The sequence below is a fragment of the Rhipicephalus sanguineus genome, chromosome 7 (assembly GCF_013339695.2).
Source record: "Rhipicephalus sanguineus isolate Rsan-2018 chromosome 7, BIME_Rsan_1.4, whole genome shotgun sequence".
Lineage (NCBI taxonomy): Eukaryota > Metazoa > Arthropoda > Arachnida > Ixodida > Ixodidae > Rhipicephalus > Rhipicephalus sanguineus.
Window position 1 is genome coordinate 96,569,867 of NC_051182.1, and position 72,089 is coordinate 96,641,955.

The 72,089-nt window shown below is 45.6% G+C and overlaps 1 pseudogene; it reads right to left on the minus strand.

Annotated features, from left to right (window-relative positions):
- Window positions 1–14,536: 14,536 nt before the first annotated feature.
- On the minus strand, window positions 14,537–52,437 carry LOC119398862 (2-Hydroxyacid oxidase 1-like; annotated as a pseudogene).
- Window positions 52,438–72,089: the final 19,652 nt, after the last annotated feature.

Here is a 72,089-nt window from a genome sequence, read left to right on the forward strand (position 1 = left end):
TTTGCTATTTATTTCTTACTTGTTTGTGTGTTCTGACCCCGCCCCTTGTCAAGTTCTGACAAATTGCGACACTGTGTATGTCAGTATGTATGTCTCTCCCTCTCTCTCTGTATTTTCTTTTTTTTTTTTGCTGTTGTTCTGGCCACTCCCCTTGTCCCGTTCTAACGAATCGCGACGGTATGTGCATCTGTGTCTGTATTGCGAGAACCTGTACTTAAACCCGAACGCAATGCCATAATGTCATCTTTGATAAAGGCCTGTCCGCGGCAGAAAGCTCAGAGTAAATGTTATGTTTTTCACTGTGACTTTCTCCTATATATTTTCACTGATAGCCAGGAATATTCTTTTGAAAAAAATATATACAGGGTGTTTCTTGGACAATAAAGATTTTTAATAAAAATCCTAGGATTGGTACGCACTCCAACTTTGTAATATAAACACCTGCCCGCAAGTTAATAATTAGAGGTTATTTAACGGGTTGTTGCTAATTAGTGGCAAGAGTGTCATTTTCACTGCGGCAAAGTTCTTCCGCGCCGACGTGGTGTTCGTGTGCGACAACGACAAGAGCTTCACTGTCATAACGGGGTTCCCATGGAAACGTCCATTACATAAACGGTTGATTTGGGAAGCCCCCCCCCCCCCTATCTACGTTTGAACTTATATATACCGGGTGCCCAGCTGGCTGACGCGGTCCAAAATACTACCAAAGTGCGTTGAGAACATTTGATTGAATATTTTCTTTTACTTTTGCATGAGAACTAGCCATTCTTACGGAGTGAATGGTGGGGCTTAGGCGCTAGAAACGAGATGCCCTGTGCCATCGACCGCGCCTGAGTTTCGCTGCCATCACCGCCACGGTGGCTCAGTGGTTACAGTGACTGCGAGCTGCCCCGAAAGATGGGGGTGCAATCCCAGCAGCGGCGGTCGCACTTCGATGGAGGCGACATGCTAGAGACCCGTGCACTTATATCTAGGTGCACGTCAAAGAACCCCAGATGGTCGAAATATCTGGAGCCCTCCACTGCGGCGTGCCTCATAATCATATTGTAGTTTTGGCAAATGAAACCCCCCAAATTATTAGCTTCTCTCCAGTCGGCCATGTTACACGTCCGTTGTAATTCTGTGGACTTGAATTTTGAGAACTACAGATGGCCACTCATTGCGTGAGCTCGCAGAACCATCGCATCTCTGAAACTGCAGGGTCCTGCCAGCATGCAGGCGTCTGACGTTCACTAGCCTTTTATTCAATATCGACACAGATGCTCCATTGTCAACGAGGACTTTCATTTCAACGTAGTTGACTTTGACAGGAATGTGAAGCAAGAAAATGGACACGACGTACGCTACCATACATGCCTATAATTCGGGGCATTTCATCTACATCTAATTCCCTGAGCGGAACAATTGAGGTGTCGACCTTGTGCCATGTTGGGCACTGCTATCATCACCGTTTGGAGGATCGTACGAGGTTTCGTTTAGACAATCGGATGAGCAAGGCAAATGAATTAACTGTTCGTATGCATTCAACCTGTCTCGTGCGTTCAGTTCAGCTGAATTAGAAACCTGCTCGGTTTTGCGGGACTTGCGGTAATTCAATTGCTTTTCAGGCGCAGACAGTTTCATTACTGCATGTTTGTGTTACGTCGGCATCTTATCTTCGCCCCAGCAGTCGTTTCGTGACAGTACTGGATATTCCGCATTCCTCAGCGTGCGGCGGAGGGATATTCAGTCCGCTGCCCACGACGGCTGTATTTTTGCGTGATCATCATGCAGTGTCTATCATCAAGGACATTTACATAGACGTACGCCGCGTGGTTTTCACAAATCGTTGTCTCACGTTGAAGGATATGTCCAGCTCCGAGGACTAACCAGTTAATTATATGTTATTGGAAGCGTAGACAGATTTGCCAGCTGCACAGTCAAATATATAAGCGCGATGGAGCGTACACCAGCCATGAAACTACATCAAATGCAAAGGAATGAAGTGAAGATAGTCTTTAGGATAATTTAAAACAATGAGACATTGTCATTGCGACCTCTTAAATAGTGTCATATTGTCGGAAAACACATTGTAGAGTGAAATCTGCACATTATGTGTGTTCTTCCGAAGTATCTCTAAATAGCGCACAAACCATGCAATATCACTACTTATCGGGTCAAAGTATGCGTTTCCATGAAACAACAGAGTACTTATCATGCCGAATGCATTGAACTAAATATAATGAGAGAAAGGCAAACGAACCTGGAGTCAGTAATGGCAACGGCCAGCAGCAGTCATGAAGTTCGTACATGAATATTAAAGCTCAAAAGCAGGCACACTGTTTTATCGTATACCTGCTAGCGTTGTTCAGTAACTGTAATTACAGCCTACCTGTTCTTGCTCGTAAACAGCGACGAACTGTTGACCCGCTTTCGTTTAGCGCCCGTGGCATATTCCACTAAACATACTCATTTAGGTCACATCGCTCTGAACAGAATGCGTGACGTAAAAAAAAATGTGCTACGGCAGGGACGGCTGAACAGACGTGAACGCCCACACCAAATTTATCTTATCTTTTGTAGCTGCTTTTATCACTTCAAACTCGCTTATTTAGCACCTGTTCGAAATTCAGCGAAAATCGCATCATTCAATAGTTGTAAATGTGGTCAAAATAAGCAAAATGTGCCAACAATGCGATACTGTTGCTTGGAAACTTTATCGTCACTTCGCAAAACGTTACACCTGGCTGGAACAACTACGCGTATCCCAACTCGAAACTTGTTCTGAACAGAGATTCTAAATAATAAAAAGCTCTGCTACGCGGGTTGACTTGACTTGCGCATTGGAATTGAATCATTTCAACCTCAATAAACCTCAATTAAATCATAAGTCAACATTTACCTGTCATACCCTTCTCAAAAGCATGAGTTTTTCGATGGCTTTTAGTTATACGAAAAAAAAACATGGCTGATCCCTTCGTCATAGGAATCGGTATAACACGAATGTGAAACGTGTCTACAAAGAACTCGTGCTTATCGTGTAGTGATATATGAAAGCTTGTACAATGTGTATTCGTGTTTGGCAGCTATAGCACCGATTGGCGTGGATGCACCCATGTTGACGCCTAGTTCGTAGAGGTTTTTGTAGCGTTAGCTACACTTGCCTAGCAAGAGCCAATTTCGCGTGGAGGGTCATGAGCCGTGCTGCGCATGCGCGAGGATCAGTGATGTCCCACAACTGGGTCACCGGAGCTGGCATCTAACGCGCTCTCCGACACCGCAGCGCGCGGCTCGCCGCTGCTGGTCTGCGCGTTCGGGAGGAGTGGCGTCGTAGGCGCGGTACACAGGCTGGCGCCGGCGCGCGCGCAGCTATTCGCCTTCGCTGTTCAGCCGCCGTCTGACAATGCGCTGGGATCACTTGATAGCGCCTCTGACTGGCGTTTGCAGGTAGGTAACGCCATGGAGAAGGAGAGCGCAAATGCTGCGCGACGGAGCAGAAGAGCCGACAAGCTTATCTCATCGGATCCCGAAGTAGTTGCCAGGCGATCAGCGGTTCAGCGTACGAAGAATGAACAGAAGGCTGAAAATCCTAGAAAATCTGGAAAGCTAAGAATAATCAGCTGAACCTTTGCTAACGCTACGTATATCCTGGAATAGCCGAGCTAAGCGACTGCAAATTTTTAACCTCTGCCGCAAACGCATGCGTCCCGCTGGCCTCTGTCTCGCTCCACCGAGGCACGACATTCGCTCGTCGAAATCGTGTCTTTTCTGCAACGCGTATCGCAGCAGTTTTGTTAGTGGGTGCTCTCGCAATCGAAGTAGTCGGTGGTGGAGAAATACCGTTGGTGCATGTGGAAGCTGCAGTACTCCGATGAGCCGGCGCACGCTAACACGAAGCGAAAGGCAAAGAACGTAACTGCGTCTCTCCGCGACGCCAGCGCGGCCAGTGTCCCCGCTTTTAACGAGACGCTTTAACCATGACCTCCGATATCGTTGTTACTACGATAAAAATTCCTAAGTAAATACATGATCTAGGAATTTTTTTTAAGCACCGCTTTCATGGACGAAAGGATGCCTTTGTAACGGGGCTCTGACCTGCAAGCCAAATAATAATTTTTGGCGTTAACGACCTAAAACAACGATTTGAGGATGAGAGACGCCGTCGTGGAGGGCTCCGGAAGGTTTCACCGTCTGGTGTTCTTTAACGTGTACCCAAAATGCAAGTACAAGAGCGTCTAGCATTTCGCCTCCATCATAATTCGGCCGCCACGGGCGGGATTCGATCCCTCGAACATCGAACCAGCTGTCCAGCACCATAACCACAAGACCACTGTAGCAGGTGACCATCGAGCCAAACAACCATCATTTGTAATTCGGTCTGATGTCTTCCTACCTGAAATATTATTGTGATAGCAAATATATGGACAGTCTCGGCTGATTTTTGCCGTCGCCGCCGTCATGTACCGTATATGTATATATATATATATATATATATATATATATATATATATATATATATATATATATATATAAAATTCACAAAAAAAAATAACTGAGAAAAACTTTCCGACACGCGGAATCGAAAGGCCGACCTCTCGCTGCGCAGCGCGCGTCGTTAGACGGTTAGGTCACGAACAGTACCGTCTTTCACCCTGCTAACGGCGAGCTATTTATATACACCATTTACTTCAGCATGCTTTCTTAGTGGCCACATAGATGGCGTGAAGTGCGCGCGTGGCGCGCTTTAAAGATCGTCGCCCCGCTCCTGCGAACGCCGTTGCTCTTCGCCCTACAGGGCGTGGTCGCCTTCGCGCGCTTATCTCGAGGAAAGAAGGGGGCGGCCGGGGAGGTGAAGCGGGAGGTTGTATGTGTTGTGCTTTCCCTGCAATGTCCGCGCTGAAGTCACAGCGTACGAAGGTAACTTCGCTCACTGTAGCGGTCGCGTTTGCGAAAGGAGCGCGCTGTTCAAACAGAAATAAGTAACAACTGGGACAGTTCGCGCTCGTCCTGTGTGTACCTGTTCGTTCGTTTCGTGCGTCCTGCTTTATGTTTGAGCAGTGAGCTTCAAGTGTCGAGCTGTGACGCATGATAGTTCGCGCTCGTCCTCTGCGCATTCTTTTCGTGCGTCCTTTGGGCTCGAGCGACGCGCTGGCAATTTCGAGCTGCTTTCCATTCTTCGCGTTACATTCAAATTTATTGCTATCGCATTCATTGCTTCGCCGTTGCGGCGAAACTGTGACTTTTTTTTCTCCTTCAACAAATAAACTTGTACTTTCATAGCTTAGATTTCTGCTCGTTACGGTACAGTGTATGCTCCGTTTCAATCCTACTTTGTTTTTGTTCCTTCACCCTAATTTTTGCAGCCAATCCTTCAATGTCCTTTTACTGATGTCTATAGTGTACATGTTCACTTTTCCCGCGATGGAAAACCACAGTTTGAAGAGAACTACCGCCGAAATACAAGCATCGGTTTATTAGTTTACATTCAATAAATAGATGTTCCATTGTTTCTCCAGCTTTCCCTCAGGAAATTTTTTTTTTCCTGAATCACTATTGCTGTAAATCGACACACCTTTCATTGAAGCGATAGAGCGTTTCCCTTTTCATGATAATAAAACACTTCCCTCCTTATTTCTTGTTCACTTTGCGGTAGTTACTGAAAGCTGTTCTTTTTTCTTTTTTTTTCAACGCTGCAAATCACAACATTTCAAGTGTCCCTTATGCAGTTGCTCAAGAAGATTCGAAAGCGAAAACGTATATGCGTCTTCCTGTGTAATTTAATCACGCACAGGAGAAATCTCACCAGGCACTACCTTGGAGGTAAACAATGGCTGCTAATGGGAATGAGAGACAGAAGAAGTCGGCTTTTAGCTAACACTTACACTTCTACTTCTACTAACGTTTCCTACTGGAACATGCCAATGGCTGCTAATGGGGAATGAGAGACAGAAGAATTCGGCTTTTAGTTAACGCGCACGCTGCGAATTTTTTATTGTCCAACAACGCACAAGAAAAATCCCCCACCGGCACCACCTTGGAGGTCAAGATCTGGTACTAGCGTTACGACTAGTTACGCACTACGACTACGACAACTACGAGGGACGAACGGGTGCCGCTTTAAGGAGCTTCGCCCCTAAAACATGCAGAGAAAGTGACCTTTGCAGTTCATTATACAATTTCATGCTTTTTTTGCGTGTTACCTTCGTTTGGGCCGTCCATTCTCAATTGGCGCCTGTCGAGCCTCCTTTAGCATGGCATACTAGGCCTTGGCTGAGCGCGTTCCATCGCGCGCTCTTTGAGTGTTACACCGTAGCCGTCAGTAGGCCAAGCCACTCGAATGCCGCAAAGACGACACGAACGCGCAGCTCGCGCTCTACAATCAAAGAGGCGCAGCGCTGGTCACATGATTATCTTGTGATAGGAATTATATCGACACTATCGAAGCGTTTTAAGTGCAGTCAACCTATAGACCGAAGGCGAACGGCGTCCATTTGTGACCACGCAGTCCCAAGCGAAACAGGCACCGACCTTCGCCGCTAGGCCGAGAGAGGGCGCCACAGTCCATCATCGGAAAGTTTCAAAGAGTTTCGCCGCTAGGAGCGCTCCCACGCAGCAGTCAATAAGAAGGCGCCAGCTGACGGGAGTTGCGCCTCATATTACGACTACAACTACACTTCTAATTCGGTAACAACCCATTTCCTGGTAAACGCGCGATTTCTCACCACTCCGAATATCTTTTGTTCCTAAAAAATCACCGATGATTACAACACTGTCCAATGCGAATTCTGGGCTCAGCTCCATGTTGGAGCGACGTCAACTGTGTTTGAAGTTATGGCTATCCGCAGCTGTAGCAACGTAACATTCGTTCCATATTGCCACAGAAACTGCCAGCGCTCGAGTGCTACGCACACCACTCTGCGCATTGCACGCGTCGCGAACCAAGCGAAACGCCGAAGGCCCGTTATGAGAAGCGAAGCCAGCCGCAGTGCACGTGCCAACCCTGCATTGGCACGAGCTCCGACCGAGCGACGGAGGAAGAAAGCCAGGTTGGACGCCAGCGGCTCGTGATATCGAGAGACTGCGCGTTCGCTGTCTTTCGTGCTCGTTCGCTCTATCGCTTACGCCGACGCCAGCGGTGACGCCACTCTATGCAGGAGCGGGCGCCTGAGAGATGCGCTCTAAAATTGGCTTACTCCTCGAAATAATCTTTTTGCGATTACTCCCCTGTTCCTTTATTTTCATTTTTTATTTCAAATAGTTAGCTGCTAGCCTTACTTCATATAACATAACAATTTGTGGCTATCGCGTCCATTCCTTGCCCTTAAGCGAAACTGTGATTTTTTTTGTGCGCCGGCTTTTCGCTTAAGGGCACACTGCCACAACGCACGGAACTTCGCCTCAATCTTCCCCGCTTGTCTAGCTTTGCGCTTTGCGTTCGTTGTTACCCAATCGCTTGCACTGCCAGCCACATGCTTGCTGATACACCTTGCAGTTTGGAGTGGCACGACCACCGAGTGACACTCCTGATTCTCTTTCAAGCACTTCCGGTCGAACATTTACCTCCGTTTTTTTTAGTGTCCAGAAAATAGTCTTTAAAAAAATAAACCTAGTACTAAATCTACAGTTCTGGTTCAAGTTGACGGATTTGTACCAAGTACTTTCTCTGAAGCACCCATCTTAGCCGCCAAAAAGATTTTTTTTCACGTATCAGTCCCAAATTTAACGTGCAACAACGTACTAACGTATTACAGTTTCCATGCATACATCTAGCCATTTCAGAATGGAATCGGCTCCCAAGTAATATAGCTGAAATAGGTGACCAAGCTGTATTCAAGGACACTCTTAATGAGGGGCTCGGAAAAGTAGAATCTTGAAGCGCTAGTGACTTATTTTTAACACTTAAAAAAATTCTGACCTTGCCATGTTGTTACGAATGCCTCAATATGCAGGTCACATGATGCAAGTTTATTTTTTGTGTGACGTAGCATATGTTGGCGTACGATGATGTAAGTTGAGAAGCAGTGCACTACCAGCAATTTCCATATCTCTTTCCCAATCAGCATGCTTGTAACTTGACAGGAGGTCGTACTACATCACGTGAAGAATTGTACTCACCTGTTTTAGATGCGAAGCATCTGTTGCTTGGGGGTATGTAACGCGGCGTGGTAATCCGCACGCAGCGTGGTAGTCCGCACTCACACTACGCATGCGCGACTCTACTCCTTCTCTTTCTGCGCGTTACTCTCTCCACTTCTCTACCAGCACTTGCTTGCGCTTCTCCTGCGTTCTCGCTTCTGCTTTCACGGCGCATACGCTACTCTCCTCCTCTAGTCTCCTCGCCTTCAAATGGTAGAGCGCTGCGCGCGTTCACTCCAGCGCTTGCCTCAGTTGGCTCCTCTGAAATGTGGGCTCGACATGCCGAAATTCTCTCCTGCGCAGCGCCGCGATGAGGGCCAGCGCACGCGCGTCTCCTCCCCCTCTCTCTCCTCTCCTACGCTGCCTCTCTCTCGCGCGCCCTCTGAGAATTAACGGCCTGGCTAGAGGGAAGACACGACGCGCGTAGTGTTCCTCTTCGCGTTGCACGACGCGAGGTCGGTAGGATCGCGGACGCCAACGGATCGCGGTCGTGCAAGTGCTCCGGCTTCGCATCGCCTCACGGTCCCCTTTAGCGGGAGATGGTATAATTCTTTTTGTGTCTATAACGCGTTTTGGGTGTTCATATGAATTGTTACCCCCCCCCCCCCCCGCTATGCAACTCCCATTTCGGGCCCTTAGGGTAAATAAATGAAAAGAAATATGAGATAGAAACATAAGTTTACTTACGACAATGACAAGTCAACTGTCAGGATAATTAATGAAAATTGTTGGATCCGTTCAATCGAAAATGCCCTGATAGTTTTCTTCTGAGCAACAGAGATCGGTGCGGCACTTAGAGGAGCAGTTCTCAGTAAAGGGTCAGGAACCGTGGCCTCTGCGATTAGCATAACGGAGCGTTCACGAAGCTAGTCGTAGAGGCCACCTTCCTCCTCTGAGATCTGCATCGACAGCGTGACGAAACACTGTTAAGCCGAGGCATTCCCAGGATTTGGGGACATTTGTGTGTGGCGCCACCTCTTGGCGGTAACAAAGACCTCCTGCCATAACTGAATGAGACATGGGCGAAACAAACACTTTCGCAGGTGCTGTACCGGCAATGGAGCCAAGCTGTCAACTGTTTTGCGTGCGTAATACCTGTGCGCAGTAATGTAAAAACGTCGTGTTAGTCTATCCTCATGGCCAAAATTACTACGACAATTACCCGTCAAGTTTTCCAGATACGGAATTACGAGCTGTTTCGCATTATTATGGCCTAGAAAGTGACGTTAAGTACAATGCAAAAAACTCGTTTTAAAGTGATGCTTTCTAACAATTTAGAAGAAAAGAACTACCGACAGTGGAGTAGTGTGCTCACAGTATCAAAACATCGTTACGCAACGCAGCAAAAATGTCAGTGGCGTTTATTGCTTTGTTGACAATGGAAAAGGCTGAAGCTGTTGAAGAATGATTTCGTTTTGCGTGTGTGATAGCCTCAGAACCCCTCGTCAATGCTACTTGGTAACCTTGTACTCGACCCAAGTACCCCAGCGATATCTCGGTACCCAGTTTCGGTACAGCGGCTGGATAGTAGAAAGGTTCACGGACGACAAAGACAGTGCACAAATCATGGTTATCTGGCGCACCTCAAAAATAAAAATAACAATTTTAAGGATATTATGAATAGTTCTTTATCAGAGCGAGAAAGCATGACGGTTCATCTAATAGTAAAAAAAAACTGTACAAAATGTTTCAAGCCAGTTGCTGTATCATCGGCTGCGGATGTTCTTGGTGGTTTAATAAATACACAACAATCACAGCGCAATATTTTCTTATCAAACTCTAACAATGCTTCACTTCGATCTCTGAATAAATTACGCGTATACCAGCTTGCTCCTCCCCTTTAACTTGCACTCAGGCTGCAAGTGACGTTTGCAGTGCACAGGTTTAAGACAGAGTATCAGTGCTAGTAAAGTATGATTCATTGATTCCATTATTAATGAGAACTAACAGACAATAATGTCACGGGAAGTATTGGGGGTGATATTTGTAGCAATTAAGATATAAATGCGAAGAATGTAAGGTGGACGAAAAGCTAACTTGCCGCCGGCAGGGACTGAACCTGCGACCTTCGAATAACGCGTCCGATGCTCTACCACTGAGCTACGGCGGCGGTCATCCTCTTGTCCATTTTATGGGGCATATACGCTCATTGAAACTTAGGACTGTTAGTGAGCGTTAGTCAGCGCTGACTAACACTCCTAGGTTTAAATGCACATATATGGCCCATAAAGTTGATGAGAGGAGGACCGCCGCCGTAGCTCAGTGGTAGAGCATCGGACGCGTTATTCGAAGGTCGCAGGTTCAGTCCCTGCCGGCGGCAAGTTAGCTTTTCGTCCACCTTACGTTCTTCGCATTTATATCTTAATTGCTACAAATACCACCCCCAATACATTCCGTGGCATTATTGTTTGTTTGTTCTCATTAATATTGTGTCTAACAAAGAAAATCGAGCCCTTAAACGTAATCTTCTCTTCTTCGTTGATTCCATCAGTGATTTTTTTTATTCTTTTTGCTTGGTGTCTCACGCCCACACTGTGCCCTACATTTTCCTTCCAATCATCTGTCATATTCAGCGTCAATGTAACACCGAGCAGAGGTACATGGTAATGATTTATGTTATAAAAAAGAGGTTGCCCGTGCCGAAATTTCAACAAGTGCAGGAACACAAGCTGCAATTACGCCACGTTGTCTGTTTTGGTATACTTGTATCCGTGTCCACCAAGTCAACATTTTGAATACTCTACATGACTTTCAACTTTAGGTTATAACGGTTATCCACGGAGTGAGAATTCTTGAGGAGTCGAAAATGCGCTACTGCTGGCGCCCGAATAAAGTCACGGAAACGGCGACCGCAGCGACGCGCCCTCTGTCGTCTGAGTACCTCAACCGAGAAAAAAAAATGCGCGCTTCGTACCCTCTGATGAAGCTCGCCTGTTCAAGGCAATGTGTTATCGATTCCCCGCTTGCGCTTTACGCCAAATGGGTATGTATCTTGGGCCTCCTCGCTGGCACAAAAATCGATAAATAATGAGAGAAAAAGGCGTCACATATCGGAAAATTACTTGCGTGAGCCATTTTGTAGAACGAGAAAGCTGTAATGTTTTATTACGTGAAGACTATAGCGTCGGTATCATTTGTTCCAACGACTTATGGGGCTTCTACTTGCCATCAGTTAATATTTAGGTTGTTCTTGTTACTGATTTTTCTTCGAGCTTCGACGAATGGCCACTGCTATAAGCCACTCGTTCCTACGATAGTATCGGTTCAGGCGTAACACGGTCTGTAAGTCGCTGCTATATCACGAAGTGAATTGAATGCACTGAGTCTATTTCTGCATCCTGTGGGTCACTTTTCAAGCTCGCCACTATACCGCCATCTCTTCATGTTACTCTCCGATAGGTGCTTCTCGCAAACGTAGTAAGGAGTCGTGAGCTCTCGATGGCACTGCATGAGCCTATACATCGAACCTCACTGGGTCACTCGGAACTTTGAAGGTCGGGTGTCCCAATAAAGTCACGGGAGTTGTTCACGGCACCTTGTTCTAGCAGGATTTGTAATCACTGTCCCAATTCAACACGACACAATTCGGCCCCGTTATACCGAATCACTAATATAGCATCTGTGAAGGCGTGAAAAGCGCGCGCAGAGAGCAAAAACCAGCGCCGTAGGCGCAACATGGAAGCCCCCGATAGCACTACATAGAGACAGAAAGCCTGCAGATCACAAAAGCAGCAAATGCGTTTCCTCCCAACGCAACCAATGAACGCGTGCGCGCAACAGGGTAGCCAGGGACCAGTGGACGCGGCAGACGTCGTCTGCTTAGCGACCACTGCTAGTTGCCTGTTTCAAGCGCTGTACGGCGTGTAATTATTGCAGTATTTAATAATTACTGCAGCTACACTATCTGTCACATTTACTTATTGACGTCAGAAACGAAAATTCGGGAAAATTTACAATGTACATGACACTATAGCGATTTTCATGCGTCGTGTCCATATAAGAATATGCAAACGATGGCAACACGCCGGAAGCACCATCTGTCGCGAGGCGAAAACCGTATTTCCACCGTGACGCTACCGGGACGCCATTGCACGCTGCGGCGGCCCAGCAGCTTGTCCTCCTCCAACACTTCAATCATCGTGCTGTGATCTTACATATGCAGTTTAGTGTCAGACAAGAAGGAATTGCCGATGATAAAAGCAGCAGGGAGTACTGAATAGAATCAATTGAAATTACAGAGTGAGCATAAAAAATCGCTTTTGTACCTCCCTGGACGTTGATTAATACATGTTTTACATTTCCCTTAAGTATTACTACATACTTCTGCATATAATACTTCGTGGAAAAGTGTGCCCTTGCCTACGGTCTTGCATATCAATAGCATGTTTTAGTTCTGCATACAGTGTGTCTGTAACGACTTTGCCTAGTAAGAACGCCCCATTTCGCGTAGTGCGCACGAGCAGAAGCTCTGCTATGCGGTTTTTATCTATTGCCTGATTGTCTCTTTTATGGTCACATGTTAAAATTTTCTGCTTTAGTGATGATGTACGTTTTATATATATGAGGGCGTTGTTTTCAAAATAAACTCAGTTGCTAGTAATGCCGTGTCCCGTGTTCTTCTTAAGTCTCTGTTTCCTTTAGCGCTTCACCATCATGAATGTATACCAACATGCCCAACCTGCAGTTATTCTAAAGGAATATGCGCACGCATCTAATCGATGTCTGTCAGATATAGATGGGAGGCGATGAAATTCAATGCCCCTTCAACGCGCTTGATGTCGATAAATAGGGCCAGAAAAGAGAACCAAGTCGAGTCTAAAACATTCGGTCGAACAGTCTGCAAGGGCAGAATGGGTGTCGAGAAAATCCAGATCGAGAATGAGTTTGTGAAGACGATCTTCGATAACGGGGAAGATAATGGCAATGTTTCTATCCGAGGACTGGAGTAGTCGGTAAAACAATAGTGTGTTCACGCCCAGCGGCTGTGGCAGTGGCGAGAGACGTGAGCGATGCGTTGACACGGGAAACGTATGGTCTTGTCGTCAATGGTGCGCCATTCGTAAATTTTTGGTGTCCACAAGAGCAGAAATACGAGCTAGGTGCAGCCGTGTAGGAACAAAAAGGTAAAACAGAGCGAGCGGTACGCTCACAAAGAAAGCCAATGTTCAATAGTTCTTTGCGAATAATGGCTTTTAATAAAGGATCTGACGTAACTGATACCTCTACCGAACAGCTACTACGAGATTTAATGGCACTTGACCGTAGGCCCTGCTGCGTCAGAAAAATCCTAGTTCCATGGACATCACATGCCTTGCAAGAACGGCCACTCCGCTTGTTCCTTCCTTCCTTGGCAATAAAAAAAATTCTACAAGCGCGTAGTATACTTCAAAATTATTGAGAAAGCTTGTTAGTCTCATTTTATGTACTTACTTCGACCTCACCATGGCGCGCTATGTGTCGCTTCATGTGTAAAGTTATCCTGTGTCCCTGTGACTGGACATTGCCAATTTCAATGTTGTTACATGGCTGGACGTTGTGCAGTGTTATTTTCAGCATATACGGTGTTCGTATGTCATTAATTTTATGTAAAGTATAGTGCTGCGGGACTGGACTGTATTTAGTGTTCTTTTTCGTGCCGCTGCGTGAACGTACTTTGTGAATATTGCACAATATTTATGAAATGACTGGCTTACATGAACTCCGTCTGCATGCTGTTTTAATTAATTTGTATTGCTTTGATTTAGCGACTATTTTTATCTGCGAAAGAAGCACCCGGGCCTATGTGAAAGCACTAAAATTTGCTAAACAACATATAATAAAATAGTAATGAGTAGCTGAGGCGCTAGTCTACTTGAAATATGTTCACACGTAGACAAGATGGCGGCTGTCCAGCTGCGAAATCTCTTGCATGTTCATTATCTAAGTGCATTACCATGAGAATGTTGCGTTAATATGGCATCATGGCAAAAATCTATGACACTTGCCTGTCAACTTTCCTAGGCACATAACTTCTATTTCTGTGGCATTCGGAGTATACCAAATGTTATTGAGTACAATGCAAGGAGTCGTACAGTCGCGCTCAATATGACTTGCAACGCGGGAGCGCGTGACCTCACGAGCTCAAAGACTGCGCATGGCGTCAACTTGCCCTTATTTCAAAAAATAAACGCCGTTCTCGCAATTGGGGATGGTCCCTATTATAGAAAATATCATTAGGTTTTGGAAATAGGTGACGTTGATGCCATGCGCAATCTTTGAGCTCGTGAGGTCACGCGCTCCCGTGTTGCAAGTCAGTATTGAACGTGACTGTATGACGTTTACTAAATAATTCAAATAGGAAAAAGTACCAACAGCGCAGCAGCATGCTCACAGTGTCAAGACATGGTTCTAGACGTCAAAGGCATCAATGTACTCTACGCAATAAGAAAGTAAATCACTTTTATTATATGAGTGACAATGGAAAAGGCTGAAAGTGCTGGTGACTGATTTCATGTTACGTGAGTGACAGTCTTGTGATCCCTCGTCCGCGCTACTTAGTGATCTTGTACGGCACCCAATCACCCCAGGGTTGTCTCGGTGCGCAGTTTCGGTGCAGTGGCTGAGAGTAGGTGGTTTCACGGACAACAAAATCGGTGCACAAATTACTGGCATCTGGCACTCCTGAAAAGAAGAACGAAACTTTTTTGTAGAAAGACCAATGCCACAAACAAAAATCCCCCATGCGAAACCGGACCCTATCATAGACAGAATTATATCATTCTGACAGCACTCTGAATTACTATGTTCAGACAACCAATTTGTGTGGTGTTCTGCTTATGGGCTGTAAATGTAATGATCACCGGTGATAGAAAAGCTTATCGGTTTCATGTTTATTTATTATTCTCCCATATTGTTAACGCCAGAACTATTCTAAAAATGAATTGAAATTTCTGGTGTGTCATTAAGGCTATGCCGCATTTTTTAAAACACTAAAGACTAAAGCCTCTTGTGTCGGGTTGGTTCTGACATTTCTGCCTAGCACGCACAAAATTACACGAAAAATACCTCTTTTCTTTTATTCATTTTCTTTCAGAAGTATAGTTTCCCATTTTTTGTGATACTATCAGGAATACTCCCGTTACCCATCAAGAGGGCATTACTCCAAAAGAGCATTTGTGTCGCGTTTTAAAGTATACCGAAGAGTGAAGGCGCATCGCCCTGTGAACAGTGACGCACACGACATTATCCAGCTTTAAGAGCATTATCGAGGCAAGCATTTTTATAGGCACGAAAGTAAAACGAATAGCATAAAACAAGTATAAAAATTTTGAAAGCCATTAGTGGTACAAGTGGCTGCGAATGTTTTCCTTGGTGTTGTAATAAACGCACAACATTGACAGCGCTACAGTTTGTTCCCTAATTACAACAATGCTTGGATCTGAGATTCGAACCTTTAGTAAGTGAAACAAAGGCTTGTTTTGCGGCTCCAATTTTTCTTGCACTCATTCTACAAGTTTCGGTTGAACCTTGTGACGAAGTGGTAGCGCTAGTGGTACGCTTCGCCGGTTCCATGCTTAATTTTTAGGGGCGAAGCTCCTTAAGGCGGCACCCCGTTCGTCCCTCGTAGTCGTAGTCGTAGTAGTAGTGCGTAACAAGTCTTACGCTTTGACCTCCAAGGTGGTGCCGGTGGGAGATTTTTCCTGTGCGTTGTTGAACGTGCCAATAAAAATTCGCAGAGTGCGCGAGTGAAGGTAAAACTCTTAACTAAAAGCCGAATTCTTCTGTCTCTCATTCCCCATTAGCAGCCATTGGCATGTTCCAGTAGGAAACGTTAGTAGAAGTAGAAGTGTAAGTGTTAGCTAAAAGTCCCATCCTCTAACCTTATCCACTTTTTCCGCATTTCACTGCCGCCGCCTTCTGATAAAATTCTAGTGGTCTCGCAGGCATTCCCATTAGCAGCCAACATCCCCATTGTTTACCTCCAAGGTAGTGTCTGGTGAGATTTCTCCTGTGCGTGATTAAACAATAAAAATTTTGTTCAAAACGCCGTTGATTGATGAAATAAACCTACGAAAGTTGCGTTGACGCCAGATGTTTTGTAAAAGTTTACAAAATCCAAAACGAAAGAACGCTTCTCTAAATCCCAGATGTTTCTAAAGCAAAGCGACTGCGCCAAAGACGCCAGCCTTTTATATCTACCACTCTCCCGGTCGGCTGGTTGGTGTTGCTGGGAGTGGTATGTTAACGATTGTTGTGGCCTCCGCGAAGACGCCACGCGTCCGTCCCATCGGCGCGTTTTCAATAGAAGTTAAAGCCTAACACAATGGTTTGCCCAAGCGTCTAAAGCGTCGGTTTCGCTCAATGCTAATACAAACCAAAAATTGCGACGCGCACCTGCCTCAGCGTACCGCGTTCCATGTCGCCCCGAGAAAAATACCAGGGCTAACGCGCTTTGCGTTTCCCCCTAGTCCGGCCGTGTGTTCAATCACACTTTAACAGCTGCAAGTCGTCATAACTCATCGAACCTTTAGTATACCTCGTTCTCTGATTGCGCGTTCACGTTAACTACTACGCTACCCGTTTAATCATCTCACGTCGGTGATGATGTACTGGGCAGAATTCACGGAAGATTCACGGTTACCGATGAACCTCCGCAGCTTCGCCCACTCATCATCATTCACTCCGTGGATATGCTGTGATTTTTTGTGTGGTATTCCGTCATGTCCCCCGCTCCCATTATACCTTCATTGTTGATCCACATTTTGAATTGTAATCATAGAGCGGGGGTATTGGTAATTTGGCCGTGCCGACATGACCGCAAGTGCAAGCAAACGTAAAATAACGTCATGTCTGTTTTCCTAGACGCCTATCCACGTCCATAAAACCAATCATGTTAACACTCTACATTAGTTTAAAATTTATGTGGAACTATATTCTTTCATATACGCTATATCATCCTACAAGAAAGAATTGCTGGCATTACCAGGAGCAGCAAAGAGTAGTAGGGAGCAACCTTGCAATTGCAGAGTGGTTAATAAAAACATTTAGCCTTTGTGTTCGCGGAGGTTGATACGTAGATGTTTTAGAGTTCCTTCAAGTATCAATTTGTAAAGGGTAGTTGGTGCAATGCTTGCCATCGTGTATAGCCTTAATTGAGTGTCCTTACCTCTTGAATGAAGCAGCTTATCCCCAACACTTAAACTAATATCAAATCACGAGTGTAAGGTAATCGCGGAGCAGTGAAAAGGTTTCTGGATAAAAAGAAAAACGGCGATTGTTTAATTTATATCATACCAAGATCACTCACCAAGTAGCTGAATCGTGCGGTTAAATTCACTCCCGAAGATATCCAGCACCTTGTCGACACCTTTTTTGCCCTGTATTGAAAGAAGAAAACAGAATTTCAGTTGGACGACGGTTATCAATTCTAGAACTCATAATGATGAATAACGCTTGTGGTGAATGGGTATAGTCAAACGCTGAGCTCTGCTTTCTTTCTCAAACTAAAATATTTCAAGTCTAGGTGACTCAGAAGAGACTGGGACATATTATAATTCTAAAGTGTACTACTGACCTCACGAGTAATGCTTGATGAAAACAAAACAAATTGGGGTCAGCATGTTGTGTTAGAAGCCATTAGAGCGACTGCGGCTTTAAAACGAAGAAATCATGGAGATTGTAAAGATCATCGAAGCATGGGCAGAGTGTATTGTTAAGACAGCGTGATAATTTTCCAATGATGACTGTAGCAAGATGACAGCGCGAACGCGGCGGCATGATGTAAACATAACCATGAGATCATCACCGCTATGACATAACAACGGTCACGCAACCGCGCTTTTTATATCAGCAGCAATTGTTTTCCTGTGTATACAACCGAAAAAGGCTCCACATCTAGCAGTAAGGACACAGAAATCGAGAATGTGTTTAGAAAACGGCGCACCATGTTCGCTAATGATTTGTGTTGGAAGCTTTGTGACACACATATTTAAAATAAATACAAGCATTAATTTCAAAATATTGTTACGCTTGAAGGAGACCGTCAAGGCTGAAAAGGGCCGTTTATTATGTCGTGAGGGTGAACTCAGGAGCGGCCGACTATTGTTGTTGTTGTTGCTGTTGTTGTTATTATTATTTCTCAGACATATGGCGCTACCCACTTTCGGGGATATGCCATTAATCGAATAGTTTTCACCGACGAGATTTTCACCTCGTCGTCTTCTTCCTCCAAAACCCGGAGCGGCACGCACGTTCACTGTGGTCTTCGTTGTCCTTGCCCACTTGCGCAACAATATTAAGGCGGAAACTTTGGATGCCTTATCGAACCCGAAAGTGACCATCAAGGGCGTCACGTCAACACAAACGATGCAAAAAGTCACGTGGTCAGAGATTGCAACCTAGTCACGTCATCGCGTGACGTCCTAATGACGTCACTATGACGTCACATAACATGGCGTCACATCATGGCATCATCACGTGGCATTGCCTTTTGGTCAATCGTGGGCCATTCTCGGAGTCAGTGCTACAAAACCACGTCAGGTGCAGAAGGCTGCGATGCTTCTGATGGCGGAGGCACGGTAAAGCCATTCTCAGGTACTTTCGTGGGGGAAGGAAGGATCAATACCATTGACTGAGAGGAAGATGAAGAAGCAACAGAAAAACATTTCGCTTTGAGGCATCTTACCCAAATGCATAAGGGACCCTGTGAGTTTTTAGGACTAACATTTCAGGATACACCTAAACTACATCACAATGCCCCGAACGGCGTGCTGACACTCCTAGTGACGGCTAAAGTGTCAACCAATTCTGGGGCAGGTTATACTTATGGCGCATCCACGTATGCCCCCCGCATCTCTGTTGCATGAAACCACTCAACTTTTGCAGCGGTAGAGTGAGCCAACTCCAGCACAAGCGGAAAAATAAAGGTCGCGAGAATGTAATTCTCTTCAAAGTTCACGTTGAACACCGAAAGTGCCCCTCTAACACATCTGAACGTCCCATGTTTTTATTTTCGTGTTGCGTATACTCATGGTGCACAGCATGTCTTTAACGTAGCCAAAATGATCCATAAAAAGCGCCTAATATTTTATTCATTCAGGAAGATCACTATATTGCTGCCGACTGTATCAGTGATGTATAGTGGCACTCGCCAGAAGCACTTCTAATGGAAACTATCTCCCACTGGCTCATTCATCACTGGATGAAAACAAAGGTGCTCATAACAATTTGATTGCCTCAAACAAATGCTTGAGATTTCGTTTTACTTTTGTTTGTTGCGCTTTTTACAAGGCGCGAAGTTGCAGCAGTAGAAAGGCGGCACAAAGTAAAGAACGACGGTAGAGGTGCTGGCTGATCTGGGGCCTCGAAGCATGAAAATTAGGGGTGTGCGAATATCAAATTTTTCGAATACGAATCGAATACGAATATCCACCTTCGAATATCGAATCGAATATCGAATATCAAAGGAAAAATGCCTCCACAGTAACAATATTTTATTTAACATGTAGCTATTTGAAAAAAAAAAACATTAACAGCCTGACTGGCAACACATTGAACACAACATACACTGCTATATCCAGAACACAATGTCCAGGCTAGCACAATGCACATCACAACACAAGCAAATATCACGGCACAATGAAAGTAATGAATACATGTTGTCATCAAGAAATATGAGTTGCTCCACATGATCAGGCAGCAGGCGCTCCCTTGTAACAGAGACACCCCCCCCCCTGCCACTGAAAAGGCACGCTCGCTTGGAACGGAAGTGACTTGTATATAAAGTTACATGGGGCAAAGCTTTGCCAGACTGGGGTATCTGAACAGTCCATCACCAGTCACGTGGGTCACTGTCTTTCTTCAGAAGTGGTCCGGCATAGTGAACGAGTGGTATAGTGCGGCACGTTACGGCCGCATAATATTGAAAATGTACGGTTACATGATCGCCAACAGCGCTGCATGTCGGAGATGCACCAGCAATAGATCATACGTATTGGGGCGCTCGTCGCAGGCAGATATCGTGCCTCCTTGTACTTACGATGTTTATCGCTCCTCTCGGCAACGTTTTTAGCGATACGAACGCAGCAGAAATTTGGAAGACGAGTTATTTTATGCATGATATTCGAATCGCATATTTGATTTTTTGAATATTCGAAGTTATCGAATATTCGGAACTTTTCGAATACACAATTTTCGAATCGAATCCGAATATTTCGAATGTAATATTCGACGAATACTCGAAACTTTCGAATATTCGCACACCCCTAATGAAAATATACGCGCAGGAGTAGAGAATTTTTGCGAAAGCTTCTTTTCATGCTTGTGTACGCTTGTTAGAAGCCTCATTTTGTATTCCCTGCACACTCGTGAGCATTGTTGTGAGGTTCTCACCTCGACATAGTGTTGTCTTACCTTATTCCTTTCAACACGGCCCCACGTGGATTTCTTTCTTTTTTGCCAAGCTTTTATGAGTGACATATATCGGTGGCGGCGTCAGACGGCGTATTTTTCCAGGATGGATAATTTCGGATTCCGTGGTCTTATTACTGTCGTTCTTGCTCTCTTTAGTATATCGAAGCTACAGTCGAAATAACCCGCAAGTAAAAAATGCGGGCTTGAAAACTGTTAAGGTGTCCCTTTATAAAGCAACGAACGCTTCAGTTGCGTTATGAAGAACTCAAGAAGGTGGTACTTTCACGTCCTGGAGACGTTTGTGCGTGAGCTTATACTGCGTAGGACAAGCACATTCATCACTAACATTGTGTGTTTCGGTAGGTGGTTTCCGCACTGTTACATTTGTCAGCAGCTTGTCTTCTTACCGAAAGACTAATTTCCCCCAAAAAATTTGTCGTTTTGCAACCAGAGGAGTTGGTTTTTTTCGAAGCTTAAAAATGTGGTACAGATTCTTCCAGTTCCGCTAATGAGTCATTGTTTGATATGAGTGGGTTTCAATTCATTAAAACGTGTGGACAGACGTTACTAGAGGTCTTTGATGTATCTTCACTACACTTTCAAAGCCAGTATCTTTGCACACACTTTGCATTCTGCACTTTCACGTACAGGTACGGGTATATTTCGCTTAAAATATTAAAACGCGGTCTCATAATGATGTCAATTTGTTTCCTTCTCAGGATTATACGAACAAAAGCTCACTCGTTGTGTTACTAACAAAAATAGTGCTCACCTCGTCTGTCTTTATCCAAAGCATACGAAACGGTATTTTGGGAATCAACTTGCCCGCGCAGCAACACACTCAGCGGTAGCTTTCAGAGCTGCCGGCAGGCAGCCACAAAAATTCATCGGAGCGCATGAATTATTTTCAAATTGCACACAATTGTACAATCCCCTGCACATGAAATTCTTCGCACAACCTTGATTTCTTTTATGTATATTTACATTTATTTTTTTAATCGAGACAAGCAACCTTGAGGAGTGGTACATGAAAAATTAGCGCGAATAAATTGCCGAATTTCTGTCAAATTTCACCAACAACATAGTAGCGGCAAGTGCGAAATATTTTTCTAGGACCTTAGGCGAAACATATTAACGCCTCTGTGTACATTGACTATATATACAAAGAGTACAAATCAGTTATAAAACTTTATATTTAGCACGAGATGAACACTGCATATAAATGACTCCTCCCGCTTATATACGACTATGTGTTTTTATACGATTGCTTTATCCATCGCAATGTCAAACGCGCAAGCGTAATATTTAGGAATCCAGCAGAAAAAAAAACATCAGATCGTCAAAATTTCAGGAGCCCTCCACTACGGCGTCTCTCATAATCAAAGCGTTGTTTTGGGACGTTAAACCCCACAGATTTTTATTATTAATCGCGCAGAAACAATAAGCGACGTGGTATTACTTTTCAAGTGGCACTCGATTATAAACCCGAATGCAGGCTCATCTCTCTTATTACAATGTACAAATTGCATTATCTCGTCGGATCGCTTTATGGCAACATGTGTGGCGAACAAAGTTCGTTGAACTGGTGATCTTGCATACAAGCCCACATATGCACATGCAGCGCACGACGACAGATACGGGAAGTGCATGCAGATGCGACGAAATAGGTTAGCGTGTGGTAATAACACCTGCGCTACTGAGGCATTAATGCCGCTCCGCTTTCGAAAGGTATGGTGGGTGCTGTCAACCTGGTCTGTTCACACCAGGAAAAGTGGCAATGCTTTTCCCCACAGATTGCACACAAAGCTTCTTTGTGAGGACTTACGGTGATTGAATTATTAAAGCAATGTTTACGCTTTATAGTCCGAATGCCAGCTGCTTTGTACAGATACTGGTACCTTGTTTGAATAATTGCCATCCACGGCTTTCCACTTCCATGTTTGAAATAGGCTATCAATCTGCGTGGCTGCAAAACACCATCGCAGCTGCGCGGCTGCTGGGCTATATAAGCTCCATGCACGCGGGAAACTCCGAGCATCTGTATAGTTCCAGAATATGGTTAGTTATCTTTAGAGCTCCGTGTTTTCGGTTTTATCCGAAAAAAAAGAAACGATAAACATTCGCCGGTAAAATTTTTGGCAATTCGGATTTATCCGATAAACTCCGATTTCAAGGGCCAATATGACCTGGTTCCGTTCTTATCGAAAGGGAATGTTCTATGCGGTCATTGATATATCTTCTGGTTTGACTGATTTAAATTTTACTGCGCGTAGCTGTATTAGGCAAAGTAGGTGTATTGTGCTCCGACTCAACTCCCTACATGCAGGCAGTCTGATACACCAACTTTATCCCGTACTGGGGATAAACCTCGCAATGGGGTTCGTTTGCACGCACCCATTAGTCAATGGCGTGATCCAACCGAGGTCTTCGCAGCAGATGTGACGAGTCTGTTGGACCCTCCTTGACGACACTGACCGCTTAACGACCGTCGCAGACTTTCATGAATACTACGCTGCTGTTGCCGAAAGTGGACATCTGAGAGGAACCTGTGCGATCAACTCCAGTACACCAAAGAGTCGTTTTGGTACTGTTTCCAAATTGTGAATCGAAATGTGAAGCATGAGCTGCCCTGTGCCTTCGAAACCCTATGCGCCTATTTTTCATTTATTGCTTCTTGAAACTGACGACATGGGCCAGCTCCTGAGTGATCTTGCGAACAGTCAGTGCTATGAAATATGTAACATTGTTGAACCCCTGTCGTTTTGGAGACTTCACAATGTCCAGTGGCCAGTGCTTTCTCGCTGCGCGCTGCCTCTTCTGGTGCTTTCTGTTTCTAGCGCTAACGTTGAAAGAGCATTTTCAAAACTGAGAATCGTCAATCGAAAGGAGCGCGAATCGATCACTGACAGCAACCTCGCAAAGTATGCTTGCGTCTTTTACAATAAGTGTTAAGCATAAAGTTGTTATACGCACAAATACTGGTATTGTGTGTTCAAGTATTTCGCTTGTGCGTATATGTTTTTGTGCATTGAAGCCTTCTAGAAAAAATGTGCTTCGTGTGTTTTGATGTTTTAGTATTCAGATATGAATTGACCTAAGATTTTGGGCCTTTGAGAATAATGCAAAACTCCGAATTTCGGAAATTTGGTGCTTTACGAGAAATAACCTCCGATGAACGCCGAATTTCCGCCCAAAAAAATATAAACTCCGATAAACACCCGTCGATTTTCAAGAAAAATAAACACCGAAAACGTGGAGCCCTAGTTATCTTTAAGCATACTCTTTCTATATTTAGAGTTGAAGAAGCCCAGGTAGGCAAACTTCCGCAGCCCTCCACAGCGGCAGTGTCCCATAATCATATCACAGTTTTAAGATGGGAAACCCCCACAATTGCTTAATTGGATGTGGAAAGTAGGTTTGTGTTCAATATGAAACAGCGTAATCAACTAAATCTCCAAATTTCTTTAAGATTTCTGGTCCCATGCAAAAGAACCCAGTACCGATGCGAGAATCAAACTTAACACGTTATGAGCTCACCAATTAAGTGAAAAAAGCTTTGCATATCTCGATCGTTAGCTTTCATGCGAATTGAATTTTTAGTAAGCAGACCTTAATATTATTGTCGAGGTTTAACGTCCGAAAATCACGATATGATTATCAGAGACGCTGTAGTGGAGGGCTCCGAAAATTTCGACCACCTGGGGTTCTTTAACGTGCACATAAATCTAAGTACACGGGACTCAAGCATTTTCGCCTCCATTAAAAATGCGGCCGCCTTGGCCGGGATTCGATTCCGCGACCCTTGGGTCAGCAGTCGAGCACCGAAACCACTAGACCGCCGTGGTGGGTTAAACGGAACTTAAGGACGAGCAAACACACGTCGCAGCGCTTACCTCCATAACGTATGTTTGTTGCTTTACTTGCAGGTTGCAGTGCATCGAGACAACTAAACTATGTTACATTTTCAAGATGAAATATGCCTCGCTTATTGACTTTTCCCTTTTCCTGGAACATGTAAGGGCGGAAGATTTCCAAATCTTTAATACTTCGAAAACAATGGCGCAACACAGACGAAAGAGGGTAACCTATATAAGCCTAAGAAATTTAAGCTGCGGAACGCTCACATTACGCTACTCGATTACCTCCATCGCTTTCTTTGCAACCCCGCCTAGGCAGCGCAGGCGGCACATATCCGTCTGAACCGTATCACCGGGCTCGCGCGTGTTTTGTTGCCCTTGTGTCAACTGGTCACGTGTAGGCGCTTGAGCAGGGCAATTCCTCCCACCCTGGCAACACACATTTGATTTGGGCTTTAGTCAAGCCACCATCAACTCGCGTTTTCTGCGAAGTGATCGATTACTACGATTGTTTGTGTCGTCATCGCTAAAACTCTCTCCCTGACCTCAGTACACTATACACTTCCGAAATGTTGGTAGTATGCCCATTTTATGTCTTCGGTACACAGGGAGCCCTTCGCTTAGATGTTGGCAAAATATCAGTCTGGGGGTCTTACACCAAAACACATTCCTACAATTGGAATGTTGCAATGGCTGCAGCTGCAATATTGGAATCACGCTCATATACAAAGATATACATACTTAATGAAAAGCGGAGCTCCCTAGTAGTGCGCGTAAATTCGACTGTACGTGTTCTCTTTCTGAAGTAAGGGGATGAGGAAATCCGGTGATTCTAAAAATGACCAGCAGGATACAGAATAAGTTGCCTATTCATAGCCTGTAAAGACGTGCACAGCTGTCTGTCAAAGTAACGCAGTTTGTCTAAATGTTACTGAATCTCATAAATTTTTTACATGCTATCCTAAAAGGGGGGCCTGACAATTCGTGAACAGCTAGGCGCAACGAACGTATACGTGGTGTTTGCACGAGATTGTATTACCGAAAAGTCCTACAAAACTAAGGGATTTGCAATCTTTGCTCGCTGCCATGATAATTATATTTTCTGTAGAGGCAGACATATTAGGGAAGACTGCACATATCGAGTACGCCTGTAATATAGAAGCTATATAATTTTTATTTTGTATAGACAGGCGATTCAAACAAATCGGAGAACTGAGACCCCTACTGCGAATAGCCCATTGCCACTTTGCGATTTCCAAAAAGCCGGTTCTGGTAATTGTGCCGCAGTAATGAAAGTTCGATGATTTCGACCGTGAAATGGAAACCGAAACGCTAAAGAGTGCTAGTGTCATATTCTTTCGAGACGTCCAGAATGGAGGGTCACCATAAAACCAAAGTCCTTCAATGCTTATTATGGTCATGAAAGTTCGCCCTCACGATATGGGGCAGCTTCATACGCTGCTCAAAGCTGCCGCAACGCGGCGCCACTAGGCCACAGAGGGTGTCGTTCGCTTGGCGCTACGCTTGCGTGGTGCGACACGAGCTGATGGTTGTGGTACTTTCTGTGCATCTGCTGCGTTATTTTTGAGACAGCTGAAGCGTGGGTACGGGACGACGATGCCGAACACGTTTTGCGAGCCGGCAGCCGGTTCGCTTTACAAGAGAGCAACCAAAAGGCACGTTTGGTTTACGGAGTAACAAGGAGCAGTACCAGGTATGAAAGCGGGCCCTACCGATGTGTACGCACATGTGCACGAAACACATTGATGACTCGGACATTGTCGCTGCCTGCGATTCCAAATTCAATGGCCTAAGTCTTCTCCAGGAGTCTCATCGCGTCGGCGAAAAATTTATAGCTCTCGAAGCAACTCAGTTTCATTTTCTTGTTCACTAGACGAAGTAATTCTACAGAAGCAGCCCTTGTAGTAATGATAGATTGATCTCCTGTTAAAATACTTCTCACAGTTTAAGAGATGATTAAACAGCCGTGAGCATCAGCTCTCTGAGCAATGAATAAATCGCCATTTCTTACGAGTGAATTGGGTGCAACAACGCAGATATTTGCTTCTTTTTACAAATGGCACCATTAGGGCATTGTTGCAAGTGCGTAGCATTTAAATTTCGGCACGTGTTAAAAAGCGGAACCTATTAAAGCGCCGAGACTAACGGCGGCCGCATTTCGCTCGGGTCGAAAAAAAAAGAAGAAAAATTGACCTTCTACTTTCATTTGGTTAAAGGCCTTAGATGATAAAAAATGGATCTGGAGGAGTCTCCCAGTCCACCGTGCCTCATAATTATATCATGAATATGGCGCTTCAAATCCAGAATTGCTGTGTCTTTTAGGCCGAAACCAACGGGAGCTGCACGTTTGTGCGGCAACTCTTTTCGCCCGGGCGCTCATTTCAAGTCATACGACGCACTCACGCACTCATCTACGCATGATGTGTGTTAAAAGTAACACCGTGAAGGTAAAGCGACCGTCGCAGAAATTTAGAAAGCTAGAACACGGAGCCTGTCCCACACAAAACACGGCGACAGCAGCGTTCGCATATCCTCTTATGCACAGCTGCGCCTCTGCCGGCGGCCGCTGGCTCCATATAAAACTGAGGCGGCAGTTTCGTAATCATAAGAAGCATTCAAAATCAACCATAGATCTACTTCGCTGGTGGGTGTGACGGCTGTGCTCGCGATTATGCACGCACGGTGCCCATACGTTAACGAATACCATATGAACTATATAAAACCTCTGCACTCGTTGTCATGAACAATGACGCCATTCTACTGGTCAGCTAGTTGCGCTCATCTGCGCTCTGGTTTCGGTTTTGCGGGTGAAATTGTTCGAATTTTATTATTGTGCAATTACCAGAGGCCGCTTTCTCGGAATCTCGACGCGGCATGGCTCTTCGCAGGAAGGCCTTCAATTCTGCCATTTTATCCGACCACCTGTATTCACCGATGAAAAGTTAATTAGTAATTTTATTTTATTGCGTATTTTGTGACCTAATATTCTTGAGATGGTCTGCCACTACAGAAAAAAAAAGCAATTATGAAATCAGCGAGCAAATTTCCACTTTCCTTAGTTTTGAGGACTTTCGGACATAATTATCTAAACTCTCTGTGTATTAAGCGTGTGTGTGTTGTGTGTGTGTGTGTGGTGTGTGTGTGTGTGTGTGTGTGTGGTGTTGTGTGTGTGTGTGTGTGTGGTGTGTGGTGTGTGTGTGTGTGTGTGTGTGTGTTGTGTGTGTGTGTGTTGACAGCGCAGCATCATGCCTTGCCGAGCTGACTCGCATGGTCTTGGTGCCCATGCAATAATTGCCACGTTTCTTTTTTTTTCCTTTTTTTATATTTGCTCCGCATTTTCGAGTGTTTACAACATCACCAGGTATTTCCGCCTTTTTAAAAAAGTTCTATTTTTATGCGTCCGCCAAAATCAGCGTGAGCGAAACGGAGCACAAGATAAGAAGGACACAGTACGAGCGCTGTGTACATCTCGTCTTGCGCTTCGTCCTCTTCGCGCTTATTTTTGCAAACATGCATCGCTTCCAAAGCGGCCAAACTCTCGACCCTATTGCTATTTTGATGTGGGTTATATTTCCGCACTGCCAACATGCGTCCCCCCCTACTTCAGATATGTTACGCAAATGTGAATTATGAGTCGTTTCCTGTCGATTTAGGCGACAGATCAAAGGTAGTGTTTTCGTAGGAACAGCTGGGATAGCGCCAACCTGTTCCGCACATGTGTGTATCCTTGGCGAGCGACAGACACTCCTGCCACCGGTGGAAACACTTGAAAACAGGAAATTAAAATGCATACGTTGTAAGCGAGCCCCCAAAGCACAGGCCTGCCGACGAACACGACCGGGCACCAATGCCTCACTGCTTTACAGCATCGGCTCCAGATCGCACGCCGCCGTCCATGTAGATTTCCATACGGTCACCAACAGCGGCAACCACCTCTGGCAATGCCTCGATCTGTGAATAAGGCAGATGGACGAAGCTCAGTGCTTACCTGATCAGTATAGAGCGTGCAAGGTGATAAAAAATTACAGCATACCCACGGATGTGAATGATGATGAGTGGGCGAAGCTGCGGCGGTCACGGTAAACCGTGAATCTTCCGTGAATTCTGCCCAGTACATCATCACCGACGTGAGATCGGGCGCGTTTATACTAAAGGTTCGATGAGAGTTATGACGACTTGCAGCTAACTTTAATTTTTTACATGTACGCGTGAATTTTCATTGTTTAGCAAACCATTGCTTTAGAAACATCTGGCGTCTTTCGTTAAGCACCTGACATCTTTTCGTTTTGCTTTTAGAAACATCTGGCGTCTTTTCGTTTTGCTTTTAGAAGACATCTGGCGTCTTTCGTTGGTTTATTTCATCAATCAACGGCGTTTTGAACAAAATTTTTATTGTTTAATCACGCACAGGAGAAATCTCACCAGGCACTACCTTGGAGGTAAACAATGCTGCTAATGGGAATGAGAGACAGAAGAAGTCGGCTTTTAGCTAACAATTACACTTCTACTTCTACTAACGTTTCCTACTGGAAGATGCCACTGGCCTGCTAATGGGAATGAGAGACAGAAGAATTCCGCTTTTAGTTAACGCGCACGCTGCGAATTTTTATTGGTTCAACAACGCACAGGAGAAATCTCCCACCGGCACCACCCTTGGAGGTCAAGATCTGGTACTAGCGTAAGACTGGTTACGCACGCACTACGAGGGACGAACGGGTGCCGCTTTACGGAGCTTCGCCCCCTAAAAAAATACCTCATACCTCAAAGGCAGGAAGGACAGCTCCAGCTACCTCTGTAATAAAATATTACAGCATATATCCACGGGTGAATGATGAAGAGCTTGGGGAAGCTCCTGAAGCAATCATGGTCTCGGGATCCGCTTCTCGTTGAGCCCGTTTCGCAGCGGCGTCCTTGCCGCGCACCATCATGGGATCCACCTGGCGCCGCGCTCGCTTGGCGGCGGCTTCGCGGGCGTGCACTGCCCCGAGACCCGCCTGGCGCCGCTCTCGCTTGGCGGCTGCCTCTCGAGCTCGCACCTTGGGATCCTGCCGACGAGCACGAGACGCAGCGGCCTCCCGCACCCGGCGCTCCTCGTCGTCCATGGTCCGCCAAGCAGCACGATCCGGCAAGCGCACTCCTCCACGTACGGCGACGATAAGGAGAATGACAGATAACGGGCGCAGCAGCCAATCTAAGAGCAGCGGCACGTATAACGCCATCTAGCATGCATTCACCCAACCGCCATATTGCACACATCTCTATGGGACAGTGCCATCTAGTATATCGTCACCCAACTGCAGTTTGCATGCTTCTCTATGGGACAGCCGCATCTATTAAATGATACTGGAGACGCGACGGCGGGGAACGCCGGATGGAACGACGACCGACCAGGTGATGGCTATAAGGAGCTTCGCCCCTAAAAAAATGGGGAGAGCGAAGCAGTAGGGAAGGGTGTTTCAGATCCACTAACGGAAACCTTTGGAGGGGCGAAGCCTGCAGTGTTGCGCCGGTGTTTTCCTATCGCAAAATTACTGCTACATGGGCAATGAGAAACAGAAAAGAAGATTAGGGCACAGAGACCTGCAGTCCGCTTTTAGTTAACGTGCACGCTGCGAATCTTTATTTTTCAACTACGCACAAAGAAAAATCTCCCAGTGGCAATAGATTGCAGGTCAAGATCCAGTACCATATATACGGGGTGAACGGTTGTGCAGAGTGAGCAGTCGATTTTTTCAAGAAACTCGCTAGACAGGACACTGCGGCGTCCGCGTTGTCTTCTCGTGGGCGAGGGCACGTCCTTGTTCCTCGCGAGCTGGTAGTTCAGCGTTTCTCGCAGCAAGAGCGTTTCTATGGTCAACGCGCGTCGTTCGCTCTCTCTCGCCACATAGGCGAGCGCTAAGGCAGTGGCGCCCTCTCTTGCGCTCTAGCAAATGCATGCAAGCATATGGATCACGACGAGCGCGCGGCGACCAGCAGACGACGACGATGCAACGCCGACAAGCCTAGACCCAAGGTGCTTCACCCCTCAGAAAATGCCAGCCAGTTCCACGACTACGACGGCTACGACGACGGAACAAGTTTGCTAAGACAGTGTTGGCACAAGTTTTGCCAACACAAAATAATGGATCTCAGCGCAAATGCTTAACCTGGAAATTCGTATGGACAGCGCAATATTCTTGTTATTGTTTCTAAGCAGGGACATAAATTTGCGGTAATGCATTCTGTATGATTCATTACGCTGCTACGTTTTCTGTGCGAACTCTGTTAATTCATTGTCGCGGAGTCTTGCTGCCGCTACGAATTTGTGAAGTCTGCGAAGGTGGAATCGCGCCCCATTTAACCTTGCCTAAAACTTCTTGCACATTAGCCTCTGCTTTTCATCTCGTGGACCGCTGCTCGATAAAACGCAAGCGGCACTTCACTGTGACTACCATCGCATCGTCAAAGTTCGGAAGCCTATAGCAGCCTAAAAGACATTACTTTAAATGACGTTACAAATTTCCCACCCTTGTAGCCCGTTTTCTCTGCCGCTGTAACAAACCTGATCACGAAAATTGACATTCACGTGCAATATACCGAACAAAGTATTTCTTTTAGCAAGAAAGTCTTCTATACCAGTGTCCACCGAGATTTCACCAACGTCATTTCCGTCACGGATATGACATCGGCGAAATGCACACGAACAGTATACGATTTCACCGACGCATATGGTGTTTGTAAACTGCACACAGACGTTCGTTGTCAGAATCTAGATCCACCGCTGGGCGTCAACGTGTATGCATACACGCCAAACGGGTGCTACAGCTGCCAAACACCAATTGACATGTGGAAGCTCTCCTATATCAATTTACAACAAACAATCAACTACTTCTGCGAACACACGTTTAACCTTCGGTTATACCGATTCATATGACGGAGGGATCAACCATGTTGTCCATTGTAGTTTCAATTAAAATTTAGTAATACTCAGGACTATCTACGAGTATTTATACGAGATAGCTGTTAATCTGACAAGGAAAAAACAAGAAAAATTTGCGACTTTGTAGACTAATTTTCACAATTTCGCTGCTTTACAAGCTATTCGTTTTTCCAATACGAAGGTGTTGAAAAGGGGACCTTCATAAACTTCTGTGAACAAACTTCCGTGAACATAAACTTCCATGAACATTGAGCCGGTTCAGTTATTCTTGCTTTAAATGCAGGCGGATCAAGATTAATTGGCTTGATTTCTCTTTTCGCAGTGCCTTGGCAGGAATGTCCCAGAGCAGGCAAGTATGGAGACTTCCAAGAGTAAACACGACAAAGCTTTTGTGGGAAATATTTGAATACTTAGGTAAGTATACTCTGCCAAATATTAACTTTTGTTCCTTCTTGCAGCATCACCTCGTTCTACATACCTTCCTCTGCGCCACTTGCTCGGTTATTACTACACGGAAATCATTACGGGCCATAACAATGCACGTATACAGCGGAATGTGCTGTTTTACAGCGAGGCCGTCTTAGTCTCGTCGTAGTGGTAGTAGTAGCGTCACGCAGGTCACGTGACAAAGAGGAGCAGTGAATAAAGAAATAAATAAAACGAAATGGCGAAAACGATTGATGGTGATGATGACGTAAAATATGACTTAAGATGACTTTTTGAGGGCCTACTTGGTGCATATTGATAAAAAAATTACTGAGCGCAAGAAAAGATGCAACACACAAGGAAGATACACAAGGGACGAACGCTTGCCCTTGTGTATAAGCACTCGTCCTTTGCCCATCTTCTTCGTGTGTTGCGTCTTTTCTTGAACTCAGTAATTTTTATCATGATGCTGATGATTTTCGTTACAAAATACCGGAAAAGCAATTCGTATTTTCATTGTTTACATTTATTAGACACCTACATTATTTGTAACAAACCTAGGCAATGCACCTGGTCGAGTAAGGGTGTCATGTAGATAACAGGTAGCGAACTCATGGCAGGATTCCAGCTGCGCCGGCGGAAAATGGTGCGCACCGAAGCGTTCGTTGAAACGCCATTGCCTGGGACGACGACAGGTCGCGTGATCTCGTTTAGCCAAATCAAGTGTAAGCGCGCCTATGTCAAATCAAGCGGTGGATTTACGACACCATGTGATCTCGCTAGCCAATCACATACACTAGCGCGTTAGTGGCGTCGTTGTTCGATGGTTTTCACGGCGTGCAACTGGCTGGGATTTTTTTTCTGTCGGGTTTTTATGCTCTGTGAATTTTTTTTTCGTAGAAAACGTGGTCTTCCGCCGCTTACATCAAGCTCGCGCTACGAGGGGCCCTTCCGATTGAACACCAAAGCCGACAATCGGAACTTAAGTACAACCAAGCACTCACCGTTGCGGGGTCTCCGTCGAGCTGCCTTGCTCCGTGATTTGAAACCAGAACTGCCGACGCACCGTTCTGGTAAGCCGCTAGCGCCGATTCAGCTGGCAAAACGTAAATGATTTTAGTCTTTATTGGCAGTGTTCGTAACAACTTCTCGAGCTGAAACGCAAAGCGCAGTAAAAAGAGAAAAAAGACATTCATCCTACGGAGAAAAACTTTGAGTATGGCTTACCGGGATGCAGATTTAACGAAAGGTTTGTGCATCACGCTAGATACTGCGAAGCGTCTGTGAGCTACAGATTTCGGGGGTTGCGGCGGCATAATTCGCGACAAACCTGGCACCGACGAGTGTACAGAAATGCGGGTTTGTACATAAAGAGACCTGTTGTTGGACTAGTTGGTTCTTTGAATAAGAAAACATGTTTAAACTGCGCGAAGAAGCCAACACGTTAAAAACATAGAGCACGCACACAAACGAAGCGCTCCGTGTCTGTGCGTGTTCCATGTTGCTAACTTGTTTTCTTCTTCGCGCAGTTTAAACGTGTCTCCTTATACAAAGAGGCCCTCGAACATGCGTCGGTCACATGCGTATATGCATGCCCCTTTTTCCAATAACTGACGCTATTTGGATCGTGTGCTTGTCGGCCGTCAGCCGCATGTCATATAGAAATCTGATCATTTATAGAGGTCAGCTGTAGTTTCACGTTGCCACATTTCATTGTTGCTTTCATTGCTGCCCTTCATTGTTTCACGCATGACCATCGTTCCTGCCTGTAGCAATAGATGTATTGAGCTGCTAAGCACGTAGGTAAAGGTCCAATTCCCGTCAGGGAAGAAACAAAAGGTAAGGAGGGAGAGTTGTGCAATGCGAAAGAAAGAAAGAAAGAAAGAAAGAAAGAAAGAAAGAAAGAAAGAAAGAAAGAAAGAAAGAAAGAAAGAAAGAAAGAAAGAAAGAAAGAAAGAAAGAAACGAAACGAAAAAAAAAGGAAGAAAGGAAGTAGTACGTCAGGCATGCAGACGCCAAACTTCACTTGCCCCTCTTTTACCGACAAGGGAAGAGATCCTAATTTTTCACTCCATTTTCAGGCGTTTGTCAACAAGCGCTTGGGACTATGGAGTGCTCATCACAGTGACTAAAAGCCAATGAAAGCGCTGCTGCAATTTTTTGTAAGGCTACTGACCATCTGTGACGTAGACCACCGAACTGTTTTAGCATTGGCTGCACCACAGCGCTGTGTCCTTCTGTTCTCCTCTCACATTCTTCATTCCATTCGCCCTTCCCAGTGCAAGGTAGCAGTTATGTTTTTCCTTGTTCGTTTTCTCCTTGACGTGGGTTGAAGTCCCGTCAAGGAGATGATCGACGTCGATGAAGCAGGAGGCAGGTTGGAGGTAATAAAAACTTGAAGGTAAATTACAGCGGAATATTTACAGTCATATGTACATCTTGTCGAAGCACACTGATGATAACATAGACATCAACAGTGTCTTACTCTTCTACTTAACTTTTCTTAAGTTAGAGCCTAGAACACTGTTACAACATACGAAGAACCGAGACTCACTGTTCGACCACCAAATGGTTACGGCCCAGACAAAAGTTGCATCGCACGGAGTCTTACTGATCGATCGGTTAAGTGATTACAGCCTAGACTGAAGGGAAACGAATTCCGTCCAGTCTTAAGTACCTTGCGGTAAACAAAGAAAAGGGGAGGTGGCCACTTGTGGTCCGCCTCAACATTTCCTTATCCAATCCGTTTACCCTCAGATTAAGCCACTCCCTACTGGGCTGTCCCTAATCTCCACAGCAGTGTCTTTACAGTGTAGAAAGGCGTTTTGGCACTCTTTCCCATCATGGCTCTTCCTCTCCTTATCTCACGCTTTCAGGGATTCTCACGGTCGAAATACATCGGTATTGTAGCCCTGGTGCATTCACGCCATTTTCCCACACTCATCGAGTTGAACCCACGTGGCCGGTCGTTAAACGGTTCCGGGAAACAAAAGGCGTTTGCGTGTCCTTTCCTCCCTCGCATTCGGACCTTGCATTGCTGCGAAAGCACATGTCGGTCGTTAAAGTGTCCCCTCGAGCGACGGCGGAGAGCAGGAGATGTTTGCCCGCCTCATCTTCCCACGCGTTCGGACCGCTCTTTCCCAAGCCGGTCTCTGAGAAGAGAACGGTCGCGTGACCACAACGCCTGAGGGACAGCGGGGGAGACAAGCTGCTCAAAGGAAGCCGTTTGCTTTCCATTGATAACTGCACAGTCAAAGACCATGCAGAGAGGGAGCCGAGAAAGAAGCTTTGTATAGCGTACAGTGCCGCGCCGTCCCTTCTGCACGATCGACTTATGAGCCGCAAAACATAACAGTAGCCAACCGGGCTCAGATCTGACTAACCTTCCTTTTTTTTCTCTTATACCCTCCCTGTCCACACTCGGCATAGGACACTGGAGGTGTGTCACTTTTCGTTGAACTTTTTGACATCAACCTTGGTTACTAGGTGTCACTGGGCGAATCATGTTCAAAACCAGCTGTTCTACCAAATCAGAATGCAGAGGGTATGTCACTTGCTATGTACCACATATCCCATGCACTGTGTGATCAATGAAATCGGTCCATGACTGCGGATTTCTTCCACATAGCCAACGGAAGGACACCTTATGTGGTGCATATTCTTGACACTGATTTTTCAACACGGGATTATAACCCGCTTTTCCGTGGGCATTTTTCACACCAACTTGGGTACTTGCTATATGTACCTGAAGGAACCATGTACGAGGTGAACTGGGGGGTCTTTTTCTACGCGTTCTGTGACAGCACGGAACGAAACGTCACGAGAGGTTGAGAGAGAGAGCAAACAGCCAATGGGCGAGCTGAGAGAATTCAGAAATGTTTTCAATGCATGAAGAAATATATAATTATATAGCTGAACACCAATATTGGTCTGCATGGTTTTTCAAAGCTTGAAATTGAAGAGCGCAATGACTACCAATTTATTTGTGTTAATTTCTTGAGTGGACGCTAGATGGTGTCGCAATTTGACGAGTCGCGGTGGTGGGGGACTGGTTGCGAGTTTCCCAAACTGTCGGCGCGGGGATTGGAGTAAGCCAGACAAAAAGCGGGCTAATTTGATTATTCGGCCCCAGCGCTTACGTTTCGATCCAGTCCAAGTCCTTCGGATACCATTCTGCATCCGTTCTATCGGACGGAACAGTGCCTCCGTCCGTTCTGGGCTCGTTCTTTGTCAAAATGATTGACAGCACTGCCGTCTGCACTTGATATTCTTATGTCTGACCGTCAGACGAGCCTCGATCGATCCCGCGCTACTCCCTCTCGTCGTTTCGTGACGTTTCGTTCCATTTTGTCACAGAACTCGTAAAAAATAGCCCCTCTGCTCCACCAAGTTGGGTCACTGAGTATATAGCAACGGATGAGGAGGAGCTTTTCAATGTACTTCTTTCCCACTAATTTGATGCACTGAGTCTGCGTCACTGGATAATACTAGTAGACCTAGAATCTGATGGCTTAATCTCTCAGGGTGGGCTCCTGGCTATTAAAGGCAGGGATAGCACACATTTAAGGTGTTTGTAGACGCGGCGGGCGTGTTCTTAATTGTAGCATTTCGCCAAATCACGTGTAGATGTCTCAGCAATCTCGCCATCCACACACTCTAATCACGGTAACGTTTAGGACAGCATAAAAAGACATGTAACCTATAATTTATAAGTTACATGGCTGTTACAGCAATTTTATCTTTGTGTTTTTTTCATTTCCCTCTCTCATAAAGGTTACATCGACAGTAGCGTGCCAAGTTAAAAGCTAAAGCACCGCGATGAGCATTGTAACCTTTAGATTGTAACTTATATAAGCACAATGACTCATCCGTCAGGGGACCTACACTATGGAGCGGAAGTTTATTGATCAATGTGTCACATCGCGATCTGTCTTGTTCAAGGCTGGCTTTATCAATTGAACAGCGGATGATGTACACACAGAACGGGTCTTGACAGCAGAAAAGCAAATCACAGAAGCAGCGATTTACATTGCGGCATACTGAGGCAAGCGATGGTGGGGTATGAACTAAAACTGGAGTTCAATAAGGTGAGCCCGCTTCCAAAACCCGTAATTTATGAAGTGACATAATCTGCACAGACATCGGCAGAAGCACAAGAACGAAAAACTATCGTATGTTGGTCAAATGTTTGTGCTAAACAACTTATTACGTAGCTCTTATATCTATTTTGCTTTTAAGCCGCAGAAGTAATTAATTTGCCTCCGGGAAGCTTCGCATATGGCGACAAGATAAAGTACTGTGAGCACACGACAACCGACCAAATTAAACTGACGATGCGATCGAAGAACCATCCCGTGGCGTGAGAAAAATATTTTTCCGAGACTCTCAATACAATTTATTCGAATTTCGCTGTCGTGTTGTCTAGCTTCTTTCTTTTTTTTTTCGCGTTATAATTAACGGATCGTAAAGTGCAGCAAACGTCACGGGACAACATAGCACCAAACACGCTTAACCGTAATCAATTCGCCAACACGGGAGAAAAAGATACCGCTGAGTTCACAAAACAGCGTGGGACGGCCGCTCCAGTAGAAAGGCCGCGTAGAGAGATGTATGAGCTCGCGTTGAGTAACAAATGTGGCGTCCTCGAGGCGCCGCTTCAACTTTATCGAACCAGGGATGGCGTCATCTCTCCTAGGCTTTGCACAGCTTTAGGTGTATGCCGGGAAGAGCATTCGAATGCGAGGCGGTCGGTGCGGTTGTTGAAGTCGCGTTTGTGCAGTGCTGCTCTTTGTTTCATCGATTTATCCAGGTTTTACACTCCGCGCTTTGTTGACGTGCGTGGTCTAATCGTGTTGTGTACGTGAGTGGCGTGTAACTAGTGATACAGCACGCAAGGACAGTCATTAACGTGCGCGATCCGCCGCAAATGAGCCACGAGGCATTGCAACGGGCACGCTCAGTGGGCTGCGCGGCTGTTGCGACGAGCTGCATTGCTGATTCTTCGCTTGAGACTGGCAATTGTCGAGCGGGTTGCATCCGTTGTTACGTTGCCCGAAGACAGTAGTAAATGTGATTTGCAGGTAAGCAATATTCTCTCTTCAGTACGTTATTTGCTTGTGTATATGTACTTATGTCGCGTGTTTACCTGAATTCATGCTCATGCTTACGCTACTGTACGAGATGGGTCGTGTCATACTTTTATGTTTTAAATAAATCGTGTCATACTTTTATGTAATGCATTGTTATTGGCAGTATTTGCTCTGCGTTTGACATTACAAGATGAGTGTTTGGGCGTATATTATCAAACATCCGACTAAGATCATTCGTTATCATACACGTTTATGTGAGAAGAGATGGACAGGAGTTTAACCTTTCTTGCTGTCGCCGTCTTGGTACCTTCAACCAACGCTTCAACACGCTCGATGAAGGCTGCAACCACGGTGTGAATTACTGTAGGCGGCATAAACAAAGTGCCCCAGATCAGCTTTGCCCAGACGAGCTCTGCGTGCGCAGTAACTCGCTCCTGTCAATGGCAGTCTGGGCTGTTTGTCATGTCCTTGTCACCGGTACATGATATTTCGTGGCGTGTATACGCAACCTTTCGCCATGCTTCAAACTCGGCTGCGGTAGTTTTAGGTGGACGAGTGAGGGTTTAAGGCGGTAATACGGGCTAGTTGGTTGTGATCACTGGTGTTCATTTCGGTAGCGCAAAGAAAATTAGACACATTTAAAAAAAAAGCCCTCGTAGAGTGATGTAGCGCGTCGCGCCTGTGCAACGGGTTTTTGTGTGTTTCCTTGCAGTAAAGTCAGTTAATCTCTAGCGCCCGTCCTGTCTACGCGTCCTCTCTTGTCTTTTTAAATTGTTTTGCGCTACCGAAAGGAATAAAGCTTTAAGTACACGAAAGACAATGAAATGGCGTTAAGAGTGCGTTTTAAGTGTAGTTTTAAGTGTCTTAAAGGAAATCACAGCATCCTTCCTTGTGTAGCTGAATGTAGCAAACCCGAGGCACTGAGCCGACCGAAGTAAACATTTAATACACACACACAAAAGGACGTTTATGACGTGAAAAAATAAATTGCTAAATCCAGTGCTTTGGCTGAGCACGTTTCAGGGGACACGCAATCGACTGGGGGAAGGCACGTGCTCGTGCTAGAGAAAAAATGACTGTCACGACGTCTTTATCTCGAGTCGCTCTTGATACCGACTACTCCGTGTGTGTGAGTGCGTACGTGTGTGTGTGTGTGCTCGTGCGCGCGCGTGTGTGTGTGTGTGCTCGCGCGTGCGTGTGTGCTCGTGCGCGCGTGTGTGTATGCGCTCGCGCGTGCGTGTGTTGTGTGTGCTCGCGTGTGTTGTGTGTGCTCGCGTGTGTGCGTTTGCGCTGGCGCGTGCGTGTGTGCTCGTGCGCTTGCTCGCGTGTGTGCTCGCGCGCGCGCGCGTGTGTGTGTGTGCGCGCGTGTGCGTGTGTACTCGCGTGTGTGTGTGTGTGTGCTCGCGTGTGTGTGTGTGCTTGCTCGCGTGTGTGCTCGCTCGCGTGTGTGCGTGTGTGTGTGCGCGCGTGTGTGTTTGCTCGCGTGTGTGTGTGTGTGTGTGCGCGCGCGTGCGTGTGTGTGTGTGCACGCGTGTGTGTGTATGTGTGTATGTGCTTTTTGCTTTAGTCGGCTCAGTGCCTCGGATTTTCAACGTCACCACGTATCAACCCAACCAGACGGGCTTCTGTCAGACTTCAAACTTCTGCGTCTTGACCTAACTTGAAACCTTACCACAAATATATGCTGAAGTCATCTTCATTCCATAGTTGCACTCATACAGATCACAATGTACGGCATTCAAAATTCAGATAATTCATGCTCATGTGCTGCTGTAAGAGTTGGGTCGAGTCAGAAAAATAAATTGTCATGCTTTTACGCATTGTTGCCGGCAGTATTTGCTCTGCGTCGCTCGATTACGTCTAACTGCTTCGCTATCAAAACGGGGCAGCTGAGAATATGTTACGCGATAAGCAATACGCTGTGGCTTAACGATTTTTCAGAAAGCACGAATGCCAGCAGTCGTGCGACGTAGGAGTTCAAAGGGGGACATGGTCAGTGTGGTTGGTATGTCTTTTGATGTCCTTAGTTCCTTGGCGATAAAAATTTGTTCTCTGGCACTGAGATAATTTTTTTGTGTTCTCGTTCTGTTCTAGGGTGCAAGCAACGTGTCATTGTGGTTAGAAAAAATGAATACGTGTACATGTGATTTAACTGTCAAAGCCGGAATGTTTAAAGGTACGTAGACAACACAAATGATTTTTTTCCCGCCATATTAAATGTGTTGCGTTGGAAATGTTTACAGTATACATCCCGCCCAAGGCATGCTGGGATGATCTCCTATCAGACAGCTTGGAAACTTCCAGACGCCGATATGCCTTACGTTCGGTGCAGCCGAGGTTATGAACTGTCAAGTGGAATATGCCCCTTGAGGAAAACAATTAGGTACGAGCATATTCAAGCTCCACGTGAAATGCCAAGTATGGTCACTAAAAATGTAAATTGCAATGTTTCTGTTTCTAATCACCTGCTGTCGTGTTTCTGCTACTAAACTGTTACTTACATTATTGTATTGCTGACTCTTGTGCTAAACAGAAGTAAATTGCATTTGGGATTAACGTGCGTTTTCAAATAAGATTTTTGTTTTCCGATAAACGTATTGCACAGGATAGTAGATTTGAGGAACGCTTATGTATTGGTCAAGTAACACCATTTTTTTAGGGGGGGGGGGGTTGGAGTATGTGTCTCACATTACGTGCTATCGGCAGTTGTGTGCAAAGTGGCAGTAACCGTTGGAATAGTGCAAAATACCGGTCCTCTCCATTTAGGATCGACTGTCCAGCGAGGAGATTGCGGTATCAGCAACTGACATATTGACTGATGAAACATGATGGTGCGTGCAGTAAGAGAGGGTTTGACTGCAGATCCTGACCACCTGCCCTGTCAATTTGTACCAACCACAGGCGAAAACAAGAAGAAACGCTTTGAATACCTGCGGTCTTCTATCAGCTAGACAAGTCCCTGAAGCTATAAATCAATAAACTTGATGTATTCTGCTTTGCAGGTATAAAGCAATGAAATATGAATTCTTTTCGAATGGTGCATGTTTTTTTTTTCTTCAGAAAATTTCTTGTGAGCACGCACAACCCGAGCAACAAAAGTAAAGGACTGACAATCACCCTCTTTTTGGCTGCCCTCTGGGTTTCAGCTGTCCTGCAGTACCAGCATTTATGGTATGCCGCACACACTAGTGTACTTAAGGAGAAGCACGACGCGGATCACGTATTATTTGCAGGGGGCTCCACTCAGTATAACAGCTCTACCCGTGGCCTACGCACCCAGATGTCGCCTAATAAAGGGTATGTGCCTCTTTTTTCTTTCGATCTTCTTTCTGCGACACATTTCGGACCACTCGCTACACGCATGATCGGCCCAGCCAAGTGTCGTCGAGCAAGAGAAGCGTGGCTCTTCCTTTAGGGCTTCTTTCTGTGCACGCCTAACCTTTTGTACTTCTTTCTGCGGCTTTATTATGCAGCGTACTAATATGTACACAGAGTAATGAGAACTTTCACGGCGGTGTCATATGGCCTGCCCTGTCCTGAATACACACGCTGGAGCTTTGGAATAATTCTGGTACATGTCTGCATAGATCACGACAGTTGCGGTGTCCGTGGCAAGAGATGTACGCTTCCCTAATCGCAAGAAAAAACACAACACAATTTCCTTTGGAGTTGGCTTAGAGCTTGCATGCATCATAACGTCACACCTTCGCCCACAAGCATCGCGTCGTTCAAATGCGGTCTGCCACTAAAACGATAATTAAGAAGAGCAGGTGACTGACAGATATTCTTAATCATGAGTTGTGTCATGTGTATCAGACAAGTATCCTCTCTTGATCCAATTACGTAGATGCTTAAGCATTACAATTTGCATCTCTCGAGAAAACCGCGTTCCGGCTCTTGATATGCGCTCTTGGTATTATTGTATGTTTTGCGTATGCATACATTTGCATTTACTGCGTGTTTTTCTGTTAATATCATTCAGCATTCGTATATAATATGCACAAACGTACCAGCCAGCTACTTATTACGCGATGATTTCAGACATTTCTTTGGGTTTTGCGAGAAGTACGTAAAACTGACTTAACGTGGCGTATGGCGAGTGGTCTATATATCAATTTTGAATATCCTCTACGCCGTGAGGAGCAGTGTTAATTCTCCGCGCACTTCTTTACCGCCATCAGCAGCTTCCCTGCTTTGTCAACTTCCCATTTTGCCAGTATCCACGTTTCCAATGCTGATCTCATATTTGAAGGTGAACAAAATGGCAAATAGCCCTATAACAAATAGACGGCTGGTATTTATTATCGGATAAGACACAGTTTGATAAGCACGAATCACACAGTCAATGAAAGTGCACGAGCAGCAGAAAAATAATTGAAATGTTATAATCACGACAGCCTACGCTTAAACTGCATAGAAGTTGGACCAAAAGAGGATGGCCTGACACGTATACCATGATACTGTTATAAAATCTCTGGTCTTCACTGATATTGACGGGTCGACCACATTTTAATAATAATCGCGGTTCATCATTGCTGTAGTGCATGCTAACTCCAAGTCGCCTCGAATATGCGAATATTTTGTTAGCTGCCTCTTCTAATGAGCGAAGGCGACGCGTTTGGCCTCGGTCACCGCAATTGTCACGTTCTATAAGCAGTCATGCACTTGATTTATTACAATGCGCCATCGCGTGTGTTCCGAGAAGCACCTTCCATGTGACACCTTCCGCAAAGGTTCGCATTTCTTAACGTACGTATATGGACGGTGTATTAAAACCGCGCAAGGAAGCGCGGAAAAAACACGAGGCATGCGCAGCACGAAGTGCGAAAGAGTGGAAGGCTGTGCTTCCATTGCTGTGGCACAACTGGCTGATCCATGTGATGAGCGTAACCTCCTGGAATGCGTCGAAGAAAGAAGAGCGAAGGAAAGAAGAGGCGCAGAGCGGTGGCCGTATAAAATCTCCTGCAAGCCGTTTTGTGTAAACACTATACCGTGTACTGTACAACGTAACCTCTATTTTTACATGATGTGGCCGTATAAAATCTCCTGCAAGCCGTTTTGTGTAAACAGTATACCGTGTACTGTACAACGTAACCTCTATTTTTACGTGAGAATGCTCGATACTGTGAACGGGTACTAAAGGTTACTAGATAACTTCTATTTTATAAGTACACAAATTTGTGAAAATGTGCACCTTTAGTAAACGTTACCGTGCTTAGAGTGCAGATGTAGGATGTGGGATTTCAAACAAGAAAGTAGAGATCGAGGAATGTGCTAGACTGTCAATGCCTTGAAGACACCGCGCCTGCGTGAGATAAAGGATTTAAAAAAAAATAGGTAGGTTACTGCTTTCAGACGAACCAGTGTGAAATCGACCCTTTCCGTAATATCGTGTCCGAAAGGTCTTGCACGTGAACTACTACAAGACGTCATGGTAAGATCGCCACAGTAGACGACGCTGTCTGCGAATGCCGGTGCGTCACGTTTCGCTAGCGCGGCAGCCAGCTCACGCGTTATGAAATGTAACGGAAACGTGTTGCTATGGATGGTCGACAGGTGCGGTGTTATGTTGTGCGGTCATCGAGGCTACCGCCACGAGAACGGAAAAGTGAGCCACAGGTATTCGAAAATTACGCATGTAAATAGGCACACATCCCGCACCTGGCACAATTGATGTGTCAATGTCATTGTGGTCATGGCAGCGCTATAGACTGCGTAGACATGCTGTAGGTTTTAGTGTGTAAAACGCTTGCTCGTGCGATGGATGACACGGTTTGGATCATCGTAAGCGCGTTGCAGTGGCTTCCGCACTCGACGCTGGCGACGTGGCTTTCGACATCGGCAGCTATGTGGGAGTGGGGAGAGTACGTTGCACGTAGCGTGGTTCAGGGGCACGAAGCGTGTGGAATCAAGCTCGCAGTCTGGTGATGTAGTCGGCAGGGTCAGGGCATCGTAATGAAACGGAAGGACAGTGATGCCGCTGAGCCACAGTAACAAGTGCATTTTGCCGAACAGAAGGGCGCGGCTGGCAGTCTGTTTGTAATGATGCCTTGGAAACCCTGACTGAACTCAACTTCACACATCAGATGCAATGGTGTTGAAGCAATGGAAGAGCTTGGTCAGCAAAATGTATAACTCCACGCGTCTCCTTCCGTCGCTTTTTGTAGTTTTAAATGCTCGTGCTAGTCGAGCACGAGCATGCGCGCCACGCGTCGCGACCGGCTACAAATGGAACGCTAGAAACCCTAAACGATGAAACGCTAACCATTGTGGATCAACATACTACAAGCCATGTAAAGGAATTTGTTTATTTCTAAGACACAAACAATCTTCATGTATTACTCAGCCCAAAAAAGAAATCGCATTCTCTGCGCTAAAAAACGTTGCTTTGTTGGCACTGGGCATCGCTCTGTTCGCACAAATGCATTTCCTCTGAGAGAGAAGCCTGGCTTGCCTCTACAATGTTTCATCTAATGTATGAAATGAAGGTCACAAAAGCGCACGGCACAGACCGATCGAGACTTCCAGTCTCGCGCGCACGCTTTGTTGCGCAGGCGCACTGCTGTTCTCTTCTTTGTCGGTGGTATTGCTACAATTACGTTGAGAAATCTTTCCGTCGGAGCTTGTAGCTCCGACGAGAATTTTCCCTCGTCCCCGACGTGGACGCAAGCGGATCCGATTAGGATTTTAACAGCCCCGCCAAATCTTTTGTGTATCCGGTCGGCGGGCCGCTAACTTCGACGCCGAAGTCAATTGCACTGCTTTTGCAAAGCAAGGCAGGGTATCATTAATTCTCAGGGATTTCGAAGACAGTAAAATGCAGCCGGCTGGCCCGATGCACGAAACGCACTGCACGGGCGCACGAAGACCTCCTTTCCTAAAACATGTCTGCTTCTATCCCAGAACACCTTGAAAAATCGAAACTGATGGCAAGCCCACCGTCAGGCAATATATTTGTTGAGGGATCTGTATTGTTGTTCAGTTTGTATGCGCACTGGTATACACACCATACGCTTGGAACGTTATATGCAAATATTTTCTGCCACTAATGACGTGCCGACATCGGAGGCTACCTCAGCGCGGAAGTTGCTGGTTGTTATCCTCCTTACCAGTCAGGATACCCTTTGCCACAAGTGGAAGTGTCGTAATGGTGCGCAACCATCGGAAATCCTCCCACGTCGCCGATGGTGAGAGCAGGTTTCCTATGAAGTCTTCCTTGGAAGGATCGAATGTGAATGATCTACCAGGCGCCGAAGCTTCCAGATTCGCAAATCTGCAGAAAATAACGGCCATCTTATTTCATCGACAGCATCATTGTCTGTATCACATAGCAATGATGTCTATATAGCAATGATGTGTATCTTCAGACCCTGAACCGGATTGAGAACTGGGCAAGTTGGTAAGGATTCATAGCCAATATAAGCAAAACAATTTGCGTGGTTACGCTTATATTCGCTTTAGATACTGAGATGCGCCAATGCTTCTAGCGTTACCGAAAAAGCTGCAAGAAGTATGAGAAACTCGAGGATTGGACCAGTGACACATTCAGCAGGGCAAATTGCAATAAAATATTATCAGTTGCAACCGCCTGCACGAAGCGTGATGGGATACGTGAAATAATAACTGGGGCGTAAATGAGAAGCTACACAGTCATGTGGCTGTCATGTGAGAATAGGAGCATGGTTGAGGTCGCGAACAAGTAATCGCGCAGGAACTTTCGAAAAGAAACGACCAAGTGATTGAAAACCCGATAAGCCTTGATTAGAATTTTTTTGTGGCCTGCAGAATCCCCTTTAATTGTCTGATCGGTTCATAGGTTATTATAAACTAGCGGAATTCTGCAGTTTTAGCGAAGATGCTCTTGAGTGGATAATTTATTTGTGCTGATATTAGAACTTAATTACAGGGGTTACTCAAATGAAAAGGTACGAAACAACACTGTGGGCATAAATGAATACCTTATTCAAAGTGTACCCAATAGGCCTGAGCACAACGATGCCATTCATGCACGACCCGAAGGATTCTTTGTTCCCAGAATTCCTGTTGTAGTGAAAAGACCCAGTCCTTCATAGCGTCCTTGGGTTCGTCGTGTGAGTTGAAGCGCTTCCCTTCCAGATGTTTTTTCAGGGAACCCAACACATGGAAATCGCAGGCGATGAATGGCGGCTGGTTTAACACCCGCTGTCAGAAATCCGACAACGCCTCGTTACTGCTCAATCGTCGAATTTTGCAATGTGAACACCATCCTGTCCTCACACGCAGTGCCATGCCAACTGGACGGAGCTCTTTATAAGAGTCTTTGCTCTCTGCTGCGCATGCGGGCGCCCCCGCATGCTCCGATCCACGGAGGAGACTCTAATCGCATTCCTAAATGCCTCGCAACGTTCTCCCATAGTGGCGTAGCATATATGCTAACGGTCATGTTGTTACGACGTTTCGTAGCTTTCCATTTGAACACCCTTTGTACATAATTTTGTTCAGAATATAGAGTTTCCATCTGCTATTTATGGTATCTTTCTGAACTTCTCAACACGCTCGATAGTTATTTCCCAAGGACTCTCAATATAAAAATTGTTTCTTCTATAATGGTTTGCCTTCTCAATAACCCTTGGGCAGTGTATAAAACAACAACTTTCACTTCATCTACATGATTAATTTCACGTAAGCAGGTACATATAATAGTTCTCGTACATGTACAAGTACGTATACAGGAGAAAATCTTCCTCGGCTCTAGTATCAGGAACAGTGAAAGGAAACGAAACACCAGAAATTTCCAAACATATTGGTTACTATTCCAGACGCTCTATGTTTTAAATGGTTAGCCACACTACTATTGTTTTCACAAGTGTCCAAAATGGATACTGCCGTGCAGGTTAACTGAAACCCGTAGCACTCTCACTTTCCTGGGCTTTAGCTCCGCTCTACACGTTGAGATAAACGCAGCACCTAGACTTGCTTTTTCTCCTAGCAGAAGAGGTTCTCACTTTAGTTTCGCAGCTTCATCAGCTACACATGCCTAATAAATGAGTCCCTTAAGTCAGTACACCTCTACTAGAACTATTTCTAGGCATCTTCTGATTGGAGCGCTCTTGACGCTTCACATATTATTGTAACAAGGATCATGAACATATTTCGTACGAAAAGTTTCACCTTTTGACGTCGCACAGAAAGGTCTCACCTGAGGCCTTGAGGAAGGACGAACATGTTCTTGCTGAGGCTTACAGCCTGCCCAGCTACGGGTGAGTCCACGGTGACCACAATGGCAGCAAAGCCTTGATACTCCGCCCTCCTGATCATGGACTCGGTCAAGGAGTGGTTTCTGAAGATGTACATCTGCTGCCATAGAAGGCAGTCTGGTGCACTGGCTCTGATATCTTCAAGCGATGCTGTGCTCATGGTACTCACAATCATCACGGTGCCCGCGTCCCGAGCCGCTGCAGGATATGAAGTCGCAATGGACTGGCTTCTGGATCTTTTGTCCTGCGACGCCTTCTAATCTTTCATTGAAGCAGTTTTACTGATTAACACTTCTACTGCCTGTATCGCAGTGCAATCAGGAATTCGTATAATATCGCATTGAATTTACGCTATAATGCTATACTGCGCGTATATAACCAAAATGGCGTTTATTTTTACAGGACGCGATGGATAGCGCTGACTAAATTGCCATCTCCCACGTTAAGCTATGCCCGGACATAAAAGCTAGCACGCATCGGTTATCCTGTAAGCATGAACAAATTGTATTAAAGCTTGCAAGTCTGGTCGTTAGCTTACATTTGACTTGCGGTCAACTTCTTTAGGTAGTGTATATTATGTCAGCAGTTTGTCATAAGTAGCTGACTGAAGTCACGTGAGGGATACTTTGCAACCGGTAATTAATGAATTATTCATAGCCTATACTCGTCACCTCCGTGTTTCGTGGGTCACCGGGAAAGCACTGCGCTCACGACTGGGAGGTCATATATACGTTTCTGATCCCTAGCATGTGTTTGTTTCGAGTATTGCTGCATTGCGAAATTTGTTTTCTTTGATACTGCTCAGTTTGAAAGTGCCGTCATGTAGTTTGAAACACTTATCGACGGTGGGCCCACTAGCTAAGGTTGTCCACAACCTTGACACTCACTGTATTGAGGCTGGCAACACAGTGAGAGCGCCCACGGTGCACCAAGAAGCGGTAGTCTAAATTTACGCATGTCCAAGTTCCACGGTACAACTTCTGAGAGCAAATAACGCTTTGTTCGTGATAGTATACATCGTTTTATAACGCGGGTTGTTTAGGAGGTGAGTGCGCCAGCGCCAGTCTAGTATTACCCTTGCACTGTGAGTAGAATCTTCACCAAGACTTCTTTTTGGGCGAGACACGGGCACACAAGCGCGTGCTTGTGTGTCCGCGTCTTCTCTCCTCTGGGTGTGTGCACGTGCATGTTCATAGGGTAGCTTTTACTCCCAACTCTATTCCCAACTGTTACCCCTTCACTGTCAGTAGTATGCTGGTAAAATAGTGAAGGGGGCCAGAGGCGCACCGCGAAGCAGTGTTTTGTCTAACGCGGGGTTGGATGCGGACGACAAGGGCCGACAACTGATGCCACATAGCATTTGCTTTCCTGCTGTATACACCGGTAAAATACAACCTGCAAACTGTGATGAGAAAGAGAGAAATAGATGAAAATGGGAGAGGCAGGGAGGTTAACCTGGTGCGAGTGACCGGTTTGCTTCCCTGCAAAGGGGTGGGGATATAGGGGTTGGAAAGGGGACAGAGAGAGAGTGAGATAAAATAAAAACAAAACAAAAAGAAGTTCGTAAAGAGGGGGTGTGCTGGAGCGGACGTTTCGACAAACGGACTTGTCTTCTTCAAGACTGTCTTCTTCAAATTTCAGCCTTAAAGAAGACAGCTTTGAAAAAAAAAACGAAACTGCTTATCGAAATGTCAGCTCCAGAACATTCCCTGTTTGCGAATTTTTCATCACGAGCTTCCATCTTACCCTAACTCCTGCCTTCTTTTAAACCGGGCGGCAGGGCATTTTCGAAAGTAAAATGCTGGCTGCTGGAACAATCTCCACTTTTTGTTTCCTTTCTCCTGATTCATACATGCTGCAGAGTATCAATACCCAACAAAGTATTCTCTCTCCGCAATTATAAATAGAGTGTCTGACGTATGGTTCCTGTCATCGTTGCGCTGTATTATCACTGTGGTACGGTAATAGCGGTAATAGCGGTAAACCTGTAGTAACACACAGTAGGAGGCAAGTACAAAAATTTTCTACGGCATGAGCTGTTTGTAGCTAAATTCTTGAAGTCACAAAGAGCAGTTTTACCAAGCTTAAAGCATTTGAGTTTCTGGGGGTTGGATTAAGATGGGCAGTAGGCTCGGCAACCATTTCTGTCAAGAGCCACCCCAGCAGCGACATCGCGAAAAGAAAAAAACGCCAGGCCTGCGCTGAAACCGCAGCACAGTCACAGCGAAAGCTGGAAGAGCGGCGTTTCTGGAGCCCGTTAAGCTCTCTTGGGGCTACAACACAAGTACACTAGAAAGGTACCCACTACGCTATAAATCACAATTTTTGTGCAGTTGGGAAGCCATTATTCTTCATTCTGCGGTGAAGCGAGGCACCAAGTACACGTCTGTAAGGCATTATGTGCACTTTGTTGACGCGACGACTGATGACGATGAAGAATTATGCCTCAGCCCTTTGTAATGGGTTGGTATCTTTAAACGGCCCACCAGTTATATAATTTGCATTGGGTGACGCCCGGTCGCTATTTCCCTCTCCCGTCATGCTGTATAACATACGTTGACCTGGGAGAGAGACGGGGGGGGGGGGGGGGGCGAAGAACTTTTCTGAGACCCCGAGGAAATGAATCATGCGCTTATGGGCTTCCTTGGCAACCAATACAAGCGCACTTGCGAGGAACCCACTACGCTATAAATCATTGTAATTTTACTGAGACCCCGAGGAAGTGGATCATGCGCTTATGGGCTTCCTTGGCAAATAATACAAGTGCACTTGCGAGGAACCCACTACGCTATAAATCATTGTAATTTTTGAGAAGTAGGGCAACAGGCACTGTGCCATTTTTCGTCATTCTACGGAGAGCATTGGTACCTGCTAAACGCATGTAATGCATTATGCGCACTTTGTTGATGCTGTGCCTGATGACGATGAAGAATTATGGCTGAGCCCTTTGTAATGGGTTGGAAGCATTCAACAACCTACTCGTTGCGCAATTCGCATTGTGTGACGCCTGGTTACAGAATTCGCGTTGTGCGACGCTTGGTGCTTATTTTACTCTTCTACCACGCTATATTGCATATGCTAATGTGGTTCCTTCCCGACATGAAGCCTGTACAGGACCTTTTTGCACAGCAGTTTCAAGCACCGGTATGGCTCAGAGGTTGAATACTGGGCTCCCACGCAGAGGGCCCAGGTTCGAACCTCGTTCCATCCTCGAATTTTTTTCTTATTTCGTTTTTTTTCTTATTTCGAGCGATACTGGTTACGGACACCGGCGGTGGCGGCGGCGGCGGCGGCGGCAGCGGCGGCGGCGGCGGCAGTGGCGGCGGCGGACAACTACGGCGCCAAAAACGGCCGGTGAAATGATCTCATAACAGCTTTCGCTGTAAAACAAGCCTAGAATACAGTTTAGCCGCACACGAAAAAGGTACCACCTGTTAGAGAAAATACTGCTGAAATTCGCCTATACTGCCAACATCAGCGTCTCAGGTGGCGGTATTGTTTCCCCTTCCACTTAAACTCCTTCGAAGTTGCAAGTTGTTCTGTTGCTCTTTAAATGCGGTGATAGTCGCGATATCCGCAGCATAGTCACTGTCTGGAATTTTTTTTTATCACAATTGCCCATTAAGACAATGAGCCATCGTAGTGCACTCACCTTGTGCAGTACCAAACTCTCCGTCAGCGTGTGCAATCATATGTGCAGCGGAAGGGGAGAAGCCAACAGGAAAGGATATTCTTCGGCCTAACACTGTAGTGGCCGTGTGAATCTTCGATACGTCCACAAGGGACCTTGGCCTGAAGCGGAGCCTGCGTAAAATGAATCAAACATTCTAGGGTGGTTCGCCTCGCACAAACACTGCTGTTTTACCATGACAAGCGATATACAATAATATATAATATTTGCGAACTTTTCTCTACAGATGCAGGATTCCTCTGAAGAGTTTTGAAAAATACAGATACGTATTTTCGTCCAAGCCACACCAGCAGGAGTGAGTAATGTTTGTTTCTATCTTGCAGACTTCACATTGCCAGGTGGTTAATATAGGATAAATACAGGCTTCACTATATTCACCAACTACTCACTTGTGAATGGTTTTGGACTTATTATCTGAATTCTTCATTTATCATACGCATATGATTATCCAAGTTAAATAATAGCCGCATTGGTGGAGGCGTACTATGAATATGATTTTTTTTAGTTTTTTTAGACAGGCACCTTGAGAACGCAACGGTGTTTTCTTTCAGAGTCTGCTCCCGATCTGCTCCGCTGGCGATGTAGCTTCTGGTGGCATCATCCAGGCGGGCCTCGCCTAAGCGCTGAATGTCGTCTATGGTAACGACTGTGTCATCTTGCTCCTCTTGCCTGGGCTTTGCGTTGACACACTTGATGTTTACTGCAATAATTATGCTTGTTCAGCGTTTTTTGTCGCGGAACATTCATAAAGCTGTTTGTTTCACATACTACAAATAAAGAGAAGAAATTTTGTGCAGCCACAAATGTCAACTAACATTTCAGCAATGCAGCTAAGGCTAGTCCATGGGTCGCTTACTGACAATACTTGTGGCACACACTCCGTAGTATCTCACGTCTAGTAAAAAAGCTGTAGATGTATACGAACACTCTACAGCACAATTTCACGAATATGTCAGGCTGCTAAACAATAGATGTTTCATCCGCGTGTCTCATTACACACACCTCATGGATTCTGTGCTCGAGCGAGTAGTTCAACCAACCAAGCTCGTTGAATTACTTTAGCGACTTTCGGTTGTTTTTCAACCCTCTACCTGGGCGTTTATTTGTGCCCTCATTGAATCAAAAATATTTCGTTGTGGAATATTGTCTTAATGCATGCGAGAATAATTTGTCTTTTCTTTGCTATGTTTTTTTTTACGGTGACCCCCAGATTGCGTATACATTGCTGTTGTTTATTACTCTATTCCCAACAGCAGCTTTTGTATCAAGTATGCAGATTTATCTGTATATAAACCAGTATGTACTATTTTCATGAAGGCACAATAATCACCACAGACCTGAATAGGTTTCTATGAGGTTATAATCATTATGAGGTTATGATGTATAGAAACGAGAGTGCACCATTTTTAACGGTTGTTAATGGTATCTTTCTGCTGCAGACGTTTGATTGATCACTAGGTGCTGCCTGCATAGAGCAACAGCATATATCAGTACTAAACCCTTATAGAAGAAACCAGTGAACTTATTCTTTCAAATCCACGAGCCTGTGCACTCACCTTGTGATAGGTTGAGGGCAACGAGTAGAAGGATGACAACACGATTTGAAACGTCGTGCAACATGTTTCTTGAACCATGCATACCACCCTAGGCGTGCTGTCGATCGCGTCGCACAAGTTCTAAGAAAAAAAAAGCAGGAAGCGAAGTAATCAAACTAAAGAAGGTGGCGGAGTGCAGGAATATTGTCAACACGTATTCTGCATTATTAGAGTGTTTATGAGGCCTGTTCCACAAAACAACGCTATGCTATACCGTGCTGTGCTCCTGCACAAACTTTTTAGACAAGTATGGCCTTCACTGAGGCGTTTGAACGCTTTTCCAACCACAAGCTGTAAGCGAGATTCTTTCACACTTACAAAACGTCGTCCGGTATTGCAAACGTTCACTACGGTAAGAGCAGCCGACCCGAACGCCGCTCTGCATTTGATCGACGAACAAACTTCTCGCTGTTAAAGGCTATAAAAGAGCTACGGCTCGTGTATTTTTTGAAACAAAAGGCACGGAATTAGGTTATGGAACCTGTGATTTCAAATATATGTACTTTGCACGCGCTGTCAAAGTAAAAAAATACCTTAATACATATTCACTTACCTCCTAGCACACTGCAGCAGCTGTGCAGTTGTCCCGGGCCTATACTAAAGCAAAAGTGCATGATGAGAGAGCTGCACAGCTGTGGCAGTATAACGTTCCAGAATTATCAAGGAGATATTAATTCATTTAATGTGCTAGTCACTTGTGTATCACAGCGTAGGTTACCCACTGTACCTATAAAGCGTATTATAAAAAAGTTCGACTATTCTTTTCGTCTTTCTTCAGTTTTAGAGGGTTGCGAGCAGAGTTGCTATATGCTACCGAGCTAACAAGCAAATAATCATCACAAAAGAAGCCCAAAAGAAGCGGATGTTTATTAAATTTTCTCATTCTCGAAAATATTTTTAAATATAACAAAAATATTCCTCAAATACGAAGGAGATTGAAAAAATCAGCTTAATTATTTTGTGCAGCGAATATATGCGCAACTGCGGGAAAGTACATATTTACTTTTAATAATGTCCCCAAGGTAGTCTCATTAGGTTGAATGCACGTTTGCCAGTGCATGCTTAACTTCACTTGCTTACTCCCCCAACGTATGTTTCACTTCAACACTCAACTAGAGAAAGTTATCGACAAACGTGCTATTAGTGAACGACAAACGAGCTATTGGGGAACGTGGTGATCACTAAAATAACTATATCCGCTAGAAAAATGAAAATAAGCCCAAAAAAACGCGACAAGCGGCTGGTAAATTCTACAAGCGACTCGGCGAGAAAAGAAGCCCAAGTCCGCTTATTATAAGCGGAACTGGCAACTCCCCGTGCCACCATCCCCAATAGTCGGTAGGAGCCACATCTAAAGACAAAGCGAAAATTCAACTTTGAAGAAAAGTTTTGAAGAGGAGCTTAGTTTTTCGTACCATTGATTCGTTTTTTTTTTTTTTAGCAGCTGTGGTGATAACCTGTTTTGTGGCATTTGTTATTTTAGTAGCAACTCGACTATTTTTTTAACCATGTGAAGCCCAATCTTTCTTATAGACGCGACGTTGTTTTGAAACCGTTAAATTCAGACTTTACACAGGAACATGGGAAACGAAAGCATAGTCGGTAGGCAGCCCTTTTGATGAGCTGGAGAGAGATTTTTTTTGCAGGTAGCTCAGGAAATCAGTAAGTACTTGTTTGGTTGCAGGGTGGTTGAAGATCTAGTAGCATATCATTCTAATTGTACTATGCTAATACGCTGTTCGCAGCCAGAACTAAAAGTGAACAAGCTGTTTTGTTTATTCTGGAAATGGAACACAGTACATTCCAGGGTATTGCTGCTATCGCCGGTAGCTAATATTTATTGAATGGACGCTACCCTTCGTTTTAAGAATTCCCGTTAAATTAGAAGTGAGCGCCTTTTCTTTGCCCGTATTGGTTCTCGTTGAACCTTGGAATGGTACCTTCACGAGATATGAAGAAGCGCCACGCGTATCATTCGCTACTTCGACGACAAGAAGAGCGATGACTCACTGTGACAAAGGTAACGCTGATGGAGTTCCTTTTTTAATTTATTTACTCTCTGGGCCTTGTTTTGGCATTACATTGGGGGAGGATGTGACAATCAATGTCATTACGCAAGTGTAAGTGAACATACCCCCGCACCCAAAAGTTTGCGGAACGTGAAATTTCTGAGAAAGCTATATTCGCGCTTTGTCTGACAACATAGCCTCCAAATCAATGTTCCAGCCTGTAGTAGTACCTGCGACCTAGACAGCTACCCACTAGGTTAGAATCGCCGTGCACCAACAGAACAGAAATTCGCATTTTCAGTGGAGCCCGTGTTCGGAAACCTTGTGTGGGCGGGTGTACGTGCTAATCGAACATTCTATGTGAAACATGTAGGTATACTTCACATATTACAAGACTACGCAGCAGTAATCCTTACATAGTACAAAAAATAATCTCAGATCATACAATTCTCACCAACTGGCACCAAAACAATGATTACAATAACGATTATAGCGTGATTAGAAGTTTTTCGCCATTCGGAGTAATGTACAAAGACACTCACAAAGAAATATCAGTTTCACGTTTTGTATTTCTGAGCTTTCTAGTAAGTACATTGTTTAATGTATTATTGTCATTTATTTCGGCTATATTTCTTGAATCTGGTTCCGTTCTATAGCGCCTAAGTACGGGTATATATTCAGACTTCCTATTACTTTATGGTCACTAGTTATGAGTATGTCATGGTCCTTATGACGTGCTGCTTGTTATGTTGGCCACATGTGAGGATTCATCTCCATGATTACCAAATACATTTTAGGCACATCATTATTTGCATTTTGGACATTTTTACACTATCATTGCGTTACTTAGCTTGTCTGTTGTGTGTGCGACGCGTCATTTGGGTTCCTGTGTTACTGCCAAAGCGTTGATTGAAATGTGTGTGGATTTTTTACCCATGACCTCGTTTTACGGCGGGAACGCTGTTTGACCGTTTTTAATCACCTTTTCTGTTGTTCCTTGCGTCATCACGAAAAATTTATGTGTTGTATGCCCGATCCCTTCAAGGGCCAAGGAGGAGCAGGCGTCTTACTTGTGCGCCCACAGCTCCTCACATCATATGAATAAAAAAGCTGCAATACCTAACTGCGTGAAAATGATTGCTCAGTTCATAATCAGTTCGTAGGGAACAGTGGTAAAGTTAGCGACAGCGCAGCTAATGTGGTGTGATGTGATACGGATGTGACGAACACCAATAATAGTACGGGCAGAGCACGGCGGTCCCCTTAATCACGGCTTGCTATGGCACGATCATGACGCGGCAAAGACAAGACAATAAATTCCACTAGATTACAACAATGGTGACGTCGGCAGGTAGTCTCAGACGCTGCGGACAAGCGGGAATTATTTATAAGCAGACTCTCTCAGACAGCTCAACAATTTCAAAAAGTATCAATTGTTCTGATATTTCGAGCACCCAAAGGAGTACATTCCACCTGCCCTTTTTTAGCGTTCTTTTTCTTCTTTTAACGTTATTCCAAACACTGGCTGTACCGGCGACTGGCCAGCCGCACTGAGGCTACATCTCCTGTTATTTTCACACTCAGCGGCTGAGCCCACCCACTGTTTTATGCATCACAGATAACAAGTTGATCAATATTGGGAGTTATTTCAAATGACCCAGAGGAGCGGTGTAAATCTCTCACCTGAATGTAGACAAAGCAATTTCCAAATACGCACGTCAACGGTAACTGCTGACTGCGAAGCAGGCGAACGATAGGACGGGGGGTAAAGCGCCGAATCCAGCTGCGCGTTTTTGGCAAGTGCAGCGATCATTGATCCGGGAAAACACGGGCTGTGTCCTGTGGTCTCTCCCATCATTGTTTTGTTTTGATGATATAGTAAACAGGATGGTTGATGGTGAGGCTGGCGTAGGTTTGTGTCTGCAGCTGGGAAATCGCTAAACCCTTCAGTAGGTACTAGGGTCGCAAAAAGTTTTCAGCAGCGGCAGGCATTTACCTCACGCAATGCTTGTGTTAGAATTTACTCAAAAAATCTTCATAAAATAGGTTTTCGAATACCCATCTCTTTCCTAAGTGTCCATGTCGTTAGCTTATAAGCAGTTTCTAAATATTTGCTCATAATTACCCGAACACACACAGGTTGAACATGGTAGGTACTTGCGAAAATACTGATTGTTCTTTTCACGAGCTAACTCATGAAACAATGGTGCATTGGTGCATAAAAGCTTGCAGTGGTTGGTTAGAGGCTACGGCGGAGCGATGCATGCTCAGCTGATATATCAGATTTCGAATAATATTAAACGCGTCAAGTGATACGCCATCATTCAGAGCCCGTAGAAAAGGCAGAAAAATTTTGGTGTTACACGCACCCTTCAAAACTATGTTACATGTTATGTCGAATCTGTAAAAGCCACTTCTGTATCATGAACGGATGTGAAATGAGTTGCAAGCATACCTAGTCCTTTTTTTTTTCTACCTCGTGTACTTCTATACTCCGAGAAAAAAAAACAGTCCTCTGACTTCTTTCAGAGTGTCCTGACTTGCCACGTATATGACTGTCATTAAGAAGGTAACTCTCATGTAGATGTCATGACTCTAGTAGGAGAGTGCGATGATCTCGAAAGAGAGTTGACGTGCCTCTTTAAAGAAGGAAAAACAAAAAGAATAAACGAGGACCTAAATGAAGACGTCTAAAACACTAAAAACGACTTCCGTACGGAAGTCGGCTTCCTACGGACGTACGTAAGTCGACTTCGGCTTCCGTACGGAAGCCTTGTTCACATAAACGTGGCCTATAATTTACATAAAAGTACCATAAGTGGCAAAGGAAAGTAACTGGTGTTCGCGTTAATATCTCGAATCTCTTCTTATCCAGGCTACGAAAAAAAAAAACGCTGAATAGGAATGATGGCAAACTCCCACCAGCGTACGCCAGGTGTCTCGGCCACGTACTAAAAGAAGTAAAAAATGCCACATTTATGGGAACAAGGCTCCGAAGCCGAAACGTAGTTTTTTAGTATTTTAAGCCTTTTCATTTTGGTCGGCGTTTATTCTTTTCGCTTTTTCATCATGCCTTTCCCGACCACATGATTCATCGTCAAACCATCGACTACCTCTTTAAAGAAAGTCATAAACGTGGCAAGTCAGGACTCTCCGAAAAACGTCAAACCACTTTTGTCGTTTGACCTTGGTGCACATATAAAACAGTTGCTTTATCAAACTTTCGTGTGCATTGACCATGCTATTTGTGGTTTTCTACATACATTGCCATATGCTTCAACGCAGTCGCTTTTTTGCAGTTCAAATAATTATTCAATCTGATGCTGAGGTACCTTCCGCTTTGGCGAAGTTACCCACCCGTACGAGAAAGGCACCGAATGCGCTCGGAAGTTGACCAAGAAAAGAAACTGCTAAGATGGTTAACACATGACCAGTTATTTACATCTGCAGTGCAGCTGATAAATTGACCACTATGCTTGCTCAAAGCGTCGTATGCACAAACTTCAGCGTCGTATGCACAAACTTCAGGAACAACGATGGAAGAGCTTCTGTGACTCGCTAGATCCCCGCAAGCCTTTGTCCCCCGTATGGAGGGACTCTTCAAGGCATTCACTCACACCATCCGCAACAAACGTCATCCCTTCGCTGCGCTGGCACTACAATCAACGTCGCCTCACAGCTTGAAGTCTCCGGTGAATTTGTTGTGCCAAGATCGCTGGGGACATCGCTATACCGACCGACCTGTTACCACATGACGTTCCGGTTGCACGAGATCAGCAAATGGAGGTTCCATTCTCTATGGAAGAACTTCATGCAGCACTGAACACGTGCAGGCACTCGTCGTCCCAGGTCCAGATGGAGTGACCTATGCTGGCCTTACGTCACCTGGGTCCGAAGGCACAACGCTGTCTCCTGGACATATTCAATCAATCTTGGGCATGATGGCGAAGTCCCCGACGAGTGGAAGTGCAGCCGCCTGGTACCTCTGTTGAAGCCTGGAAAGTCTCCGCTGCATTTGGCATCATACCGGCCCATCGCACTAGCAAGCTGCCTCGGCAAGGTCATGGAGAGGATGCTGCTGACACGCATGGAATGGTACCTAGAACTTTATAACATTTATCCGGATGCTATGGCTGGCTTTCGACGGGGTCGATCTTCAATCGATAGCGTCATTGACTTGGTTACTTCCGTTCAGCAGCAGAAAGCTAAGAAGCGGCTGCCGGTAGCACTGTTCTTAGACGTGAAAGGTGCCTATGACAACGTGACCCACGAGGCCGTTCTCGAAGCTCTCGAAGCAGCAGAACTTGGAGGTCACTCTTTCGATGGGTAAGAAGCTACCTCACAAAGAGATCCATGTTCGTTTCTAACAGAAGATGGGCCTACGAATAAGCATTTCACAAGTCGGTGGGGTGCCACAAGGTGGCGTGCTGAGCCCGACTCTTTTCAACCTAGTTCTGGTGGGGCTCACCGAAACGCTGCCACAGACGGCTAATATATCTCTCTACGCTGATGATATCTGCATCTGGGCGTCCGGCGTGACACGGCCTCAAGTGCGCGCAAGAATACAGAAGGCGGCAAACATTGACATCTGCATACCTTCGCCAGCAAGGTTTGACTATCGCTACAGAAAAATGTGCAGCAGTGGCATTTACACGCAAACCGATGTGCTTCTACCCCAGTGTGCATCGAAGGCCACTCAATTGCTTATAAGAGCAGCCATAGATTCCTAGGTGTCATCGTGGATCGCGACCTAACCTGGAGTCCCCATGTCGCACATCTGAAGAGAAACTCATATGCATTGAGAACGTATTTAAGTCGTTGCCGGAAAATCATGGGGACCATCCGTGCATTCAATGCTGCAGCTTTATACAGCCCTCTTTCTCGGATTTCTACGGTACAGCCTTTCCTGCCCTGTCCAACACGTGCAGACTAACATCCGTGCACTACAGAGCGTGCAAGCCCAAGCACTTCGGACATGTCTTGGCCTTCCAAGATGCATCATCGACAGTTGCAACTATCGCTATTGCACAAGAACAGCGGTCGCAACTCATATCATCGTTGAGACGCTGAGAACGTACATACGGCATTTGTCCACGGCTACCGTCACATCATTTAGCGTGTTTGCCAGCGCGGAGGCCCCATGCTTCATTCTGCGGTATTGTGACAAAACACTACGACATATTACCCCCTGGCTTCAAACCTGCGATGCGTCCGGCATCTGCGTTGTGGACCTCTCCATCAACCTGACGTGTGCGTATCGGTTCCCGGAATCGTTAAGAAGGCACGCATGTCACCGCTAGCCCTGAAGCAGTTGTCTTTGCGTCTGTTGGAAGAAACCTACATTGACCGCAAGCATGTTTACACCGATGGCTCCACTAATTCCCAACAGCTCTACCGGAGCGGTGGTTGTTCCATCTGATGACATACTGTTACAGTTCAAGTTTTCGCACATCACGACGTCGACAGCCGCAGAAACTCGCAGCGCTTCAAGGTGCGGTCAAGTACATCCTTCAGCAGCCACCTAATCGATGGGCCATCTTTTGCGACTCCAGGTCAGCCTTACAAACACTACGGTTTGCTTTACGGCACGGATTACAAGAACAATCCGTGTACGAGATAAGGCACGACTACCACCAAGCACTCGAGAAAGAACATGACATTATATTTCAATGGCTGCCGAGTCATTGCGGAATTGTCGGCAATGATCGCGCGGATGAAGCTGCACGATCGGCTCATGACCAAGACCAGCGGACACCCATACCACTCTTGAGAACAGATGCCGCGTGGCGACTACAATCACTCGCACGCCGTATCACTCTTCTACAATGGAATACGCCGGGTTTTTCCAACGCGCGCCTGTATTCAATTGACCCAAATTTACAACTTCGTTTGCCATCCGGGCTCTCAAGACGCGATGCAACTTTACTGTGCCGCATGTGGTTGGGCGTGGCATTTTCGAATGCGTATTTGAGTCTCATTGGAATGGCCAGCAGTGCGGCATGCAACATTTGTGCCTGCGAGGAGACGCTTGAACACATTCTATGCCAACTGCCCATCATACCAAGCTCAACGACGTAGTATGGAAGTCAAGCTCCGTCATCTGGACTCAAGCCGCTGACAGAAAGAAGATCTTGGGACCTGGCCTACGGTCTCGCATATGGCAAGGCCACGAAAGCCCTCTTGTGCTTCTTGAGGACCACAGGACTTCACGAGCGCCTGTGAACTAACAGCGCGAGTTCGTGTTGTGTAGTTTCAAACTGTTCATCCACCCCTTTCTACTCTTCTTCTTTCTTCTTACCCTTTCTTTTCTATTATTTCCCCTTCCCCCACCCCAAGTGCAGGGTAGCCAACCGAGCAAAGCTTGGTTAACCTCCCTGCCTTTCCTTTTTGTATCTCTCTCTCTCTCTCTTGCTCAAAGCCGTTAGGAAGCTTGTCCTTCGCCGATAACGACTTGCGCGCAGTACAGAGAAGTACATCTTTTCCAGCCTATGCGACAAGCGGTTGACCTACCGACGACGGCTCAATTATTCAATAGTTTCGTTTTAGTGAATGCACATGCTGCCTTCTACTTTTCATTTCAAAGACGCCCAGTATCGAGAACTAAAGAGAAAAAGATTGAACAAAATGCATTATCCTGCGCAACCACGAGCAGCCTGTGCAAGAGCTATCGACGGGCAGCCGTATTCCAATAATGCCGGAATAGCTCGCCCCACCGGATGTTCAGCGACACTTTAAAATTTATTTCGTCATATTCGTGAACTGTGTCGTGAACTGAAGTCAAGTTCGCGTGGTGAAATTCCAAGGTTTTATGATTTCACGTGAAGGACAGACGATTTGGAACGGCCCGAAAATGATTGATCGAGAGATATCGGGGACAAGGCGAAACACATAGGCGCATGTCTTATCGCATATAAGTCTGTGATCGGGCATCCTGTCGATTTATGTTACGAACGCTTCAGCGGTAAGAGTAGTGTGTATGAGGAGAATAATTTTGACTAATAGCTATATAGAAATGAACTTGGAAATAGGGATATGTGAATATGTAAACATATGGCGGCCATGTTGGTCTATGATTTGCTCAGGCACTACGCACCCAAAACATGGGAAACACATGGATATCAAGTCGCAGCTTTTCCTGCGCCTTACTCGGATGTCCACTACCAGAAGGTTTTTTTTATTCTTCCATACAGCTTCCTGTACTGCTTTAGGGCCCACAAGAGGCACAGGCGCTCCAACTATCGTGAAGTGCTAAGCTTGGGGATAACCTAAGGATCAAGTTATAAGCTGAAAACCAAGAGAGCTTAATAGTCCTGAACACACGATCCGCGAGGTGCTTCCAGATGTCTCACTTTGGATGCTACGAAGAGCCATGGAGCCTATTTTTAAAGATTCAGGTAGTGTGCGAAAAAATGCGTGTGCATACGTCGAAATGTAATGTAACCACCAAATGGTACAACCTAATAGGTATTCAATGGCCATAGAGCATTTGCTTTCTTGTTTGATTTCTGGGCTAATCAATGTTACAACTAAGTATTGACTTCACAAACACCCCGTAGATCTTATCTCAGGCAGAAGCGCCAGGCATCGTACGAAAAGATGTGCGCTAAAGTATATAATGTGTAATTAATGTAGCTCGCTCAACTGGTACAAGTGCGTTGAATAAGTGTTTCAAATAATGCCATGTGACCAGATAACTTATCTGCAGGTTAAAGTGTGATAAGCACAGATAGATTAGATATATATAGCCAGGTAGGTATACAGCGAGGTGGTGTGCCAAGACCCTGCTGCGCCTTCAATTGGGGTATTTCAAGCAATAATTTTTCATTCTGTTTACTAGCACAGTTTGCTCGTGATGTTATTAACCGCGAACACAGAATTCTATTCCCGACAGTTTAGGAAATACATTTTTCACCAATATGCCAAACTTATTGCTAAATTCAATCTAATAATAGTGGTTCGCAGTACAATGTTAACAATTGCCTGTGATTGGAAAGCAGTTGAAGTTATGCCGATCTCTCAAAAATGCCATCATTTCATAATGTGAGATTTCCGCCCATTGTCGTTCAGATCTTCATGAGATAACGCAGTGGATAATATTATAGCCAACATCTACTGAATGCAATTCGTGTTGGAAAAGTGTTAGTAAGAACATTGCAATATGTGTTTAGGACAGGTAAATATTCAGCTACAGAGTTATTTACTGAAGTTTACTCATTTTACTCAAGCATTAATATTAGTGGACTTGTCGACGAATAATTTCCAACCGTTTACAGTGCCTTTCAGAAATGTTATTTCTAAAAGTCAGGAACACAATGTATAATTCGCAACGATCATATACTGCACAGAATTCAGGGATCTTACGTATTCGGTTCAAAGAATAGATCATATCCGCCAAAACATTCCTAATTACCGCCATCACGTTCATGACAGGCAAGCCGGCTACACGCGGACGGACACTCAGTATATGTGACAAGTAAGGCACATGAACCCGCAAATAAATGAGAAACGCGTCACACCGAAATGTTCATCAACGTCCAAAAAAAGAGGTCAAACGGTAAGTACCCAGTGCGTTCTTGGCGGGAGGAAATATACGCGAATGACCCGTATGGCAGTTCATGGTCGTAGCCGCAATTGTCAGCTGATATCTATTTGGAAAGCGTGTCTGTCAGGGTCCGGTTCAGGAGGTGCGTGAGCCCGTTTGTGTGTGGGTGGCTCGAAATGGGTGAGCTTACGCTGCCTGGAGCAGCATCGCAGAGTGTAGTTAATGACTTTAGAAAGAAACGTATACGGTCTTGGTCGATCTGCAGTTGAGATAGGAGACGTGAAGTAAAAAAAAGAAAGTCAGGAGCCCTTGTCTTATCGTCAAAAATGGGAGCAAGCAAAACTTCGAGTAAGCATGCCTAACGTACAACGTTTCCTTCCTTCCTTCCTTCCTTCCTTCCTTCCTTCCTTCCTTCCTTCCTTCCTTCCTTCTTTCTTTCTTTCTTTCTTTCTTTCTTTCACATAGCGCAATGCTTTCTCCTAACTGTTTCCTTCCCCCATGATGGGAATTCCACATTCATCCACGTGCTTAGCAGCGCCACACACGCTTCAGTTGCTACAGGCAACAACGACAGTCCTGCGTTCATATAGAGGCTACAATGAAATGCCGCAACGTCAAATGACAAGTGACCTCGAAAAAGATATCACATTGTCATATGAGAAACGGTTGATCGCCTAGAGCCCACGATAGAGGGAGCATCCATTATTAAAAATTGGTACATACAAATACGTGAGCAGCGCACAGTCGAGGGCCGGATTCCTCTACGTTAGCCGGATCCGGGCATTTCGCAACGACGCCGGCACCGAAATCGGTGAGTTCTAAAAGCTTTGCTTAAAGATCGCGAAGTCGGTTGCCGGCTATCCTGTCATTTCATTGAGCTTCCTTCGCGGAAGCGGCCGCTATGGCGGCGCGCCTGTTTCCTGAAGCAGGTGTTGGCAAACGACCGATGATGTGCAAAGCGACAGGGAAGAGATACTATAGGGCTTGACTGGGTGCGCGTAGATTGAAGACACACAGCAGGAAGCGCTGACGGGTTTCTTCCGGCATTGAAAGAATATCTGCATAACTCACCACACGTTCCTTCAAGTGATAATGGCGATTTCGTTTGTCATCCTGGGATGTCTGCTCATTGAAGGATACTGATACTCTTGCCGTCTCTACTGCATATAATCGACATTGTGAACGTAGTAAATCTTTTGGTTGAGTTACAATACTTGTAAGGGAATTCAGTATTTTGTCAAAAGCGCAAATGATCCTGATGAAGTTAAGTTCAGATGCAATGTGACTAATTTCCCCATGTGGTGTATAAATTTCGTGAAAGTTATTATAACACCGAGAAGGCTCTTTTTCGATTGCCTAGACAAGGCCAAGATGTGCGACAATCAGGCATGGATATGACGTGTGCTTGTCTACATTTGAGGCATGATGAGAGTTTCAAGTACTTAAGAGTGGAAATGACGAACGAATACTCTTGGTGTTAGCAAAATGACCGGAGAATAGGTCGTCTGCTTTACGCCCAATCGAGTTACTTCAAACGGAATCTTTGAAATAATCATCGTAACAAAAGAAAGATGTACTTCTCTATTGATTTCCCGTTATTACAAACTTATCTCGTTTATTGTTCTATCGTACAGAGTCGGTATATTACATATGCCGTACATTTTTAAAACCTGAAGGAATTTAGCGACCCGTCACGATGGTCTAGTGGTTATGGTGCTGGACTGCTGACCCGAAGGCCGCGGGATCGATTTCCGGCCGCGGCGGGCGCATTTTCGATGGAGGTGGAAATGTCTGAGGCCCGTGTACTTCGACACAGGTGCACGTAAAGCACCCAAGCCCTCTACTACACGTGCCTCATAATCATATCGTGGTTTTCGTATGTTAACCCTCCCCCCCCCCCCAAAAAAAAAAGAAAGCAAATGAGAGAAAAGTCATGTCTATTTGTTCTAAATTACCACAAACTGCTTCCGCTATTAAGCTTGTCAATAGCTAGATATTTTGATTTTTATGGAGCAAATACGAAGGTGGCTATTATGCGGCAGCAACAAAGGGTATAGAAGAGCATTTAACTGCAGTAATTCCGATAAGTGACAGGTATTATTTCAAAAGGAACGCACAAATCTTTCCCGATATGATGTGTTATCTGATAAGACCGTGTATGTTCTAAATGTAGTCATAAGTGAACTTCTAACAAAGCCGAATCTAAGCACATCGAACTGCTGAAATCTGTCAGAGCCCAAATTAATTACGATAATCTGTTGTAGTACGTACAAATGTTATGTAGCAGTGCGTATACGTTTCCATTCAAGGTTATTTTCAAGACTGTCATCCCGTCCTCACCTGTCTGAACATGCAAAAGTTTGCTGGGCCTCCCTATGGCGACACAACGAGACATAGGTAAACCAAGTTTGAGCGCTGGTAATGTAACATATGGAAGCAGGTCGCCACGAACACCTCGTAGGTACGATGACAGTTCGCTTTTGAAACCGCAGTGATGTTTGCTTGCTGAATATGCCGTAGGTCAATGCGAGGTTTAGAGCGTGAGCGGGAATGTACACACCTAACCATACTTCCACACCGGCCTGGAAGAAAAAGCCCGAAACATGTCTGGAAATTTCGTGTCAACATCTGATTACACTGATGTCTTGGGGGTGGAGAAGGCATATAAGATTCCCTGAAAGTACGCACTAGTCTTCCTTCTTCCCCTGCTGTTGTATGCCGCAAAATGTATTTTATTGCATTTTATTTGCCTTTTATAGTGAAGCTAAATGTGGCTAGGCGAAACCAAATTTCGTCGGTCCGATTTCCGCAAAAACTAACTAGCCGACGACCCCAGTGGGTTAGTTAGTCTTCAAGCCCAGAGCGACCTGAGGCGCCGGAGAATGGGACACACGCACCAGGCACGACGAGGATTACTAAGCGCTTTTGCCGTCGAGAAAGGTATACCCGCCTCCAGACCTTAAACTCAACAGACCACAAGCTCATATTAAGGCTGTTACTGAAATATATATCCCAACCCGCACTCGCTGTACGTCATTATCCAGACATTTATTCCAATACCACGTGGCCCAGATGTAACGGAAACAGCGCTACACTCGAACACATGCTATGAAAGTGTGAGGCCATGTACAGGAGCATTAACCTGAATGCTGCCTCGGCCAAGTGGGAGGCTCCACTTCGCAGCCCATGCCTGGTCGACCATCTTTAGGTAGCCCAGAAAGCCCACGACGCGGCCGACAGGCTTGGCCTCCCAGTCCCACCGTGGAAGCCCAAGAACTGCTAACGCGCATCATTGCAGGAAGTCAGTTAAGTTTTCTTAAACACCGAAGCTGTTTAAGCCGGAGGTGTTTGCAGAAAAACTTCGCTGAGTGATGATAGGGTCACTGGAAAATCAGAGTACCGCAAAGGTAGGCAGCACGCGGGCAACATTGGGCGGCGGCGGCCATTTCCCTTCCGGACCGACCGGCGCGTTGCTAGCGTGTGTTGAGAAGTCACCGATCTTTTAGCCTCGGAGCCTTGTTACGCTCGGCGGAACTGCATTACGTGTGTGTGTTTCTTCAAGAGGATATTAGAAGTGATCTCGAGTCATCGACAATTATGAATCGACTGCGCGGTAAGCGGTGTAACTAATGAAACGTGCGGCGAATGTTGCCATGTGCTGCTTGCTAACTCTCTTCATGGCTTCATCGGTGTCTGTTCGTATCACGGCCGGGTGCGTTCGCTAGGTCCGGAGCTGTAAACATAGTTGCATTAGCGCAGTGACTTCGTGCGAGATGCCATTTACTTCGACACTCGGTGAATCTTGTCTGTTTGCGCTAGCTTTGCAGTCAGTGTTCAGGTTCACTTGATAGCGCACTCGAGAACATTATCGAACAACATCGAGAAGATTCAACACTGCGTCCTTCGGCTGATCGCTGACGCATACCTTGCTTGCGCACCACGCTTGCTGTTCAACTGGGTGTTACGTGTAATAGAAATGGTGTGTGTACGGTAATTGGCAGTTGTGCGCGACGTATTTATGTTTCGGTTCGGAACGCCAGCCGCTGAACGCACAGGCAAATCGGCGTGCGGTAGGTAAGGTGCATCTTATGTTGCGAATACGTTGTCATTTCCTAACAGATACGTAGAAACTAGGCCATCAAAAATGGCTGGCATCACTAATTAAGTGTTTCATTTCCTATCTTTTGTCTCCTTAATACTCCCAACGTTACAGTGGATTTGCAAATATTTTTCTGTGCTCCGACAAACATTTTTTTTGTTGACGTTACCAGCACGTAAACAACTGGGGCTGGGGTTCGGTTTCTGCTCTGCTTTTAATTTCAATTTCTTTTTTTTCATAATGCACTCTTATTAAATCAGTAACAGCACATCCCGGACACTCTTAAAGCGCATGCTACTGCATCAGTAAGTATATAGACCTAGGGCTCGAATGAAATCGATTCCCCTCAATGTGTGGAATCTGCCGTTTGTTTTCTGTTTGTTTGTTTGTTTGTTTGTTTTTTGCTGTGACCATTTTTCACCCACTTAACAGTTTTGTAAGGGTACGCTGGTCGCATTGCAGCATCAGCAACATTTTAAATGCGAAGCATTTCTTAGCGAACTTCTGCGACTTTGAGCGTATCTATCTATCTATCTATCTATCTATCTATCTATCTATCTATCTATCTATCTATCTATCTATCTATCTATCTATCTATCTATCTATCTATCTATCTATCTATCTATCTATCTATCTATCTATCTAGCCGCCTACGACTTTGTGCTCTCCTGGTCGCTTGGTTAATCGAATGTACACCAAAATTGGCATGGCGTAACATGACTGTATGCCGAACATAAATGACAAGTCATAACATGAAAATCATGACACGCATGTCATGTGCAGCATGATTTACATGCCACGCTCATGGTGCGCTGGCGGCCGTTTCGCTAGATCTATATAGACCAAAATTGGTATCTTGCGACTTGACTGTGTGACGAACATAAATGACACGAGTTAACATGAAAATCATGACACGCATGTCATGTACAGCATGACTTACGTGCCACGCTTATGGTGCGTTGGCGGCCGTTTCGCTAGTTTGATCTACCCCGAAATTCGTATTGCGTGACGTGACTGTGAGACGAACATAAATAACACACGAGTTATCATGAAAATCATGACACGCATGTCATGTACAGCATGGCTTACGTGCCACGCTCATGGTGCGCTGGTGGCCGTTTCGCTAGATCTATATAGACCAAAATTGGTATCTTGCGACTTGACTGTGTGACGAACATAAATGACACGAGTTAACATGAAAATCATGACACGCATGTCATGTACAGCATGACTTACGTGCCACGCTCATGGGGCGCTGGCAGCCGTATCGCTAGCTTGATCTATCCCGAAAATGGTATTGTGTGACGTGACCGTGTGATGAACATAAAAACTCGAGTTAACATGAAAATCATGACACGCATGTCATGTACAGCATGACTTACGAGCCACGCTCATGGGGCGCTGGCGGTCGTTTCGCTAGCTTGATCTATCCCGAAAATGGTATTGTGCGCCGTGACTGTGTGACGAACATGAAAACACGAGTTAACATGAAAATCATGACACGCATGTCATGTACAGCATGACTTACGAGCCACGCTCATGGGGCGCTGGCGGTCGTTTCGCTAGCTTGATCTATCCCGAAAATGGTATAGTGCGCCGTGACTGTGTGACGAACATGAAAACACGAGTTAACATGAAAATCCTGACACGCATGTCATGTACAGCATGACTTACGTGCCACGCTCATGGGGCGCTGGCGGCGGTTTCGCTAGCTTGATCTATCCCGAAAATGGTATTGCGGGACGTGACTGTGTGACGAACATGAAAACACGAGTTAACATGAAAATCATGACACGCATGTCATGTACAGCATGACTTACGAGCCACGCTCATGGGGCGCTGGCGGTCGTTTCGCTAGCTTGATCTATCCCGAAAATGGTATTGTGCGCCGTGACTGTGTGGCGAACATGAAAACACGAGTTAACATGAAAATCATGACACGCATGTCATGTACAGCATGACTTACGTGCCACGCTCATGGGGCGCTGGCGGCGGTTTCGCTAGCTTGATCTATCCCGAAAATGGTATTGCGGGATGTGACTGTGTGACGAACATGAAAACACGAGTTAACATGAAAATCATGACACGCATGTCATGTACAGCATGACTTACGTGCCACGCTCATGGGGCGCTGGCGGCGGTTTCGCTAGCTTGATCTATCCCGAAAATGGTATTGTGTGACGTGACCGTGTGATGAACATAAAAACTCGAGTTAACATGAAAATCATGACACGCATGTCATGTACAGCATGACTTACGAGCCACGCTCATGGGGCGCTGGCGGTCGTTTCGCTAGCTTGATCTATCCCGAAAATGGTATTGTGCGCCCTGACTGTGTGACGAACATGAAAACACGAGTTAACATGAAAATCATGACACGCATGTCATGTACAGCATGACTTACGTGCCACGCTCATGGGGCGCTGGCGGCGTTTTCGCTAGCTTGATCTATCCCGAAAATGGTATTGCGGGACGTGACTGTGTGACGAACATGAAAACACGAGTTAACATGAAAATCATGACACGCATGTCATGTACAGCATGACTTACGTGCCACGCTCATGGGGCGCTGGCAGCCGTATCGCTAGCTTGATCTATCCCGAAAATGGTATTGTGTGACGTGACCGTGTGATGAACATAAAAACTCGAGTTAACATGAAAATCATGACACGCATGTCATGTACAGCATGACTTACGAGCCACGCTCATGGGGCGCTGGCGGTCGTTTCGCTAGCTTGATCTATCCCGACAAATGGTATTGTGCGCCGTGAATGTGTGAAGAACATGAAAACACGAGTTAACATGAAAATCATGACACGCATGTCATGTACAGCATGACTTACGAGCCACGCTGATGGGGCGCTGGCGGTCGTTTCGCTAGCTTGATCTATCCTGAAAATGGTATTGTGCGCCGGTGACTGTGTGACGAACATGAAAACACGAGTTAACATGAAAATCATGACACGCATGTCATGTACAGCATGATTACGTGCCACGCTCATGGGGCGCTGGCGGCGGTTTCGCTAGCTTGATCTATCCCGAAAATGGTATTGCGGGACGTGACCGTGTGACGAACATGAAAACACGACTTAACATGCAAATCATGACACGCATGTCATGTACAGCATGACTTACGTGCCACGCTCATGGTGCGCTGGCGGCCGTTTCGCTAGATTGATATACACCAAAATTGGTATCTTGCGACGTGACTGTGTAACGAACATAAATAACACGAGTTAACATGAAAATCATGACACGCATGTCATGTACAGCATGACTTACGTGCCACGTTCATGGGGCGCTGGCAGCCGTATCACTAGCTTGATCTATCCCGAAAATGGTATTGTGCGACGTGACCGTGTGATGAACATAAAAACACGAGTTAACATAAAAATCATGACACGCATGTCATGTACAGCATGACTTACGAGCCACGCTCATGGGGCGTTGGCGGCCGTTTCGCTAGCTTGATCTATCCGAAAATGGTATTGTGCGAGTGACTGTGTGACGAACATGAAAACACGAGTTAACATGAAAATCATGACACGCATGTCATGTACAGCATGACTTACGTGCCACGCTCATGGGGCGCTGGCGGCCGTTTCGCTAGCTTGATCTACCTCGGAATTGGTATTGCGCGACGTGACTGTGTGACGAACATAAAAACACGAGTTAACATGAAAATCATGACACGCATGTCATGTACAGCATGACTTACGTGCCACGCTCATAGGGCGCTGGCAGCCGTTTCGCTAGCTTGATATACACCAAAACTGGTATCTCACTACGTGACTGTCTGACGAACATAAATAACAGGAGTTAACATGAAAGTCATGACACACATGTCATGTACAGCGTGACTTACGTACCACGCTCATGGGGCGCTGGCGGCCGTTTCTCTAGCTTGATGGACCCCGAAGTTGGTATTGCGCGACGTTACTGTGTGGCAAACATAAATAATAGGAGTTAACATTAAAGGGGCCCTGCAACACCTTTCGTTGCTTTATTGGAATAGTCCAATTATTGACGTATGACTCTTCACGAGCCATATGCCGCAAAAATTTTTCGAATCCGTAAAGTCTAAGTGGTGTTACCAAATTATAGAGATCACGTTCCGCAGCTTTCTCTCTCAGCGAGCGCGCGGAAAGCTGCGCGCGGCGTGAGGGGAGGGAGGGAGGGCGGAGGTGCGAGGAGGCGATGTCAGCGCCGGCGGCATTTTTTTCTCTCTGGCGTCTCGGCGCAACCACGTGGTCTGTGCCGCCACTTGCGGTCGGCTTGCGTCGTTCTCGTCGAGCGGAGTCGATCGCGCTGTGTATCGCGCGTGCTTGAAAACTGCGCGTCGGTTTGGTAATGTTGGGTGTGCACCTCGAACGCCGTAGTGTTTTCATCGCTCTGCCAACCATGGAGCAACGTGCGCGCTCGTTTGGAACGAATGACAGCTGAGATCGGTTTCGGCCCATACTCCGATACACCGCCTCGTAAGACGGCACTGCAGACGACCCCGAAGCGCCGCCATTACGGACGCCAGCATTGTTATCGGAGACACGCTGCGCCGTGCCTCGGTCGGTCGTGAGAACGTGCCGACGATGCAGTTCTCAGCTGACGAGGCAACGCTCGAACGGCTGCCACTCTCAACGGCAACCGCGATGGTCAAAAGCACAGAAATATTCACGTTTTCGGCACTGCGCATGGCGAAGAAAACGGAACCACGCAACTACGAGCAGACGAGCTGTCGGTGAGACCGGAAGTGCTATATTAATGTTTGTTCGGTTGTTTTTAACGCGATAACATAATATAAACATACATAGTATCTACTTATTGAACTCAAAATTAACAACGAAGTAATAATGAGGGTGTTATCGTGATTATAACATCAGCCAATGGTGGAACTGCCGACAATCGCGTCATATTTGCGGACTATACATAATTTGTCGAGAGAGAGGGAGCGATTTTCAGCTGACTTTGAGAATTTATTGTAAATTCCAGGCCGTGCGCATCGCTATGATATTTGCTCGCGTGTTCTCGGGAGCCTCGACTACCGATCGGCAGCGCTTTTGAGCATGCTCGAAAATGTTGCAGGGCCCCTTTAATCCGTGACAC